Source organism: Chenopodium quinoa, unplaced genomic scaffold, assembly GCF_001683475.1.
Source record: "Chenopodium quinoa cultivar QQ74 unplaced genomic scaffold, ASM168347v1, whole genome shotgun sequence".
NCBI lineage: Eukaryota > Viridiplantae > Streptophyta > Magnoliopsida > Caryophyllales > Amaranthaceae > Chenopodium > Chenopodium quinoa.
In genome coordinates this window covers 2,209,707-2,280,800 of record NW_018742726.1, presented here as the reverse complement: position 1 = coordinate 2,280,800, position 71,094 = coordinate 2,209,707, and the positions used below count along the sequence as shown (strand labels likewise).

The following is a 71,094-nucleotide window of genomic DNA, read 5'->3' as shown; positions in this document are numbered from 1 at the left end:
CACTAGTATGAATTGGAACTCTTGGATTAATTTGAGAGTAAGTTTTAACACCAGAAGCACCTTTATTTGCAACAAAATTAGAACAAGGTTGAACAGCAGAAACACCTTCAAGATTTAAATCCTTTGCCTTTAAAAAAAATTAAATTGATCATTAATAAACCAGTATATGATCAGTTACAAACACTTATACAAACAAATATGGAAAAAAAAAAAACCTTAGCAATAGATGAAATATCAACATCAATAGATATGATAGATGAAAGAGAGCTTTCACCAGTAGCCTACAAAAAAACCAAAAAAAAATATAAAAAATAAAAAATTAAATAAAAAAAATTATAATATAGATCATAAATGTTCATATACCTGATCAAAATCATTGGAAATACTATGATTTGATTCCTTAGAACTAGAAGGAATTTCTTCTACAACAGCTGATTTTAAGCCGACCTATATTTTTAAATTATAAAAATCAATATTAATAAAATATAAATAAAATGTTTTTTTTGGCACATTTGAATTTACCTGAGCCCGTTTATTGCTCAAAACAATCAATTCAATGGGATCACTAATAGAATTAGCATAAGTAACAGCACAACCGTTCTCATCAAGTTCCTATTTAAAAAGAAAAAACATAAATGATCATTTACGAAAACTGAAATGATCAATTTGAAAATATGAAATGATCATATACCTGTACAACTGCTTGCCCTATACCCCTTTTGTAAGGAGTGTACAGAGACTTTTTCCTCTTGAAATTACCCTTTGCCTTGTTACACTGCTTCTCCAAGGTACTCTTAGGCCTTACATTCCTCTCACCTTTAGGCCTAGCTTTTGGAGGATTCTTGATCTCAAGATCAACAATTTCAACCTCTTTAACAGGTTCACTAAAGTCAATTACACCTGATACACTCTCAACCTTTTCTTTTAACAGATTGAAATAACACTCAACCTCTGCCCTTGCATTCAAAGAATTCTGACAACTTGTTATCAACTTAACAAACTTTCTGATTGTTTGTGACCTCCAAACACTAGTAGCCACAACATTTGTCCTCAAAATAGGTTCTTCAATACCATGACTACACATGGCAGCCTTTGTCCATCGTTTCATTATATACTCTTGTGGAATATTACGCACACAATGCAAATGATATACTCGAAGAGAATGAGAACAAAGTAAACCAGTCTCACTAAAGTACATGCATGTGCAACAAATTGCATGTGTTTCCTTATTAAAAACAACTTCATGCTTAATTATATCCTTCCCAGGCCTCCAAAGAAGATATGAATATTCTGGAAAACGCAAACCATTATCAACATGATCATAAGCTGTCCCCCTAATGAACTCCTCTTCAAAAAGAACATAAGCTTGAATAGTGTACAATGATCTTGCATGAACTAATATACCAATATTAGCAAAAGCTAGGTGCCTATTACCCCTCAGAGTATTGTAATCTCTTGCACCTTCCTTACTTCTCCACTCAGAAATGACATCAAGAAAAACATGATAAAAATCACATAAACCTTGAGTCTTATTAAGACGTTGTGAAACTGACTTATTAGTAGTTTCACTACGTTGAGAAGACAATATACCACCAGACCAATACTTCTTAGAATAAGCAGGACACCACATTTCCTTTATTTTATACAAATCACATAACCAATCATCATTTTCACATTTGTATTTATCACACATCCTGTATAACAGAAATGATCATATATTAATTTAAAAATGAACAAAATATAAATTAAAATATGTACATTTGTGTAAAGAATAATGATCATAAACAATATGGACACTAATAATATTATGATAACATACATAACAAAGTAAATTGTATGATCATATGTAAAACACTACATGTTCATATATATATCACATAATAATCAAATATATCACATAATAAAAATAAAAAATAAATACAAAAAACAATAATTTACCTTTTCCAGAAATATTCAAATTCAGCAGGAGTTTCACAATACTTCAAAAGATATCCAAACAAATCTGTAAAGCCTTCCAAAGCTCTCAATGCTCCAATGTGTTTCTTAGAATTTTGTTCAAGATGCCATACACATAAACGATGATGAACAGTTGAAGGAAAAATGTTTCTTATACCCGCTGCAATCGCTTGTGCTTGATCAGTCATAATTGTAATGGGACTTTTCCTCCCCATTGAGTGCAAAAATGTATCAAACAACCAATCAAAAGACTCGGTGCGCTCATTAAGAATAAAACCCATACCAAACATGACATTGTTACCATGATGGTTCATCCCAACAAATGGAGCACATATCATTCCATATTTATTAGTTCTATAAGTTGTATCAAAAACCAATAAATCTCCAAAGTAATGATAATCTCTCATCATCCTACCATCACGCCAAAAAAAAACTAACTAAAGCACCACTATCATCTTGTTCAAAATCATAATAAAAATCTGTCTCATCCACATGTCTCTTGGCAAAATATTTAATCAATTGGTTACCATCACATCCTTCAATTTGGGCAGCTTTTTCAGATGACAATGCATTATAAGCATCAGAAGCAGTAAAACAAAGATTAGGAGATCCCCCAACCTCCTTCTTTAGAACCCTCAAAGAATCAGTAACTTTGACTCCACTCAATTTCATTGTTGAAATGAAAAGAAGCTGCTCTTTATTCACATCTCTTTGAGACCTTATCAAATGCCTTTTTTCAGGAGGAATCATAGCATGATTATGAACCATTTCATGTCTTGTACATGTATAGACCCCTAAATGATCAATATGAAACTGCACAAAAGCTAAACAACCAGTTCGATGATCCAACTTCTCATAAATCCTTTTATTCTTACACTTATTATCTTTGAATCCCTCATTACAACAAACAAATCTTTTCATCAAAAAAGAATCATCTCTTCTTCTCTTACTCTTCCCAATTCGAATTCCAAAACCTTTCCTAAAAGCATATTCATTATACGCTTCGAAAGCTTCATCTTCAGATTTAAATTCTTTATCCTTTAATTCAGACTGTTCTGCTTCTAAATACATAATATCATCATTTTTTTCCACTGCACAATATACAATTATAAATGATCATAAAGAGTTTCATGAATGAACAATAACAAATAAGTAAAATGTTCAATATCAAAACAGCACATGATCAATTGCAAAAAGAATTTCAGCACATAATATTTTGAACAATATTTTCATTATTTACCACTACACATAATATCGATATAAAAATGTAAAAATAAATGATCAAAAATGACTTTAAGACTGAACATAAACACATTAGTAACAATGAATAAGAAAACATAAACGATTAATTGAAAGTATAATCTACAAAATATACGACAAAAACACACAATTCTAAAACACAGAGAAAACAACAAATGAAACAACAAATGAAGCAACAAAATGTTCATACAAAGTACAACAATCCAAAAACGTTCATCATAATGTAATCAAAGTAGTAAATTCAAAAATCGAAAGTGAATAATAATACATCAATTAAGTTCAAATTAACAGAGCATTATAACAGAACAAATTAGGGATAATTAAAAATTGAAAAATTATGATCACAATTACTCACATTGTTGCACAAACGAATCAACGAAACGAAGTCCAGAAGGAAACACACGCTCGCAATCGCGATCAAAATCAACGCAATCTCCAGATGCAGAATTCGCCATTGATGATCGGTAACAATTAACGAATTCGTTCAAAAAATCAAATGAAGAAGATGAATTAGCGAGAGAAAAATGTAGATCTAAAATGGAGGTTGGTTGATCAATTGAAGAGAGAGAAAAAATAGGGTTTAAAATCATATATATACATAAATTGAATAATAAGAATCAAAGGAAAAAGGAAAAAAGAGGAAGAAAAGAAAAAAAGAAAAAAAGGAAAAAAAAAAAAAAAAAAAAGGAAAGAATCGCAAATACCAGCTACAAAACGACGTAGCATAGGGGGGGTGTAGGGAACACACCCTACACTAGGGTGTAGGGTAAAATTTTCACAAATAAATGAATACCACGTCAAAAAAAATGTATAAATAGCAAAGCCCGGCCCAAAAATTCTGCGGCCCAACTATAAATCAATAAAGTGATAATATTGATTTTCGCATTTTCTTATTTACGACGAAACCTTCTGAAAGCGAGGAGAAAGAAAAACAAGAAATAACAATGGCGGAAGTTCTTAGTTGCCAAACCCTTGACCAATTTAAGCAGAATCTTGAGGATGGAAACTCTAAGAAATTGGTAATTTTTCTTTATTATTATTTTTATTTTGCTGCCAAATTATTATTTTTTTTCTTTGAACTTTGTATTATTAAATGGTAGATTTTGAGAAATTAGGGGATTTGACTCATTATTGAAGGTTATGCTCCATGTATTAGGTCATCTTTTTGTTTGATTTTCGATGAAGTTGATGTTGATATTGCATGTATTTGTGTATTTTGGATTAATTTTTACTGAGTCCTAGTTCATAAAATGTGAGGAAAGTGATTGGAATGGCGAAATGTTAATACGCCTATAGTACTTTGATATTTTTTTGAATTGATCGTACTTTGACTTTTTTTGTGAGACAATCACCGTCGAGTAGGAACATCATTTAGAAACTGAAAGAGAGGGGAAAATAAAGTTGAGGAATTTGGGAAGAGTGTGACAGTTAGTTAGTGCTATTAGACTCTGATTAATCTGGATTGGAGCCGAGACAATCCGCAACTAGGGGCAATTGCTCCCAGTTGGTTAGGATGGAATAGATGATTATATGGTTTAATATATGAAGTTGTCCACAGTTGGATTGGATTTCGATTAATGTGTTTGTGTTTGTGTTTGTTTGAGGTTGTGAGTTGTCGAAGGCATTGTTATTGTCTTCGTGTTGGGGAGTTAGGATCAAAAAACGATGATAAAATGAATTTTATGGCAGACTGTGATTGATTTCACTGCAACATGGTGTGCACCGTGTCGTTTCATGGCACCAATTCTGTCTGAATTTGCCAACAAGTATGAAGATGTGTTGTTTCTCAAGGTTGATGTTGATGAGCTGAAGGTAAATAGCTGAAATTCTGAAAGCACAGCTTTTCCACATTGCTACTCCTTTGTTTACTCTAATTGCAGCTTCATTTACTTGGTGTTGCCGTGTTGCAAATCAATTGCTTTCAGACTGTTGCTGAGGATTTCAAAGTAGACTCCATGCCGACTTTTGTTTTCCTGAAACAAGGAAAAGTAGTTGACAGATTCGTAGGTGCGAATAAAGAGTCCCTTCTGAAACTCGTTACTGAGCATTCTGGTCGAAGTTTGCCTGAAGTTGATCCTACACCATCCACTTAATGAAGTTATCATTGAACTATTTGCTTTGTGATGTTAAATTCTGCTTAATGGTATAATATATCTTTATGATTGTATGATTCAGCTTTGGGTTTATGGTTTTTAAGATAACAGATAATTCTCGTGGAGTCGGGGTGGGTATGTTTACCTAGATGAGTTGATTGTGTGATCTAAATTTATAATGTGACAATTAAATCCGAATAGAAGTAGTATTCTTTACTCTGTAGTCTGTACAGTGTATTTGGGGTCTTTCTATCTGTTGTTCAAACGGTAGTATTTTTACCAATTTACTAACTGAATGAGCAGTTTGATGTTAAAGATTCTTATTTGTATGGATTTACTGGTTTATACCTTGCACTATGACAAAAATCTCAATGGTCTTTCAAATTCAATTTCAAATTTGGGTTCTTTTCTGTAATGGTCAAAAAGAGGCTTTATGAATAAAACACAGTAATGGACGACCATTGCTCTTTAAGCATTGTATTCCTTAGGCCCTCCGGTTTAACGGGTGTACCGTGTACACATATCGTGACATGACTTGCATCATTAAAGAATTGGATTGATATGGTATACGTAGTATTTATCATTATGGTTTAAATATACAAATAATAGAAAGTGTTCTATTATAGAATTGGATTGATATGGTATACGTAGTATTTATCATTATGGTTTAAATTTTTTTATTTATTGCGCAATACAAATAATAGAAAGTGTTCTATTATTTTCCGAATTCAAATTAAAAACATGTCTTAACTTAAATTGGGCGAAGTGATATATTTTGTCAATCCAAACTCAAGTCATATTCCTTGCACTGTATGCTCAATAGTCAAGATGACTGACTTCTGCATGCCTGCATTTTTCGCCTTCTAAAGTGCTGTTGAGATATCTGTATGTATTTGCCCATCACTCTCATGGCAACTAAACTAACATAAAAGTATAAAACTATACCAAAAATGAATTAATTCATTTAATAAGGAATACTTGTTCAAACACATTGAATATGGAGCACAAACGAAGATATGAAGAAAAAATCGAAAAGCAACCACAATTCTAAGTTACCTACTCCTGGAGCACACATAAATAATACTCAGACTATAATTATTGACTCCTTCGCTTTGATCTCATTCCCTAATAAAAGGTGAGGGAATGGCTACTATACACAGACACCTTGCTGTATAATATGCTCAATTGTGTATCCGTTTCCACAAGGATAAGATGCCATTGATGGTCTTTGACCTTTATTTATCTTCGTCTTCCTTTTCCTCCTCCCTTATCAATTTCTATATGAACACACGTAATCGTAGAGCTCTATAGCCTTTACAAACTGAAGTTTTGACTGGTTTGGTTTTGGTGGTTGTGCTTAGGAACAAATAGCTTCGACTGTTAGTCGTTTCAATACATTACGACAAGGATCTCCCCCGAAATTTGAGTTGGTTATAGGAACAGAGCATCTTCTTTGGCCAACACAAAGCTGCACATAGGAAAAAAAATGGTAAAACAAGATTTTATTTGAAGAAAAGGTGAAGCGAACTTAAGGTAGAGCAAGAAGATGTACCTTCTCTACTATATCAAGGGAGTTCTCAGAGTGGCATGTTCCCATGAGGAAACTTCCACAAGTTCCTAATGGGGTTCCAAAACTTGCAAATTGGATGGACGATATTGACTGCCCTGGTCCACACTGCAAGTGAACCTTGGCACGGTGCATTATCTGCTGATCGCCATTGGAATCTACCCGCCAGTTCTGAACCATTGGATGGTGTTCAAATGCATCCGCACAAACACGTGACACTGATCTCTTCACCAGAGAGATCTTTGATGCATCCCCACCTAGTTCTTCGAAGACAACCATCAGATTTTGTGTTGGCTTTAACCAAGCCCTTGGAACATGGTACCTAAAATTCAACAAATAACACGTCTAAATTGATATGGCCTAACATTCAAATTTCAGTAAATGCTGATTAAATCAGTTATTACCATCTTTGGGTTGGGTTATTGCAGCCAGATTGGCAATTTCCTTGACGGTATGTTCCAGCGTAACTGCAAGGTTTGCAATCCCCCTTTGCATAAGTAATCCAATATCTTCCTATACTTCTACCATTGATCCATATTTCACCTTTACCCATGCTTTTCATATCTACAGCCAATGGTTCAACCCCACCAGGTGCATCAAAGTTGGCCTGGAAAATTACAACGCGAATATATCAGCAGACGGGGGGGACTACTTTTCATTACAATTTAAAAAGTCATAAAATACTCTAAAAAAGGGAAGAAAAAAAATGCAACACAGGTTCTTACCTTATACCAAGTCAAGGGTTGGGTTTTCTGTGCAGCAAGTGAAGCATCTATCCATTCATTAGACGAAGCTCCATTTGGAGATGTTAATTGCATATTCTCTCCCTTCAATCCAACCTGTCATTCAAAATAACTAGTTTACTGAAGTTCTTAAGGTTCATCAACGAACAAATTAACGTGTCGATTTTGTATGGAACTCACTTGATATGACCATTTTTGCCATGTTAAATCCCTCTTGCCACTGCTAAGACCATTCAACACCACTGGACCAAGAACTCCAGTCTTCCATATTTCATAATGTGGCCCGACATTCTTAATGAACAAATCAGTAAAAGATTTTATTATCAGCATGTTTACAAGATCAGGTTCCAAAATTTGAAGCATTGAAATCACGGCCAGAAGTTTACCGGTAAACCAACTGCCACACTTAGCAAAGTAATTCTGTTCATTCCTGATTGAAGATTGACTGGTCCTTTGAATGTTAATCTCCTGTCCTCCCTAGTCCCAAAAGCTGACCCTGTTTATAAAAAATAGCTTCTTCAATTTTTGCTTCATAAACCAAAATTCTGTCTTTGTTTATCCCCGTACAACAGTTACGTGTGATTAAAGCGAAAAGATACCTGCAAACTTTCCATTAACAAAAACATGAAGAGCAGGCCCTGCTGATTCCACCATGAGACTGGGAGCTCCATGCAAATCTGACGGGCTGACGTGGACACTGGAGTAAAGCAACAATAAAATGTCAAGATCTTACAGAAGCAGCACCTTTCGATGAATTTGGAAGCCAACAGAAAGAAGGTGCCAGATAAGAAGCTTAGATGCCAAATCAGCTTTCAGACAAGCATAACAATTGGTAAATTGGTTGTGCATAAGTGCATTCCACACTGGGCCATCGATTCCATAGAAAGACGCATTACATACAGAAAGCAAGTGCACTTTTGATGAATTCTGATCATTCTTAGGCAATTTTTTTATAAATCGGACTACACAGGGACAAATCAATTGTTGCATCAACCATCTTTCACTTGTACAATTAGGAGCAGTAGGTAAGTCAATTATCTTTACAATCTAGGGTTTAAGAGAAATAGCCTCTTTGTAGTTGCAACTTGCAAGTGTAAGGTCAAATTCTTTTCATTTTCTATTTTTCCTGTCCGGGAACTAGGGGGAAAGGAAAACAAAGAACTAAAAGCAACTTTTGGGAGCTTACCTGGTCATGTACCAAAGATAGTCACTGCTATCTCTTGTGACATTGATCTGTTCTAGAAGTCCAGGAGCTGTCATCGTTGGGCTTTCCTCCAACGAAGAAAGATCTTCATCGTACATCTTCCACGAGAGCAACCGAGCATTGGCTGGTATCATTTGAGTATGTGAGGTTTGAACTCCAACCTAGATGACAAGATTGAAGCCTCATCAATATAGAGTTTCGGCACAATTAAATTATACGAATAGTAAACACACTCATGACTTACCTTAGCAGTGTTGAAGACTACGTGTTTGCAATCAGGGAGTATGCTAATAGACCAAGCAGGTAGATCATAGTGCTCATTATTGAATTTCACCCTTGCTGATGAAGTGAAATGGAAGTTGGATAGAAAAGCAGCACAAGTTCCTTGACCTTTGAAGACAAAAGCCTGCAAAAATGGTTGATCAGCCAAACAACACAAGGCGAAGAAAAAGTGAATTCACAGAAATAGAAACTGACCTGATGATAGGTTCCCAATGAAGTGATTTCAGGTTCTGAAGAGAGTAATGCTCGTTCTGAAAGCTTGAGGGCTCGATGTAGATCCTTCAGGTGCCCATATTTCGGTTGCCTAATTAAACCTGTGAACAATATTAATTTAATGGGAAAAGGCTTAGATAACCACTAATAATAAAACTCAATGATAGGTACCAAGCAACCTTTTGTAAACTAAAAAGGGCAAAAAGAGAGCTCCCAGATGAATGGTCAGAATATTGTCTTTTTGTGTTTCTTAGGCACCGTTTGGTGGAAGGGAAGGTCTATTTAATCTGATTTACTACCTCCGTTTGCAACAATATGACATAAAGTGTGAGTAGAAAATGTCTAATCGTTGCAAATAATTTGAAACGGAGGTAGTATGTTCTTTTCTTGTATAAGTACTAAAAGGGTTTTCAAAGAAAAAGCTGCTCCTCTGAAGAGCTGACTTGGAATTCAAACTCCTACGGGAAATAAAATTGTATAGTCATACAGATTGAACTCCAAGCTGTACAAAAAAGTTAAGCGTGTTTGGGCATGAAGATCTTTATAACTGGAAATGAAATCACGTAAGTATTTCAATTATAGATTGTTTGGCTTGAAGGGTATGGCAACAATTTTCCTTACTCGAGGGTAATTGATTCCACCCACCTTTTACACTCCTCAACTGAGTGGTAACTGGTAAAACAGATTGGTTACCCTCAATCACTCCTCTACCTTTTCTCATTTGATTTTATTCCATTCCAATGTAATACTAAACAATCTATGAAAGCCATTGTTATCAACCTTATAATTACCCTTTCTCTCTTCCATTGATTCCATTTTATTCTGTTCCCAACCATACCAAATGCACCCTTGGAACAAAATATAATGTTCTTTATAACCAGCTGAACATGACCTTTTTAGAGCAAAAAAAAAAATATGTTCTTACGCAAAAATGCAAATGCAACGCTTCAACAAGCTAAACATAAATGTAATGTATTATAAACTTATCTGCATTAATATATGATGAATGTAAGCTACTGTAAAATCTAATTAGACTGCTTGATCACAGAAAGCAAGCGAAATCTTCAAGTTTTCTATATAAGAATTGACAAGCAACAATCAAGAAAATAACATATTGTCAGATTATTTTACTTTTTTCCCCTATTATTGTATATACTACAGGTTGTGTTGTGAGCTATGGCACTCTATACCCATCAAACAAAGACATGCAAGCTCAAGTCTTACCATATTCATCGATTGGGGCATCATAGTCATAACTAGTCGTAATGAATGGTCCACCAGCTGTTCGTCCAAAGTTGGTTCCACCATGGTACTGTGAGTAGCAGCAATCATTAGTAAGCAAAAACCGACAGGCATTAACCTTCTAATATCAATCAGTAAAACAATAAGAGGATGCTCATAACATAGTTACTAACCATGTAATAGTTGATGTATGAACCACCGGTTTGTATGAAACGAGCAACCGCAAATGCCAAATCTTCAACTGGTCGCTCATGAACTGGACCTCCAAATTCAGTGAACCTACAAAATGACAGCAAAGAATGTTATCACCAAAATAAGAATGACACGCTGCAAACAGGACTACAATGAAATTAACAGTATAAATCGTAAAAGCAAATGTATTACCATCCACTCCAAGCTTCAGTCCACATCTTGGGTTTGTTTGGCTTATTAGGCTTGAAATAATCACAGTAGAAACCATTGCACGTGTTTATCTATTGCCAGAAAGCACAAAATATATCAGTCAAATGGTCTACCATTTATATTTATAATACCTAATTGTGAACCTAATCACCTGTCACTACGAATTTGAAGGTAGGTTTATCTTACCAATGGGTCTGGGGCATCATCTTGCTTACACATCAACCATGGGACTCCAGTTTTTAATCCATTAGCCATGCTTGCAGCCCAGTCTACATATGCTTTACCAGCAGCCCCAAATTCCTTTTCTTCCGAACCATATTCATTCTCAATCTAATAAACATGATCAAATTATGTGAGTGCTTGTCACGCGACTTCATTTAAACACGTCAAAAACCATAAACTGCAAAACTGAAAAGCAGCATATGGTAAGGGAGAAAATTATAAGACAACAGACCTGAGACATGATTATAGGACCACCCTGAGATGCAAATAAGTTCTCTTTTTTCATCATATCAACAATCTTCTCAGTGAAACCTTGCATTGCTCTCTGTATAATCACAACAGCAACACCCAAAAAAATAACAATTTTCAGTAACTTTCTGCTGAGATTGCAGTAAAATTAATAATTAAAAAAAAAAAAAAAAAAAGGTAGAATTGCAAAAGAAAATTCAGGACCTTAAATGGCTCATTGTCTGTTCTAAAGCTGATTCCAGGAACATACTTCAACCATACAGGGAATCCACTGCATCCAATCAAAGAGGAAATCGAAAACAAAGCAAATTATTACTAAATATAGAAAGCTTTTTTTTTTAATTATCACTTCAAAATATGAAGAATTGAAAATATAGTCAACAATTGATTCTAGAACAATAAAAAATTAAAAAAAAAAATTACCCAAAATTCCATTCAGCACAAACATAGGGACCAATGCGTAGATTAACATACAGTCCAGCTCTATGAATTGTCTTTATGAACCTTACTAAATCATATCTCCCTTCAAAATGATACTGCAAATTCCAATTTATTCAACATATTACATTCTTATACTATTAAAATATAGTACTCTCGTCGTCCCAAATTAATTGTCACGCCGATAGTGTAATTTGAACTACTAACGTGACAACTAAATCCGAACTAGGAAGTTAAAATTAGTGAAAATAGAGGTAAATATAGATCCAAGAATAGTACTTTTCCAGGGGAAGGTTCATGCCCATTCCAGAATACATAAGTATCAATAACATCCAATCCTCCATGTTTAGCCTTCTTTATAAGATCTTCCCACATCTGCACTCACAAAATAATAAAATATTATCCTAAATGTTACATTTAATTTCAAACTATACCATTAAATTAAAAAAAATATATAAACTAGTAATTCAAATATAACAATAAAATACCCATTTTACCAAGTAGCAAATTCCCACAACTCCAATCTCAAGTATTAAATTTTCCAATTTCCACAATGTTAACCATTAACTTCAAAAATATCTATACAATTGAAAACTAACCCATTTTTATATATTAAAACATTGCTAATAACAAAAACCCATTTCACCAAAGTAACAAATTTCCTCATCTAAAAGCTCAAAAATATAATTAAAAATATTCTACATTGTTAACAATGGATTTCAAAATATCAAGAAATTAAACAAACCCATTTAAAAATTCAACAAATAACAAAAACCCATTGCAAAAATTCAATAAAGCAGCAAAATTTCAGTAAAAAAGAGAGAAAATAAGTAAAATTACATCAGGGGTACTTCTGGGATAATGAATGGAACCAGAAATGAGGAGTTTGCGTTGCCCATTAATGGTAATACCCTTATTATCATAACCAATTCTAGCTGAATTTATCAACTGTAAAAACCCCAGAAAAATGCTCAACAAAATCAGCTTGGAAACTGAGATTGTTTCCATTCTCTCTGCAAATAACTCTGTTATTTCTCTCTCTAAAACTCTCTGTTTTCTGGGTTTTTCTTGGATTGTTTGTCTCTCTAAAACCCAAAAATATTTGGGATTTTATAAATGTGATAGAGAGAGAAAGTAGTATGTGTGAAGTTAACTTGTACTCAATTTGAGCTAAAATTTGAGCTAAAAATGGCTGAAAAAATTATCAAAAGAAATTTAAATAAAAAATAAATTGTAGATTGGAAGGTAGTGGGAGAAGTAGGCCATGCAACAGTGTAACACTCACTCTCACTGCCACATTATTAAAATGAGCTCATATACTCGTATATGTAAAAAAAATTATAAAATAAATAATAATCTTTTTAAAAGGTGAAGTTTGAAGCTTTTTTAATGGAAATTAGTGAAAAATAAAAATAAAAATAAAAAGAGTTTTTTTTAACTTGAGGGTAAATAAAGAAATGCAAGTGGTAAAAATAATAAAAATGCAAGTGGTTCTAAAGAAGTGGGTAATTAAATGATTTGAACGTTTGAGCGCTGGAAACTATGGAAGAAGAAGGTTGTTTGCTTAATTTTGAAGGCGATTCTTTCTCCACTTAATATGTGAAAGAAGTTTCTAATCCTTAATTATAAGTTTATAATCCCAATTTTAAAGGAATTACTAGTTAATTACTTCTAGACTTACCACTAGTCCACTATCCACCATATTTTTTCTGTGAAAATTAATTGATTGTTACCATTATTTGCGTATGGAAAAATTTCTAGTTACGAGTAGTACCATTATTTGCGTATAGAAAATGGTATGCCGGAACTTATCTGAATATCTAAACTTGTCAACCCTTATCTTATACGATGAATCATACTAAATTATCTTATCTTATTGGATCTTATCATACATGACCATGTTATTGAAAATTTTTATCCGAACAACCGTCAAGATCATCTGAAAAGGAGGCGGACGCTCATTTAATATTTTTTTTGTTCGCTTATTTTAAAATTTTAAATTGAGCAACAAAAAAAAAATTCCACCCTTGGTGCACTTACTCTATGTGCACCCGGGCATATACAAAATGTTCTGTCGTGTTATTAAACCTTATTAACCCTTATCATTTAACTTATCAACTTAAATTTTATTTGAACTTATTATCCATTGTGTTATCTTATAAGTCTTATTAAACCTTATTAACTCTTATTTTTCTAACCTATCAACTCTTATTTTTTTTTTTTTTTGTTTTTTTTAATAGTAAAATTAGTTCATTAATAAATTGTCATACGACATCTACAAAGATTTTAACAAATACATAAGATATTGAATCAAATAAAAAATTCCTTCATAAAAATAACAATCGTCTAGTAAATATTGCACTGTGGTGCATCTCCCGCTTATCCCGCTGGAAAATGCAGTCTTGTTAGAAGACAATCTAACAATCTTTTGTAGCCGTGAGGATGTTTTTCTTCTGATTCATCCAATTGTATTCGAAAACTTGATAACCTTTGCGATCTCGCAAAATTTTTTACCAATGAAATAATTTCACGACAATCCATTAGATCTATCGTGGATCCAAAACTAAGAAATTTCTCCCTCGAAAAGAGGAGATAAACCTTGTCTTTTGAAGGTGGTCGGGAAACCCTTGTCTTTCAATAGAGATCGGAAACCCTTTCTTTCGAGGGAGAAAAGTTCCTCTCAAAAACAGGAATCATTATTATAAACCTAAAAAAACAAAAAAGAAGCAAAACAAGAATTGGGGCTTTCCACCGGTTTAAAACCGATGGAAGCCCCTCCAAAATCAACAGTGGAGGCTAGGGTTTAGAAGAGAGGAAAGAGGAGAGGGGAGAGAGTTTATCAACTCTTATCTTAGTTAAACATATTATCCCTTATATTATCTTATTGGCCTTGTTCTATCCATCTTATTTCCATTAATTAATCAAAATAAAAATAATTTCAAGTCAAATAAGTTTAGAAAAAATAAGGTGTGATAAGGGTTAATATCATAGGAATTGAACATGGTAGACCTAACCCTTGTTTGAAATTTTTTCCCCTAAATAGATAACATATACAAGTATGATTTTAGATAAAGATTAATAAGCTTAAATAAAATAGGTTCAACATTTTTGTTTAGGAAAAAAATAGGTTCAAGAGACTATATATCACTAATCTCAATTCAGTCGACAACTGCAATGAGTTCAAAAGGGTCATATTTGTTCAGATAAATTCAAATATAATTAGATTAATTATATTAATTTTTCAATAACCTTCATCACTAGATAATACTTACATACTAAAAAATACTAGATGAAGCCCATACAATGCACGGTTTGTTTGTATTTTTTTAAAACAAATATTTCTTTTATGTATGTGATAAAATTTGTTAATATATTCGTTATACGTACTATATTATTTATTATTTTCATTTTAAACTAAATTGGGAATTTCTCGCAATATATTTAGATAATATTCAATATTTAATTAAATTAAACTTTAAAATCTCATTCGCCAATTTTGCTTATGTGGCATTTGAATTATTTAATTCTAAAAAATATTATAAATCTCTTCTTTGATTGGCTATAACTTAAATTTATAATCCTACATGGCGCGTTAAAAAAAATTTATCCTACATGGCTCTCTAAAAACTAGGGAAAAAACTCCCCTTTATATATATACTAGTACGTACCCCCGGGCGATGCACCGGGTTCCCTCCATAATATAAATCCTTATGTATTAAAAATCCTTACATTAATTGGCTACATATAAATTAATTATAAAGAATAATTATAATCTCAAAGGCATTATTACTAATGTCTAAATCTATCCACGTTTGAAACATTAGTTGCTTTAAATGTTCATAATCGGATGAGTAATTTAATTTTACAGTTCCATTGACATTTAATAATTTGAGTACTCCTAGACTTTATTCGAAACCCTCAGTTTGAAAGTAAAAATATATTACTACCGATCATAAAGTTGTGGGTTATAATTTTTAAAGTATATCATAAATGGATTTTTTTTGAAATACTCCTTAACACGAATATTATGATATAAAAAATAATAAATTATTAAGATAATAATTATTGAAAATTATAATTTATTGTTTTAATAGGATTATAATTTTATTTGTACATATAAAATATTGGTATTTTATCGAAAATAAAACTCTAAACCAGTAATTTTATCCTAAAATCTATCCAAATTTTATTAAAAATAAAACTCTAAACTAACTTTTTTATCTTACAAAATATATCTAAATCTATCCAACATTTTCATCCTATGTGTCATACTAATATTAATTGTTGTCTACATGGCATGACACCTGGCAAAAAGTTAAGATGTCAAGTGTCGCTGTCTTGTGACCTGGCTAAAAGTTTAGCTTTATATATTAGTTATATAATATTTAATTTATCAAAAAGTATTATTCAAATAGTATAAAATAAGATATCTATGTCATTATTGAATTGAAATTATTTTCATTGAACTTAAATTATTTTACTGAACCGAAAGTATTTCTACCAAACTAAAATTATTTTTACGGATTAAAATTGATTTTTACTAATTCTCTATTAATTTTATAAAATAAATATATTATAAATGGATCTTATTTCAAAGAAATTTTTAAAACAAATTTTATGATGGAAATAGAACTGAGTTATAGAATATTTATTAAAATTTATGATTAATTATGTATATATGAAATATTAGAAGTATATCGATAATAAAACTCTACACAACAATTCTATCTAAAAAATTTTATCTAAAATTTGCTTACTTGGCATTATATGTGTCACAATAAAACCAATTTGTCGCCTACGTGGCTTGACACTTGGTGAAAAACAGGAATGCCAAGTGTCGTTGTCTCGTGACCTGGCCGCGAGACCGACTTTATTTATTAGTGATATGATATTAAACTAATGCAATCTAACTAGGTTGAAAATATGCCTAACATTTAATTTTTTTTTTTTTTTTTTTTTTTTTTTTGAGAAAAATATATTAGTTTGTTTTTAGGAAAGGAAAAATTGCCTGAAATAATTCCACCTTTGGGGCGTCCGCCCAAAATAATTCCAACTTTGGGCTATTTATAAATAATCCGACCTTTATACTCAATCCGCTCATAATGGTCCCGAGTGACCAGTAACCGGTTGAAGAAGTATTTTTTTTTTATTAAATTTAATTTACACGTGTCACAACTTGATTTGTCCAAAAAAATTTATCAAAAAAAAAAAAACCACCACCACCTAAGCCACACCACTTCAGCCACCACCACCCCCACCAACACCCAAACCCAGACCCTAGAACCACCACCCCACCCAGACCCGAAAACACTGCCACCCAGAAACTGACCGCGTCGATCGGGTTCCCACCCCAGCCAACCCAACCCTAAAACCCCCTTTAAAAAATCGAACACCCACCATACCAGACCCCATGAAACAGGTTGGGGAGGTTGGCGCGGCCTAAATCGAGGTTAGGGATGGTTTTATAGTTCGTCGAGTCTTTGCGAAACACTGTCTGGGTTCTTGTGAGGGAGGAGGGTTCGACGCTTTCTCCGGCGTTGTCACCGGTGCCGTGGTTGGGGGTTGGGTAGCCGGAGCCGCGGGGCATGGGATCGGACTTAGGCAGCAGGGACGACAACTGGTGGGTGGTTTCTAAATTTTAATATTTTTATTTTTTCTTTAAAAAGATTTAACCTTTTTAAAAAATTTTTTTTTTTTTTTTTTTATTTTTTTGACCAATTACAGGCCGCCACTTATTTGGTAACTTGTTATAACAAGTTACCTGACCGGTTGGGACCATTTTGAGCGGATTGGGTATAAAGGTCGAATTATTTAAAAATAACCCAAAGAGTGTATGGTTATTCATGTTGGAATATTTAGAGTGTCGGAGTGGAGCGTGCTCTACTGACTGATCGCGCTCGCGCTAGCTAGGCGCGACCCGCGATGAAACCGCGCCTAAACCGCAATGAGTTTCTGGAAATCTAGAAAGTCTTTGGAGGAGCGCCCGCTCCTCCAGGTGGCGCGCCCGCGCCACTATTAGGCGCGGCCCGCGCCTAAATCGCGACAAAATCGCGTCAACTTTCTGGAAAATCAGAAAGTTGGGATTCTAGAAGAGGAGCGCCCGCTCCTACTATAGGAGCGCCCGCGCCACATTGAGGAGCGCCCGCTCCTCTTTGTGGAGCGCCCGCGCCATCTGTTTTTTCGCGATTTTTTGACGGTTAAGTCTCTATTAAAGACTTGTTTTTTTTCCGATACAGAAAAATATAGAACTTTTCTCTGTGATTCTCCCTAAGTAATTCTCCATTTTTTTCTCAAAAAACTTGCAATCTTTTGTGAGAAATCTTCTTGATTTTAGTCTTTCTTGTGAATTATTCATCATCAATTTGTTTCTTAGTGCAAAGAACAATTGGGCTGACTTTTGTATCTCAAAGAGTATTTCCGGATCAAACCCAAGCACCATTGTGGGGGAAATTATACTCTTTAGGAATGTATTCATACGCCTAAGTCAGTGTGTCAAGGATTGAGACTCAAGTGGTCACCGGTTTTCTCATGTTCATGTTGGATGTAATATCTTGGAGTAGAGGCAAGTAAAATATCTTTCACAACTAGTGTTTTCATTGTGTTTTTCTGTATTACTTTGATAAATTGGTGTTTGGTTGTAATACATTGAATTGTATTTTTATTTTCGTATAATTCATTATCAATTATACATAGTTAGGTTTTGTTCCCACAATTGTTATAGTAGTTCTTGTTTTAGAATTACTTGAAAACTTAACAGTTCATCGGTCCAAGACCGGAGCGGAACGAAAAATTGAATTTCAAGAACCGAAGACCGGACTGATTAAGCTAGGACCAAACTCGGACCGGACCGACAATATCGGGTCAAAACTCGGACCGAACCGATTTGGACCAATTTTAGAATTTTTATAATTTATGGAAAACCACGAAAAAAATAAAGGAAAAACAATATTTTAACGTCTTTTTTTGTATGTTTAGTACAAAAAATCTCATACGACTAAAGTTTTCCAAGCTTGTTAAGGATAATCTTAATCATTATTAAAGGTTTTATGTATAATTTTAAGCAAAAAAACCGGTCCGGTCCTAGACTGGTTATTATAGGGTTTTGGGCTGGACCGGACCGAAAAATAAATTTCTCAATCCGAAGACCGGTCCGATTAATTTGGTCTAGACTCGTCCGATCCATTTTTTCGATCCGGACCAATTTTTGAACACCCCTAAAAGGTGAGATTATTTTTAGTGGACGCCCCAAAAGTGGGATTATTCCAGGCAATTTTTCCTTTAGAAAAACTAGATTAGTACCCGCGCGCTGCGCGGTGGTGATAAGCAATTTTTTTCATATTTCTTTTATATCTTTTGTTGTTGATTACTTTTTAACATGACTTAGCTCGCTTTTTATATTGTAAAAATAAAGTTTGTTACTCTATAAATATTTTAAAAAGAAAAACAAAAAACATGTACATCATCCCCCCCCCCTTTTTTAAAAAAATGATTATAATTTAATGCCACATCATAGTATTTACTATGTTATTGAAAATAGTTTACAATGATGGTTAGAAAAATGTACTTTGTATAAAATATTGCATTATCTAATGAGCATATACATTTAGAGTGGGAGCACAACAATATTGATGTCAAAGTCAGGTTTGGATTTTTAGTTTCATATCTATTTGGTTCCAGTTTCTAGCAAATGCAATGAAAAGGCAAAAAAAAAAAAAAAAAAAATGATGACATCATATGTAAATTTGGAGGGAAATTTTTTTAATGAGAGTTTGACACATAAGACATTTTAGGAATTGATGACATCAACATGTTTTGTTTTAGTAATAGTTAATAGAATAGATATGTTTGTGCTTCATAAAAGGAAAGGAAAATTATGTTTAATTTGTAGAATGTCTACTAGGTAATTCAACATTTTGTGACATTTAAAATGAAGATGAGAGAAAAATGGTGATAAATTTTTATTCCCCTTAAATTAGTAGTTGTAGTTCCTCATAAGTCCATGGAAGTGGTTAGAGAATTTCAAAGTGGTTGCAAACGAAGCCAATCTCGTAGTAGTGTTTATTTTCAATTAGTATACTTAGCTTATAAATCATCTGGTGTCCAACTTTATCCAAGTTTGATTTTTTGAACAATTTCACATTAATGCATGCTGATTTTGTTGTTGTACTCACTCTATTTAATTTTATTAAAGAAAAATACTCCAACGTAAAAATTATGTACCTAGTGAAATCAATTAAAAAAAAGGAATACATAGAGCATTTATTTTTCAAGGTGAACTAAGATATTATGGCCATTGAATTCGGAGAAAATCTTTGAACTTTATTGTTTCAAAATAATGTCATTTGAATTCACACAAAAAGAGGCATTCAATTAGAAATATTATAAGATTATTTATCATTTCTCAATAGATTTTTTTTTATTGAAATTAAGAAATTGTTTTTAGACATAATAATGATTCATATCTAAATAATCCTAATAAACTTATCAAATACATTTATTAATCATCAATCCACTCATACTACATAATTACTAACAAATTCTGATATACTCAAAGCTACCACGAACTCAGTTTATATACATACATCTGTACATGTACTTTACATCACATAAAGAAAATGTCTAACGCTTTGTGTACTCGATCTTCTTAATTCTTAAACACGTACTATGTATAAGTTTATAGTCAAGTTCATTCACATTATTATGTAGTCAAAGAAACTCTTTCAGTCTTTTCGATGCATCATGCGTAATTCTTTGTATTCAATTTCCACCGAACTAGAAATTCTAGCGATATGAATGCATATATGTTTTTACAAGAACCCTATCTAGATATATAGATTGTACTTCGATCATCTGTTTATTAACTTGGTATGTCAGATAATAACTTGGAATGAAGAAACATGGAACATTCATATTGTCCCTTTAATTGTTGACCCATAAATATTTTGTCACTTACGATTGAACTTGGAGGCTGCCAGTCGTGAGTACATCCGTAGTAGTTAACTAGTTATGGGTCATTGATTTCTTCCACCAATTCTACGAATTTATAGAAAAAAAGTGGCATTAAATTACTTTGCATACCTTTAACAATTATCAAATTCTAAGGACTTTTTTTAGCTTTTATGCCCATTAATAATATTATGAATTTTATTTTTGGAGGGTATGTGGTATGTCCTACTATTTTTAAGGTATGGTCCCAAATAATTTAATTTTATATCGGAAAAAAAAATAAAAAAATAAAATAAAAAATCTCAATTTTGTGATGGTGGGGTATTATTTAGATCTTGAACTAGACCATTATCTGCTGTTATTCTGATTTCTTCTTTTTGGTTTTGTGGATGGGGGAAGAATGCTTTCAAAGCTACGCCATTTTTTGCCAAAAAGTTTTATAATTTAATATATAGCCATATATGAATTATTGAGTAATCCGTATATTGTTTTGGTATCATTATATCCGAAATTCTGATATAATCGTATAAATGTTACAATAATTGATATGCGAGGTGATCTGGACTAGTTGGTGATCTTATATGATATAAGAAAACAATTTATTAGATTATTCTAGTAGCTTATTGCTACAAGAATCCAATGTACTGTAATTGCCAAAAGCTTTAGTTAATAATTGAAACCTAGGAATATGTTTTATTATTTTTATATTTTATCATGTCCCCTTTATACGAGAGTCCATTGAACTTGAAGTGTGGATGCAACATGAGCCCCCTCATATTTAATATTTCACTTAAAAGTGAAGGGTGCATAAGATTTCAACTTGTGACCTTTGTTCACGTTTACTATGATACCCATGTTAAGAGACCATCTCAACTAAGAGGTTAAGCTAATGGTTGAAGCCAAGAATATATTTTAGCACTTTTATACTCTATCAATAATAACCAAAAATAAATAAAATATACTTTGTATATATAATCTATGTATGACATTTAATGCCACAAAATTTGATTCATGAAATGTTGTTTTGTGATAAATTCCGACGGTCAAGTTCAAGTGTAATTGCTTATATGACCGCTATTACAATCTTGAGGTTGCATCATTTCTTGTAGTGTAGCAATGGTGATCATATTTCATAGTCAAATCCATTGTCTTTTGGTTACCATAAGAAGTAAAAGTTCTCGTGTTGTACGTAGAAGTGAAAATGGGGGACACTTTCCTTAGCATACAAACATGGTAAAGTATCACGAGGCTATAATAATAATAATATAAGGGTAGAAAACAATTATGGAGCATAGCCCCTAAGACAGCATTACTATATGGCTTCAATCGTGGGTATATTGGCTTTTCAATTCAATTACTGTATAATTTATATTCTGTCAAAAAAAAAAAAAAAAAAAAAAAAAAAAAAAAAAAAAAGGATTCCATCTTTTGGAAGTTAGATTTTTTGGACCCAATTTAATTATACTGACATTTAATGTTTGTGATAAAATTATTTGTGTCTTCCTTTGTCTTTACTGTTGTCTCAGTTTTTATGTATTTTTGGTACTTTTTTGTCTTAAACATCACTCTTTTTGAGTACTTAATTTGTCATTGTAGTACTATACAATCTATTTGTATATTTTGAAATTCTTTTTTTCTTGGACAACAGAAATTCTTTATTATGTAGTAAGTTAGTAGCCCTATACAACAAATTAATATAATAATGAAATATTTTATACACACCCGGGTGTACCGTGCACCCAACCAACTCAAAGTTGATTTGTGCTCTCTATTTGATTATTAAATGAAAAACAATCATCAAAATGTGAACAAAATGCTCCTAGGTGTACCATACACCTGAGTGTATATAACAATCTTTCGTACAATGAAGGTTATTTTTTTTTTTAAAAAAATACGAAATATTAGACTAAGTAAATTAGTTATAGAGAAAACAAGAGAATAGAGGCCAAAAGAGCCAACACAAAAAATAAAATAACAATAAAAAATCATTGCCACCAAAGCTACAAATTAAACCAAATGAGAAAAAATAAGAAAAAAAACAAACTATATATGTTTGAATTATAATGAATTTCCTCTTGATCAAATCCGATATATTTTTTTAATTGTTATCAAGATGGACTCAATGTTGTTTAATGTTGAGGGATGATTTATTATATTCTTTGAGAGTTTGAGAGGTGAAACAATATATATACGATCTAGTATATTGTTAATTGAGAGGTAGGTGAGTTGTTACATGTTATATATCATATATCACATAACATGTTCATGCTTAATTAGGAAAATCATGCACCAAGCTAAGCAAACTACACAACTGCGCATTTGATTGGACATGTTCATGTATTCCAGAAAATCATTGATTTACCAACTTTTAAACACAACGACAAATGAAAGTGCTAAAAAATCAGTATAACTAATACAATTATTTATTAATTCCTCGTAATAACGGTGTTGTATAGTGTTCAGAGTTCAGACTTGCAGTGTTTTGATGGGAACCTCGAAATATTTAAGAATTCCTACTTGTATAACTTAAGCATTACTATATTGATGATAATCATTTGCTAATTAAATTACTCCAAAAAATGAATTCCACTAAGTGTCAAAAAGACTCATTTTAATTTAATTGGAAACTTTGTCTTTAATTACCGTGTCACATGAATATTAGTTACCTAATCTGATCTTTATAGATTTTGATTAATATAGTTTAAAGAGATTAGTTACTTTAATTTTGGACCTACCATAGTTCCATTTGTCATATAGATCTAATTTTTTGCATCATTTTCTAATCGACAGATCTCATCATCATCACACTACACAACATGATTAAGGGTAACTAGATCTAAGCTAGTAACTTGCTTGCAAGCTAAATTTCTAAAATGTAATCCTCTTGATTACATGGTCCTTTTAGTCAAACTTAGTGAATAAGACATGTCAAAAAAAAAAAAAAAAAAAACCAGTTGAATATATGAATGAGAACTTTAAGGGGCCGTTTGGTTGGGGGTATTTAATAAAGGGAATGGGAATCGACGGGAATCATTCCCTTTGTTGTTGTTTGTTAGGCCACTTTTCCAATTCCCTTTACCCCCTTCATTCCCCCAAATCCCTCCAAGTTCATTCCCCACCCCCCAAGGTATTTCCATTCCATTCCTTGGCCACCACCACACCACCACCCTCCTACCTACCCACATCACCGGAACCACCATCATCGTCGTCACCGTCGTCATCTTCGTCACCGTCGTTGTCACCCTCCCCTCCTCCAAACCACCATCGCCGAAACCTCATTCCCCTCCCTCAAACCACCAACGAATCTGAACGTTGGAGCAATGGGATTGATACGTCGTCGGAGTTAGGGTTTTTTACGTGGTGGGTAGGAGTCGGAGAAGGGAGAGGGAGCGGCAAGTAGGCCGGGGTTGGTGTCGCCGGCGCAGGGGAGGGGGCTGGGGTGCTGGCAGGGGGTCGCCGGAGGCCCGGGAGTGGGGAAAATTTTAATGAAAGAGATCAACACTGGTGGTGGTGAATCAAGTGATTCCCATTGTTTTTTTACAACCAAACAACATATTACATTTGAGGGATTTTCATTCCATTCCATTTCATTCCCTTTGTTCATTCCATTCCGTTTACCCCGTGCAAACCAAACGGCCCCTAAATCTAAAGCTAGTTTTGAGTTTTGAGTTGTATTTTAAATCAACACGTGTTTTGCGGTTTTTAATATTTGATTTTAAGGAGGCGTTACTTATATTATTACTCTGTACTTGTTTTGATAATGAGAGTTTTCTTGCTTGTGAGTTGTGACTAAAGTTTTGATTACTTCATTGTAGATTTATAGCTTAGAGTTGTAGACTTGTAGTTGAAATTCATGAAGTATGATTATGAGAGACATCAATTAATTTGCAATGTTTAGAAAAAATTGTTGTAAATGATCAAATACTTAAATCAATTTTTTGTCGGTAAAATGAGTCTTAAAATAAAGACTTTGAGCTTAGATAGATAAATGAGTGAAAAATATAAATTAGTACATGCTAAGAAAAAAAATGAAAACTTTAGGAAAAGAAGATCCACCTCACCAAAGTAGTACGAGTACTTTCTTCGTCAATGACTTAACATAGATGTTTAACTCAAATTCATTTGTTAACTCCATTTCTGATAATAATTATGAAACTAAATTTATCAACTTTAGATACTCAAAATGAAAAATTGCTTTTATTATGATGATAATTGAAGTTTTACAATTAATTAATTAATTTTCTTCAATTCATTTTCGTCAATAGCCATCTAGTACATGTTTGTTTTTCTATCAATCTCATATACTTGACCGTACGTTTTTATATATGATAACGTACTCGACTCTTTACAATAAAAAAATCGAAAAGAGAATATGAGATATGTTCAAAGAATTTAATCATGAAACACATAATCCATAAGGCTAAGCAAGGGTAACGTAACAAGTATGATCCACACGCATCATCATTATCATCAATTAATACCAAAATCCTAAACTAATCAAGCTAATATAAGAAAACGACCTTAATTGTTTAATTGAGTGTTGGAAGAATAGAGGTGTGACTTGAATTGTTATCCACCATAATGTTCTTTCGTTGGTTCATGCAATTATGCCATTTGGTTGGAAGTCGGTGGAAGAGATAATTTACGCGGATTTATTTCATTTTTCGATCATTCAACGTCACTATTATTAATTATAACGAGGTGGTTAACCTTGTTACAAATGTGACTACGCACTTTCGTGTATAATATAATATCCATGATTTAATGATGGCAAAAAATGAGTTTAGCTATTTGGCTAACTAGTTTCTCTATTTAACACTCATAATATATAAAATCTATTTTTGAACTTTAACCATCATCAAAAACTTTTGGTTGAATTGGTTTTTAAATATGGTATAAAGAGGTAGCGTGATAAGGAGGTCACGAGTTCCAATTTCATCCAGATATCCACCCCCTCTTTCAAGTGGAATATTTAGCGCCGCGTATAAGAAAGCTCACATTGCATCCATAATTCAAATAGGGGCTTGATGGAATATAAAACCTATTATTAGGCCTCAATGTAACCATCAATGAGGAGGAAGTATAATTATGAAAATTTCTAACTTTATTTGGATCAATTATACGAGATCAAGACAGATAATGAATTTTCATGGTGTTAAATGCATGTATAACTAATTTGCATTTTAAAATTTTAATAGATGTGGAGTAATTGTATTAGTAATAATATGGGTTTCGTTTTCAGGATAGTGACCTTCAACAAATTATTGTCAGGGTTTGAAACTTTAAAAAGTAAGATTTCAAAGAAGAAAGCAAAACAGAAAATAAGAGTGGAAACATCAAAGTAAAGTAAAAAAGGGCTAAAGCAAAGTTGTTATAAACTCATGATGTCCATGTTACTCGTCACTAAACGAGTAAACGTGTGTAACTGTGTACTATATTTTTGCAAGTATTATTAGTGAAAATGCCATTCTGATGTCATGTAAGTATGTAACTAAGAAAGCCATGATTTCCCTCAAAAAAAAAAAAGCCATGATTTTTGTCATTAATTTTATTTTGTGATGGTTTTTGTTTCACAATTTTTTCATTTTATTTATCAGCTGAATCTTTCAATACGTTAATAATAAAAATCATGATAATGTTACATAATCTGGTGACAAGATGAAGTAGGAGAATATGAGAATGTTTAGAACTAACTACTCTGTAATTTATATGATCTCTTTACAATAAATTCGATCCCCTACACAACACGACACATAGAAAGCCTTAGTATATGTGTGTGCTCGCGAGCCTATAAAATATCGTATAAAGACATTCAATCTTTGTCAATAGGTCAATATTTCATTAATATTCTATGTTACGCACTTTAGCTGTGCTTCATTTTTAGTTGTTACGACATTATGCAACGACATAATATTGAAAAAAGAGAGTAATTTTGTGCGAAAATAAATCAAATCAAACCTAGTGGTCCAGCAATATTAATAACAAATAGACAGAAGAGGCAAGCCAGTGCATAATAACAATTTTGGCGGTTCATGTCATTGAGTTAATAAATAGGAAAATGCTATGTCTATGATCTTCATTGTTATCCAAGCCAAGGATATTATGTATTCATATGTCATTACATTAATTATATTTGGTGATTAAATGGTGTTGGCCGTTTGGGAGGTGGTGGTCGTCTGTAGTTATCCGTTTGGGGAGTGTTTGTCATGGTATTAAATCTATTAATGTATACCATCTTAATAATGAATTTTAAAGTTGAACTTTAATTAAAATTTGTGTCAATGATCTTACATAATAATACCGAATCTTCGAAATTAAGAGGTGGGACAACTAAACAAACAAGTAGGAAAAAAAACAAATAAACTAGCTTAGTTTTGATATGTATGTTTCAAAAATTAAAAATGAAAAGAAAATATTGATCATATATGGATATGAAAGATAATTAGAGTGTACATAACTCATTTTAAGCCATATTTGGAATCAATGGAGCATATTACTAATTACTTATGACACGTCACATAATATGCGTCAATATAACTAATCTAAATTACATATGTAACCACGTCTGTACTATGTCATGCGTATAACTATTTTGTCGGCACTAACAAAAAAACCTACGGACTATCAAACACTCTAAATTATGTAACATAAGCAGATTTTGCACCGAATATAGAATTAAATTTGGTGACATAAGTGACACAGGTGGCTAATGAGTAGATTAGTAGACTATCTTGTTAAATGTCACGAATTTCGTTGAAAAGGCGTCATAGTAATTAGTACTCCGTAAGTAAGTGATGAGTACTCCTTGTATAGTATTAGTACGTACAAGTAGTTGAAAATAGTATGGAAACCAAAAAAGAGGAGACACCGTAGATGCGCCGTTTGTCACTCACGTTGTTTTCGGGCCTTCAAAATATTACTAGTAAAAGGTTTGCGTTTGGATTACGTTAGTGGGCCGAAACCAATTCAAAAACCCAATTTCCCAAAATAAACCACCTGGCAATTCTCAATATCCTATTTCATGACATGGGTAGTTGTCCCTTTTTCACATGCTTCTTCTTCTATCTCATTATTTTTATTTTTATTTTTTTTACTAAAAATTGATTCATAAATAAAAAGTCATATGACATCTACAAAGAGATTTAAATCTAATTTAATAAGTACATGACAATCAAATCAAATAAAAAAATCCTTTCGACAGAGCTACGATCGTTGTTGCAAATCCATATTCTTTATACCCTCTTTCATATCGCTGTGATTTACAGCCTTCTTCGACGAGAAGGTTTATCGATCTGTTGTAGTCGTGAAGAAAATTTTCGTCTGATTCATCTGATTATAATTGAAGGATTAACCTCTTTTTCAATCCGCACAAATCTTTACCCATGAAACAACTTGTACCGCACTAAACTCATAATACAAAAACAAAGTCCACCATAGGTACACTAACTACACTCAAACCCACTAAAGGGGTACTTAGAACCTTCAAAGAGTGTAGTTTTATTGAATTCAATAACAAAAGCATAAAGAAACTAAAGGAAAAGGGTCGAAAATAGCCAAAATGAAATACTTTTTTTTTTAAGAACCCTAGAGAGAAAAATGAAAAGAAATAGTTTTTTTACAATATGGGACATTTTATTCAAAAGCCTCTCTCATTTTTATTTATCTTCACTTGTTATGTTTAATTGTTTGTTTATACTACTTTGTATATAGTATTTCATTATTTTAGGGTTATGTGATTTTGATTATTGTATTTCTTTATAAGTGAAAGAACCAAGTAAGGGTTGATAATGTGAAATGGGCATCCACGTGAAGATGATCATTATTATGATTTTCTTGATAACTAGTAATATATTCATGTGTACGTTGTTGTACGTTTCTCAATGAAAAAAACTTGTTGGCGATTCACTAAATCGTTTCGGTGTTAGATTACCTTTTTTTGTCTCTTATAGTAACCATGTGACTTGTTTATCTTTTTAAAATGATGTGAAACGAATCTGGACAACTCAAACGAGAAGAAGGAGGAGAGTCAGTCTACTTATAAGCTGAAAGAAAGTTTGGTAATTAAAATAGTAGAAGTGACTTTTTTACGTTATACAATTGACCTATTTCTCCAACGTAGAACACTTAAACGCGAGGTCTAATGAGTTTCAACAGTATTGTTGATTTATTGGTTATTGAGTGGTGATGTTTTTTTTTTTTTTAAAAAAAATATGTATGTTACTTCGTAGTAGTTAGGTTACATTACTTTTTTTTCATTAGAGGTTGACTTTTTGTATTTTTGGGCTACCAAATATATTAATATAAGTTAGAGGTGGACATTTTTGGGAATGGATTAGGGTGAGATAATCTAGATTCTAGATAGTACAATTTATTGTATCAATATGTATAAGACTTGTACCGTTACTTGGAAGCCATGAAAATGGTCTCCCTCACAGCCTCACTAGCGCATGCGAGAGTGCGAGACAAACACAGGAATGAACACGATCACGTACGCACATCAAATGAAGTGACAAAAGAGTCGGGCCTAATAATAAAGGGTTTTCACCCTTTAATTTTTTTAATTAACAGAGCTTTTATAGGTTTTTTTTTTAGGGCTTTTATAGGGTCTTTTTTTATAGCCTAATTAATTAAGAATTAAAATAAAAAGTCCAATAATAATATTAAGAGTCAGCCACTCAGCCCCACTTCCATTTTCTTTCTCTTCTCCTCTGTTCTTCCGCCCACCTTTCTCTCTCCTCCATTGAAGCGCACTCAGAGTTCTCCATTAGAGCGCACTCAGAGTTCTCCATTGAAGCCGCGCACTCAGAGTCTCAGGTATCATCATTGTCTGCGGATTTTTTTGGTGTTTTTCGTATGATTTAATTATAATTGGGAGTTTTTATAGGTATCTTCCATTTTTTTTTTTACTTGATTTTAGTTTTATAGAATAGAATCATGATTTTCTGCGGATTCGACTTAATTTTTATGAAAATTTGATGAATTTGGATATGATGTGATCGAAAATCAATTCAAATTGGATGCATATCCTCTACAATTAAAAAATTTTGATATTCGATTTTCCACTACTTGACTTTGGATTATTTTTTTTCGTCGAAAATGGTAAAACAATGGAGACTGCTAAATTGGGGGAAACGTAATTATAATTTGGGAGTTTTTTTGCTTGATTTAATTATAAGCTGTTCTTGGTGTTGCTAATGCTGATTTATTTTGGTGTTTTTCGTATGATTTAATTATAATTTGGGAGTTTTTTTGCTTGATTTGATATTTGCTTGATTTGATTATAGTAGTATGGTGCAACGATAACCATCTTGTGTTGTCAGTCTAAGTTAGCTTAGTATGTACTGTAGAAGTTTTAACAAATGTCATCAACCATAGAAATCCCCCTGCCCCCAATTCATACTGTGTCTCTTTTTGAAAGGAACTGTCCAACTGAAAGCACTTGAAATCTAATAGCAGAAAGTAGAAGTTAATGGTCCGTTTCACTTTTACTTCGACCCTTACCCGCTAAATATTCATCATGACCCGCAACCGACCCGCCCTACTAATGACCCGCACCGACCCGCCCAATAACCACTCCTAGTAGTCACGCACCAGTGGGTGGACAGTTGGACACACCTCAAATCATAACATTTTCATACCTCGCACTCGTAACAAGGACACCATGCTACGGAGTACTCTCTATGTCCCATATAACTAGACTAGTCTCGCTTCTTGGAGAGACTTTGTTACAACTTATAAAAGTGTTGGTTGCTAAGTAGTCCATACGATAAATGTGGACATTTTTTTGAGCTCGTTCATCATGGCCCAATTATAGAATGTTTTTTGGACATTAGAATTTGGCTCTTTACAGTCCCAAATTGACATTATTTTATACGGTTTTTTCACCAAACACCCCTAAATTATTTTCTTATTCACCATATACCTATACAAATTTTCAAATTCACTGTATGCTCCTGAGTTTAACAAAAATGTTTTAAAATACCCAAATGACTAACGGACGTTAACTCTGTTAGTCATTAAGGCTAAATTTGCCATGTGACAACCTATGATTGGTTGTCATTTATATTATTTAAATTTTAAAATAATAATTTAATTAACTATTAAAAAATTAAAAACCCACCCACCACAACCATAGCCCAGCCCCAGCACCACCCACCGGCGCGGTTTTCGACAGAACCCCCACGCCGACGCTACCCCGAACTCGACGCAAACCATTGCCACCCTGAACTTGACACCGCACTAGCTGGCGCCAATGAACCACCCACTCCCCAATCCTATAAACCCCTTATTTCTCCCTTGAAACCCCCTCCCCTCCCCACCGTCGGTGTTCGAATTCCCAAGCCCATGTCGTCGAACCCAAACTGCACCTCCTCCCCAGTCATATCCACCCCCTGAATCACCACGCCGAACCCCAAAATAAAAAACCCAAAATTAAAACCCTAGGTTTTGGTTTTTAGGGTTTCGATTTTGGGGTTTTAGGGTTTCGGGGTGGTGGTTTTTGGCTAAGGTGAGCGGCGGCGACGTGGGGGATGGAACCTGGCTGCCGGCGAAGGTTTTCGGCTCAGGTGGTTTGGAATCGGGGGTGGTTGCCTGATTTTCCGATCAGGTGGTTTGTCGGGGAGGGTTGGTTTTATACGGTTCAAGGCAGGAGGAAAAAAAACGGTGGTTCGGGGAGTTGCGGCGCCGTCGTGGGGTTAGGGGGAGGTGCAGCGCTAGCGCGGTGGGGAGGCTGGGCATGCCGGCTGTTTTGGGGAGGTGGCTGGGATGGGGTTTGGTGGTCGGCGAATGGTTGGGGTAGAGGTGGTTTGTTTTTAATTTTTTTTAAATTTTTTTTTGTTTATTTTAAATAGTTAAATAATTAATTAAAAAAATAACCAATCAGATGCTGCCATGTGACAAATTTAGCCTTAATGACTAACGGAGTTAACTGCCATTAGTCATTAAGGGCTTTTCGTGACGTTTGTGTGAAACTTAAGTGTATATGGTGAATTTGAAATTTTTTATGGGTATATGGTGAATAAAAAAAATAACTCAAGGGTATTTGGTGAAAAATCCGTATTTTGTAACGTCTTTTCTTTTCTTTAAAAATCTCGATGATCATCATCTCTAATTCATCTAAACTTAATAGTATTAATATTGATCTGAACCTTCCTTTTTTCTTCTCTAAAATAAGTGGAAATAAGACGAATACTTTAGGGCCTGATATGTGATGAACAGAGTATATGTTTTGGCCTTTTGGGGTGCATCAAACAATCATGTTCAAAGTTAAACTCATAATTCTAGCCTTTTTAGGCACAGTAACTTGATCTGAAGTTTACATGGGCTTTATGGCCTGGCCCAATTTTCTGGTCCTTGGCCCAAATTAAAAATGAAAGAAAAATTCAGTTTCTAGTTTTCTACCCAGTCGAAACAATACAGTCTCGTTAACTCAAAGGTTTTCCGAGGTTCTTCTATCTCTCATTTTCTCTCTCCTACTTTCTCTTAAACCCTTATTTTCAATCTTTATAAAATTCCAAAGTTTAATCTCAAATTATCTGTTAGTTGATTTGAATTTTTATGTAATTTGATTCAATTACACCTTAACTTCTGCGAAATTTCTTGTTGATTTCAGATTGAATTTCATTTTTTTTTGGGTGAAATCACACAAAATTTGCAGAAAAGCACAAAAATGCCGTCGTTGCAAACCTCATTACCTCCAGAACTCGCCAACAATGTCATCAGAGTTAGTATCTTTTCCTTCCTTTACCTTCAACTTTGATCAATGAATTGTTTTTTTTTTTTGGAATTTAATTGGTAGTAGGAGATTTTAATTTCATTTGTTTGTTTGTGTATTTATAGCTTTACCGTGAATGCCTCCGACGAGCTAAATATATTGGCGCTAAGGTTCGTATGTCCTTCGCCTTGTTTTGCTGGTTTTTCGATCTTTTGTTCATTGATGATCACTTGCTATCTGTTAGTTACAGGAGAAATGTTATATATTTACATGTATATGATGATCTTATAGATTATAAGTTTGGCTCAGTTCATTCCAAAATTAGGAAAATTGATAGTAAATTTGGAGATTAGGAAATGCAATGTTGCTTCTATACCGCTTTTCTTAGGATGGAGGTGCACTAGAGGTTGTGTTTAGACATTGATTCGATGTTTGTATGATGAAGCTGAATCATGAAGCTTGTAAGGATTTTTATGTGGATATGGGAATTTAGATATCAAATATTAAATTTCCATTTAGTACTATGAAAAGCTAAAATCAGAGGGGGGGTTAATGTTATTGTGAAGAATGTGAACCACGAAGGCCATATAACAATATATGGAACTCTGTATGCTTTAATGTGGTTACTAATTGTTCAAGAACCGAGTTTGAAGATGAAAAGAACTGCCTATCTCTAAAGTCTTGAACTTCTTTGGTAAATTACTTCTTAGATGAAATTCTTGGGACAACAAATTATATGGTTTAATTAGAGTTGATGTCATAGATTTAGTCTATTCCAAAGCATTGAGATGAAGGTATGCAATTTGATACAATGGCTGAATGGCATTTCAATAGGATTTGGCTCTTGTTACATTCGATTGTTGATTCTAATGCTGATGAGGCACCCCTCTTCTTCAATGTCCCCAAAAGATGGTTTCTATCATTGATCAGTACTACTGTAGCTCTTTGAAAGAATAAGGGGAAACAAGAGTGAATAGAGAAAGGGAGTTCTCTTGTTTTCCTTTTTGCTTTGGCCTAGAAAGGTGTTCGAGGTGATATGACATGGATGAATTATGTTGAAATGAAACATGAGTGAACTCGGAATTCCAGATTAAGTAATTCTCTTTTCTTTAAAAATATAAAAATAAAATTGTGAACCAAAAGTCTCCTTAAATATGATCTTGCCCATCTTAGATAATTTGAAACCAAAATTGGCCTTTTTACATTCACTTGAAGCTTCTCTGATGAGTGATTGTATGAGGTTTGAGCTTATCTCTAATACAGTCTTAAGCGATTTGAGTTTTGAGGCATTAGAGCAGTAGTTTAGCTTTGGTAAGAGATTTTTGTTAATTGTACAGACGTCAAGACTGGTGGGGGCAATTCATCTATAATTTCAATAATTTAGTGGATGTATGAGCCACTGTTAAAAACATCTATGGTTTTGATAATTCTTGAGTTTGGCAACTTTATTCACAGACAAGAATATATCCGCCAGTTTTTGTGAACAAATCATGATAACAATTGCATGGCTATTAGGTCACTATTGTTTAGATTCAGAAAACCACAATAGAAGATTCATAATTTTAATGGATTAATAAGTTCTCGCCATTTGACCTTCAGGCTACTCTTATATTCAATTGATTAGGTGTCGATGACCATTGTTATATAAATGTACGAGTATAAAGTAAAAAGTATATATGTTTCTTGACATATGTCTTTTGATTTTGTCTTGAATATGCAGCAATATAACACAGAGCTGTTGGTTGACTTGGTGAGGCAGCAATTCAGAAGAAACATGCATGAGACAGATCCAGAGAAGATTCATAAGCTAAAGGATGAGTAAGCTTTAGTTCTAACCATTTGTGCCAACACAAAATAACTTTTAGTATTTCATTTCACATTATTCTTTAGCCCATTTTATCTGCTAGATTTATACCCCCCTCTTTATGGTTCTAAGAAGGATGATGTTTAAGAGGTCAAACAAATATAAATATATCAGTAGAATGGTCTTAGTATGACAATAAAATGAACTGAGAGAGTATTAGAGGTGCATATTGCTTCTCTTATTCCTTGTGATATTCCCTTAATCTACTTTTTTTAATACAATCAGGTTTTGGACATCTGATGATTTCAATCTGTTTGTATGCAGTGCGGCAAGAGGACTTATAAATCACATGCTGTATGAGTCAGAAAAACTATCTGGTCGTAAGTTCAGCAAAAGCTAAGCTTTTGACTTCATTGCATTGAAGATTATGGTCCATTTGTTGGTGTTGATGCTCTTTCCATTGAGTATGTTGTAATAACTGATTTTAGTACTGTTACGGTGCTGGCATTTTGGTGGTATAAAATACTTTGGAAAGGTATTGAGCTATTCCAATTGTATTGAACCATATTAGAAGAGATTAGTTGGTCGAACGAGCTTTTAAGATTTTGCTAACTGGCCGTTATAGAAGTTGGAACAATTGATATATTTTGGTCCTTTTGGATCAAATCTTCGACATAAGAAATCTATTTGTTCCAAATTTTGGTAGAATATTTTTCAAATGAGTAGAACAAAGTGATGTTATTGGTACGAGTGGTACCAAATTTAAGGTTCTGCCAGTTTCAACACATCGGCATTCGAGGTGAGTAGTTTGAATATTTGTGCGCGTGAGCATGAAGATGAACATGGGAATGAACGTTAAAAAATTACTAGTATGTGATTTTTTGTATGATGTCTGCTTATGTTATTTACCAATGACTGCTGTATGATCAATCTTGAATTCTTGAAGCTATCTATGTGATTTTGGACGTACATAGGATGGTTGGTTGATCCGGCTTTGGCTTATTTACACCGGTCAGGGCGGTCACTGTAGTGAGCAAGCTAGAATATGTTTTATCCAAATTGTACTCCATATAACTTTGAAAAATATTGAGAAAGTTGATCAAAGATATGGGGAGAATTCTGCAGTATATATGGACAGAAATGCTCCATGCCAATTATTCTATCCTGCAATACCAGAGTTAGCATCTTGGCAAGATATTTCTGTTTTTCTTTGCATATTCACTCTCGTTGCAGCCAATGTTTGCGTGAAATGTGGTTGATTTGGTCTAATTATAAATAAAAATTCAAAGGCATATTATCTTCTCGAGATTCTTGATCAACATCTAGCATATATATTACCCAGTTAAATGAACGAAAAGATAAAGCGGATGCCTTAGCTTAGCATCTAGCCATTATCTAAGAAATTCGAATGCCTCCTCGAATTTGATAGGATATTATATTCGTTTGTTTGGAAATGAGTATGTTTCTTTCTCAGTTGAAAGTATGTAAATTAGATGCGTCCTTGAATTTGATAGGATATTATATTCGATTGTACGGACATGCGTATGTTTCTTTCTCAGTTGAAACTTGAAAGTAAGTTAGATGCTGATAAGTATGATTAACAGTGGAGGCATCGGCATATAAAAGATGGAGGCATCTTTAATATGGGTGTTCTTATCACATTCAGTTAATAAATTTTTTGCATATATCGTTGTCTATTCAGTTAAGTATTGCAAATTTAATAAGAATCAGCTTTTTGTGAAAGGACTTTTCATACCTGTATTGTGAATCATATCCTCTTTTCAAGCCTTGTGAAATCACTAAAGGCAGAGATGCAGACAATATTTGATTCTAAAATTTGGATTGACGTCCACATAAACTACTGTACTATCCGTTTTATAAATCAGGAACACAGATTTCTGCAGAATCAGAAATTACTGAGACCATAATATTTTCCATGCACTACTTCTAATCTGATACATCAAAAGTCTCATACACACACGACACCTTCGAATTTGCTACTGAACTGAAAGTAAAAAGGTAACTGAAGCTACTGTTTTTATTGATCTTGTTTATTCTGTCAGTTAATTTATTCACTGATCTTGTTTATCCTGTGGTGGTTGCATGTAACTGATCTTGACAGAACTTGATGGGGAGCGAGGTGAAGCACATAGCATATGGACCGTGGGGAGGTCAAAGTGGGTATAAATGGGATGATGGAATCTATTCCGGTGTAAGGCAAGTAGTGATCTCTACCAGTTCAGTTGGAATCCATTCCGTCCAGTTTGAGTATGATAAGAATGGTCGCGCAATTTGGTCTGACAAGCATGGTGGCAACAATGGTACTAGGACTGATCAGGTAATCATTCATATATGTCTACAGTTAGTTACCTTCTGATTGAACCGAGCTTTCCTTTTTCTTAAATGGAGAAGTTATAAACCTTATAATGATCTGAGCCTGATCTTAATTGTTTTGTGTCCAACTTCTGATGTTTTGAAACCAAAAACAAAATTAATTTTGTTCATTATATTATACAATCTGCTTGTATATTACAAGTATATGACTTGTATATTCTCAAAGTATAAAAATTGCTATGGTTGTGCAGATCAAGCTTGACTACCCTACTCAATATCTAGTCTCAATTAGCGGATTTTGTGGCTCTATTACGAAAGGTGGTCCAGTGATTGTCCGCTCACTTTTCTTGCAAACCAACAGGAAAAAATATGGACCTTTTGGTATTGAGCAAGGAGCTCCTTTCTCACTGCCTGTTAATGATGAGATGTTAGTGGGTTTTCATGGATGGAGCAGTGAATACCTTGATTCAATCGGGGTTTACGTAAAATCTCAACCGCAAACAAATCTTTTGGAGACACATAGGGTATGGACAAGATTTTCATCTCTCTCTCTCTCTCTCTCTCTCTTTTTTTTTTTTTTTTTTTTTTTTTTTTTTTTTTTTGTTTTATATTTTTTAATCCTAGTGATTTATTGTGTGTCAAGCTTAAACTCAAAATTGCAAGTGATTAACGTTTTGACAAATTCAACAATAGATGCTCCCTACTACTCATGTTAGAGTTCCTGGGATTAACAAGAAAGTCCTGTCACTTGGACCGTGGGGTGGTGATGGTGGAACAAACTTCGATGATGGAATTTATACAGGGGTTCGAGAAGTACATATAACGCGATCAGGAGGGCTGGTATCCGTTAGAGTTTGTTATGATCAAAATGGGAAGGTGGTTTGGGGGAATAAGCATGGTGGATCTGGAGGACTCAAGCTTGACAAGGTTTGTATTTCTTACCTCTTTTGTTCTGTGGATTATTCTGTTATCTTAAACAGAATTTTGTCAATTTTTTTGGGCACTTTGCAGATTGTTTTCGACTATCCCTACGAAATCCTGACTCATATAACAGGATTCTATGGATCCACAATCCTGCGAGGACCTACAGTTGTCAAATCACTTACTTTCCACACCAACAAAAGGAGTTACGGACCATTTGGAGATCCACAAGGGTTTTCGTTCTCCACAGGTTCGTTAGGTGCAATTGTTGGCTTTCATGGAAGAAATGGATATTTTGTGCATAGCCTTGGAGTCCATGTTCTCGAAAGCAAACCAGTCTATCCTCAGTCTTATCCTGATTATGACATGCCCAACCATGTTCTTGAAAGAAAACCATATGCTGATCATTATGACATGGCTAAACATGTTCTTGAAAGAAAACCTGTCCTTCCTCAGCCTTATGCTGATCATTATGACATGCCTAAACATGTTCCTGATAGAAAACCAGTCCTTCCTCAGCCTTATGCTGATCATTATGACATGCCTAAACATGTTTTTGAAAGAAAACCAGCCATCCATCCGCCTTATCCTGATCATTATGATATGCCTGGCGTAAAGCCTTCTGAGGTAATTTTAATGCAACGTGCATAATACTATTACTACTATAGCAGACTTCCATTAAAGTAGAAGAGAACTATTTCATTACTTTTCATTCTGTATAATATGCAGGTAGTATGGGGAATGCCAAGACAACCAGCTCTCTATGATTCAGGTCAATCAGGGCCATGGGGAGGTGAAGGAGGTAAGTCATGGGATGATGGAGTATATACTGGGGTCAAGAAAATTATTCTAACAAGAGGAGATGCTATTTGCTCAATACAGATTCAGTATGATGAACACGGCCACTCTGTTTGGTCTGCTCCACACGGAATAGCCAACGACGCTTGCACCTACCATGTAATTGATTTTTTCTGGTCTACTTATTCAAGTATTCAACACTTCATATGTTTTGTTGTACTCTTCTTCTGTTCATTAGTTTTCATTTTCGCACAACCTTAAGATTCTTAATCTCTCATAATTATGGATATCAGGATATGGCATTATTTTGCAAACATATCTATCACAACCCATTAAGCTGAATTTTTTTTTCGGGCATCCCAACAATATGTCAATATGTAATCCTACTTTATTGTGCACTGTCTTTTTAAGTTTAGGCACACAACTGTACCAATTTGCAGTTTTTTTTGTTTTTTGTTGTTCATCTATGAAATTTAGACATTGAAAGTAATTTGACCCTGACTTTCCATGCTGCAGATAAAATTTGATTACCCATACGAAGTACTTACAAGCATCAGTGGAAGCTATGATATTCTAGTCGGAGATATGTACAGAAGGGTAATAAGATCTCTCACCTTCCATACGAACAAAGCTAAATATGGACCCTACGGGAAACCCATAGGCACACACTTTTCTTCAAGTAATAAAGAAGGTAAAATAGTCGGCTTCCATGGAAGGAGTGGCACTTTCTTGGATGCTATTGGAGTCCATATGCAGCACTGGGTGAGCGACGAACTGTCACATCAACCATATTCTCCTGAGAGAGGAGGCTTCACAAAAATCCTGAACAAAATGTACAAATGATGTGTGTATAATTATGCATGGGATCTTTGTACATATTGCAGTATGGAAACTGCTAGCTTGTATAATAGGTTTCAGATGATGTTTGCTGTTTTTAATCAACTTTGTATTATGCATGTTTATGTGTATTGATCATCTGATTTGCATGTGTTCTTGTAAAGAGTCACCTGTATAATAAAACTCATATGATCATGGTTTTGCAAAGGCTATTAGTGCAATTAATTCACATGGAATGCACATTATGCTTGCAATTTATCGTTTTCTAATCAGATGAGAAATTTATGAGCATTGAATGGGTGCAAAAGCTATGAAAAGTTATGTTAATGTTACACTTTGTACCTTATAAGAAAGAATTAATTTTGACAAGGAAGTTCAAGATAAGTGCTAGAAAAAAGATTTAAGATCAGTAATTATTCTATTGGATCATACTTGCTTAACATCTTATTAGTTATTAGTTTGATAGTAAAAACTCAATTATCAAAATATACAGAACCAAGAGGTTGGGGCCTAGGGTCTTTGCTTAATTATTTTTGCTCTGTTGAAGATTTGAAGTGGGTTAACTGTTTAAATTTTTAATTGATTGGGTAAAACCGATACCCGGTATGATAAAAAAAAATATGCCTAGTTACAAGAATAAAGCATACATGGCCATTTTTCATACTCCCTCGTTTTAGGCAATTGTATTAAAAATTGTAAAAGAAAGATAATTGGGTTAAATAGTTTATTGAAAAGTAATGACCATTTTTCATACTCCCTCGTTTTAGGCAATGTTTAGTTCACCCTTCACCTTATTTAAGAACCTTATAAAATACTTTGTATTACTTATTTGAGATTTGATCAGGAAAAATTAATTCAAATTTGATTAGATCAGAAAAAATAAATTCAAATTATATAAACACAAGGTGAATTAAACATAATCTAAACTGTTTACTCACAATAAATATCAATAACGTTTTACTAAAGAATTAAAGATTATATTTTCTCAACTAAAACGACTTGAAATGAAATTAACTTTGTTCATAAGATCAGGGCCTTTTACTAGTATACGAGATATTGTAATAAACAATTTTTTATTTTTTTATTTTTTTATTTTTTTTTGTCCTATGGTAAATATGGAATCAAAAAAGATTTTTTTTGAAGACTGGAATTAAAAAAGATAGTGCCCCATCCCTCCAAACTAAGATAGAGTGGATTCCCCGCCACAACCTTTATTCTCCAAATCTCTTCATCATCTTCAAACTTTAACAGATTTTTGAATACCGAGAAAAAATTTAGGACAACCCATTTGAATTTTTGAAACAATAATTCAGAAAGAATTTAAATTGTTGTTCTTCAATGGAGAGCTTAATCATCCCCTGCAAATCCACCCCTCCTATACCAATCTTTTCTGATTTTTCTCACAATCCCATTAAATCAACACTTTCTCTTTCTAAAACCCATCAACCATTTCCCTCTAAAACCCCAGATTTTGCTCATTTGAATCATCTTCTCAAGATTGGTCGTTTTAAGGAAGCTGTAATTGCTCTGGATTCAATTTCAGAAAATGGGTTTAAGCTTAATTCTGATGCATTTTTACAGTTGTTAGATTGTTGTATTGAACTTAATTCAGCTGAATTAGGGCGTGAATTGCATTCTAGGGTAAACTTAGTTCAGGATGTTTGCCCCTTTGTTGAGACTAAATTGGTTAGTATGTATGCTAAATGTGGGTGTTTGGGTGATGCTCGTAAGGTGTTTGATGAAATGTCTGAGAGAAACTTGTTTAGTTGGTCAGCTATGATTGGGGCTTACTCTAGGGAGCAAAGATGGGGTGAGGTGGTAAGGTGGTTGGGTTGTTTGGTTTGATGATGAAAGAGGGTATTTTGCCTGATGGGTTTTTGTTTCCTAAGATTTTACAAGCTTGTGGGAATTGTGAGGATTTTGAGACTGGAAGATTGATACATTCATTGGTGATTCGAAGTGGGATGAGTTCGTGTAGGCGGGTTATTAATGCATTGTTGGCTGTGTATGCTAAGTGTAGAAAAATGAGTTTAGCTAGGAGATTTTTTGAGGAGATGGATAAGAGGGATATTGTTAGTTGGAACTCAATGATATCCGGATATTGTCGTACAGGGGAGAATGTTGAAGCGCATAGGTTACTGAATATGATGTTTGAAGAGGGGATTGAACCTAGCATGATAACTTGGAACATATTAGTTAGCGGTTACAATCAATCAGGTAATTGTGATGCTGCAATGGAACTCATCAACAAGATGAGAGGTTTCGGAGTGATCCCTGATGTTTTTACCTGGACCTCAATGATCTCAGGCCTTGCACAGAACAATAGGGTTGTTGAAGCATTAGAACTTTTCAGGGAGATGCTTTTGGTTGGTGTTCAACCAAATGAGGTTACCATAGCTAGTGCAGTCTCTGCCTGTGCATCTGTGGAATTTCTTGAGAAGGGGAAAGAGCTTCATTCAGTTGCAGCTAAAATGGGTTTTTGTAGCAATGTTTTGGTTGGAAATTCACTTATAGACATGTATTCAAAATGTGGAGAATTTGAAGCAGCACGCAAAGTCTTTGATTTGATGTCTGAAAAAGATGTTTATACATGGAATTCAATAATAGGAGGCTATTGTCAAGGTGGTTATTGTGGCAAAGCCCATGAGCTGTTTATGAGGATGCAGAAATCAGATGTATCACCCAACGTTGTGACTTGGAACATCATAATCTCAGGTTACATCCAAAATGGAGATGAAGACCAAGCCATGGAGATCTTTCAGATGATGGGCAAAGCAGGAATAGTAAAGCCTAATACATCATCATGGAACTCTCTTATTTCTGGTTATCTGCATATGGGGAGCAAGGATGAGGCACTTATGATCTTCCGACAAATGCAATGTTTTGGTTATCGACCCAATCCAGTTACAATTTTGTCAATTTTACCTGCTTGTGGTAATCTAATAGCAGCAAACAAGGTGAAAGAGATCCATGCTTGTGTGCTGCGCGGAAATTTAGATTCCCATATCGCTGTTTCAAATTCATTTATTGACGTTTATGGCAAGTCAGGCAACCTTGCTTACTCAAGGTCTGTATTTAACTGTATGTCGTCAAAGGATATCATCACTTGGAACTCATTTATTGCTGGTTATGTTTTACATGGCCGTTCAAATGATGCACTTGATGCCTTTGATCTGATGACAAGGGAAGGATATAAGCCTAATAGAGGTACTTTTGTAAGTCTTATACTTGCATGCAGTCGTGTAAAATTGGTTGAGAAAGGGAAGCAAGTGTTCAGGAGCATGACCAAAGATTACCACATTGTGCCTGGTTCTGAACACTATGCAGCTATGGTAGATTTATTTGGCAGATCAGGTAGGCTAAGAGAGGCAATTGAATTCATTAGCTGTATGGAGACGGAACCTGATTCAGCTGTATGGGATGCATTGCTGACAGCTAGTCGATCCTGTAGTAACATTGCTTTGACAATCCATGCAGGTGAACATTTGCTTAAATTGAACCCTGGAAATGGTGTAGTCCACCATTTGCTTTCACAGGCTTATATGGCATCTGAAAGATCTGTCAACACTCTAGAGCGCAGGGCACTTGGAAATTTGGATTTGAAAAAACCTTGCGGGTGCAGCTTGCTTGAATTGAAAAATCAGGTGTATCAGTTTGTTAGTGGTGACCGTTGTACTTCAGGTTTGAGCGCTATTTCTTCTTGGCTAAAGAGTATTGAAGAGCATATTGAGTTACCTGACTCTGAAAGTATGCACTATGTACATGAAGAAGATTTTGAAGAAGTTAGTGGGTTACACAGTGAAAAGCTTGCCCTTGGTTTTGCTCTTCTCAACACAGATTTTAAAGTAAAATGCACAAGGATTGTGAAGAACTACCGAATTTGTGAAGACTGCCATTGTACAGCTAAATATATTTCTTCAGCATATGGTTGTGAAATACTATTAAATGATACAAAGTGTTTGCATCATTTCAAATAAGGGCGATGTTCTTGTGGGGATTATTGGTAGTGTAGATAACAGTGACTGGCAACCAATTTTATTTGTGGATTTGCTGACAATCTGTAAATATGTAGTGAACCAGATGTCTTTTGGCTGGACAGGAATCTTAACAATGTGTAGTTTCTGAAGATAAGACATTTTTTTGCATCATATGGCACTTACATATAAATGATGAAATGATCCACATTAAGTTCCAACAATATTGAACAACCATTCTTATTGTGTTCTGAGTTTTCATATGTTTCTGACCTGTTATTTGCTTGGAGTTATATCTATTTACATCTCAATCAATTCAATTTTTTGCAAGTTTTGAATTGTCTTGTGCTCAGATTTTTGTCTCAGCACCCTGATTGTTGCTCTTTCTGTTGCCTGTAAAATGCCTCTTTTCCTTAAATGTTTCAGGTTGCTTCATGCAAAGCTAAGGGCTTGAGGATGAATTCTCTTCCAGAAGCATACCCACCCATCATTGGTACTATGGTACAGAAAGATGTCAGGGGAATTTCCATTTGTTAAATTTGTTTGTCTTCTGTGTCCTTAATGCACATGAAAGAAATACGGCTCCAATTGCTTGTTTTCCCTTAATCATGTTTGAGGGGCAAGGAGCAGGTTAGAACTTATATTGTACCAGGTATTTTTTCTTCATAGATATGTTAGTTACTTACTCTCAACAAATCTAAGTGGAGTCATTCATGTAACATTTGCTACATTATTCTTTGGGTCGATTCAATTTTTGATCAATGGTTTGCTTTGGGTGTATTACATTGTAATGTGAGGCAATTTTTGTTCTGTACTTTTCAATCTCTTCTCCCATGATTCTTGCTTCTTTGATCTTTGAATTAAAAATCATTTACACTTTGACCATGTTTTACAGAATAGAGAGTTCCAATTTACATGTTACAACCTGGAATTTTTTATCTTTGAGGATCCTATGTCTATTTAAGTTCGTTTTATATCGATTGCCATCTTTAAGAAATAGTATCTGATTCTCTAGATTTGATTGATGATTTAGAAATTATTTGATATTTCGTATTTGTCAAAATTATGAAGCTAGAATGAGGCTTATAGTTGCATGAGAATCATCAAGACCATTCTTTTCGTGCAATTGAGTAGTGTAAGGGGCATTGGGATATATGTCAACGTATAACCTTTTCTGTAAGAGGAAATACAGACTAACCTTTTTCTTCTTTTAAGCAGGGAGAAGGATTGGAAGTTAGAGTGATAGACAGCTTTCAGCCTTTTTATAACAAGCTCAATTTTTTTGGCTTACTACTTGTTCATTTTGATTGAACAAAAATTGACTGCTGGGCTACAAAATCAATCATGTGTGACACTGAGAGTTTGATACGAGAATGTGTCTGATAGATCCTGAGCAAAGTGAAGAATGGCATTCCTTCACAGTCCTCATCTACCTAGAGAGACTTAGTCGCCTATGAAGAATATTGCATTAAAGTCATGAACAAAAGCTGGCTTCACCACTGGTCACTTAATTGGCCACATTTTTGTTGCATGAACAATTCTGTCACATTCTGAAGCCCAAGTAACAGTAATGCTGAATCCCTATTGTACCTGGTTTATGCTGAATCCCTATTGTCTCTGGTGGGATCATAGTTAGCTTACGATCAGGACTATTAAATTAGTCTCTCAATTTTTTTTTTTTTTTTTTCCTGTCAATAAGATTTATTGTCGATTTTACTGTAAGTGTTTATTGTGTGCCATTGTCAATAAAAAATTAAGATAAAAATATGACCGTTCTAAGTGCAGAATGCTTCTCTAATCTAAAGCAATTCCTGAATTAGTTCCTTTTGAATCTGATGCTCTTACTTTCATCCCCCCTCTTTTAAAGTGGGTGATAGAATTAGCATCTTCTGAATTTTTCTGAATTGTTTCTGGGAATTTGCCATATTGGAATCAGTTCTGTAGGTATTATAAATTCTTTTGTATGCAGCTCATAGTAGAAACACCAACAAATTGATAAGCTGATTCATTGCCTTCTAGCAGTAGTTCAGCGTTGGAAAATGGTAATTAGACTAACCACTGGCTTTAACTTCTTGGTGTAATTTGTTTGTCTTTCAGTATAAGATTTTAACCTTAATGGCTCATTTGGATTTGTCGTGATGATTTTCAGGATAGAGAGAAAAAGCCAATTGTTGTTGGGCCATGGGGTGGTCAAACTGGATCTAATTGGGATGATGGAGTATACACAACTGTGAGACGAATTCTAATTACACATGGAGCTGGTATCGACTCCATTCACATTGAATATGATAAGCAAGGACATCCAGCGTGGTCAGATAAGCATGGTGGAAGTGGAGGCTATAAAACAGATGAGGTTTGTCACAACTATGTTATTGAGTAATCCCTGTATCATGAAGAGATTTTTTTTTTGTTCCTTTTAAAATTCTTCATATCTGCTTGTTTAGAAGTTTGAGGGGGGAGGAACAGAAAAGGAAGGGAATCGGATACTGACTTCCCTAAAACTGAAATATTTGCTTGAATATAGAATTCAACTGACTAATTTCATTCTACAGATAAAACTTGCATATCCAGAAGAGTTCTTGACTTCTGTCCATGGTTACTATGGGCCCTTATATCATGGCGGTCCTCTCTGTGTTCGATCACTGACCTTTGTGAGCAATGAAAAAACACATGGACCATTTGGTGTGGAGCTGGGAACATTCTTTTCCTGCCCGAAGGTTGGGGAAAAGATCATTGGTTTCTATGGTAGATGTGGTTGGTTTCTAGATTCCATTGGAGTGTATCTGAAGCCTTTTGATAAGAAGCCTGTACCTTATTCACAAAACTATGTTGCTAACGGGGCTGATAATTCCGGTTACTCAGTTATACATGGAAGTTTAGGGAAGGATTATGACATAGTTCTTGCTATAAAACAGAGAGAAAACTTCAGTAATGCTCCTGCTCCACCAAAAATAAGGGAATTGGACACCAATACTTCACCATTAACATTTTCAAGACAAAGTTCACGTTCTGACTCTGATGTAGAAAGTAATGATAAGGTGGGAAATATCTTTCAGGAACAATTATTCTGTTATATTCAGACATCATTCAATGCAGTTATATATGAATTGTGAAAACTTCATTTTTTTTTTTGTACAGGTGTTTGCCCCTACTCCCCTTGTTGATAAAAAGCTTTCAGGTCTTGTGACTCATGGACCCTGGGGTGGTAATGGAGGAACTGCGTTTGATGATGGAACGTACACTGGCATCAGGCAGATTATCATATCTCGAAATGTTGGTATTGTCTATATGAAAGTGTTATATGAGCAGAAAGAGGAAGCTGTATGGAGAAGAAGAAATGGAGGGACTGGTGGATTTAAAAAAGACTAGTGGAGTCAGATTCATTACATGTTGGTTTTTGGATCATAACCGACTAAATCAAAATGACTTGTCAGCCTCTTTTCTTGTACTGACCCTATGTTTTGTGTTGTATTGCACCTTGGCAGATAGTCTTTGATTATCCTTATGAAATCTTGACACATATAACGGGATTTCATGGCCCAACTATGATCAGTTCTAGCATCATTAAATCACTCACATTCCATACCACGAAAGGAAAATATGGACCGTATGGTGAAGAGCAAGGTGTGGCCTTTACATCCAAATCGAAGGAAGGGATGATTGTCGGCTTTCATGGGCGAAAGGGTCTTTTCCTGGATGCCATCGGGGTTCATGTTAAAGAGGGGAAAGTAATACCACAAGTGCGCCCTCCTTTGCCTTTGAACGACAATAAACCTGCTATAGAAGGGAATCCCCTGTGGCCTAGCAAACCAATGGTTGCACGAGGAGCACTAACAGAAGAGGTATTACTCCATAGTTCAATATTCTATCTCCTCTTTTGTGTACTTTGAGTTGCAAATCATAGGTTTGGCAACCTTGAATAGTAATTTTTTATTTATTCTTCATATGTTTTAGCCTGCTCACAAGATTGTAAAAGAACCAGCACCATGTGGACCTGGACCCTGGGGCGGTGATGGAGGGAAACCTTGGGATGATGGAGTCTTCACTGGAATAAAACAGATTTTTCTGACAAAATCTGAAGTAATTTGCTCAATACAAATTGAATATGATCGAAATGGACAGTCAGTTTGGTCCATTAAACATGGCGTTAACACTGGCACCAAGACACATCGGGTATAATGTCTTTAATCCTCTGACAAGTTTCTTGAAATTTACTCTGACTTTCTGAGTCATTTGATGATAATTTCTTCTCATCATTGTCTTGCAGATCAAACTGGAGTATCCAAATGAAAGCCTTACCTGTATATCAGGTTACTATGGTCCAGTTACCAAGGATGATCATCCCAAAGTCATCAGATCATTAACATTCTATACTAGTCGAGGAAAGTATGGTCCATTTGGCGAGGAAACAGGAACGTTCTTCACATCAACAACTACTGAAGGAAAAGTGGTCGGCTTCCACGGAAGAAGTGGCTCATACTTGGATGCCATTGGTGTTCACATGCAGCACTGGTTAGGAAATTACAAGCAGGCAAAACCTTCTTTGTTCAACATGTTTGGCTGAATAACTATGATTTGACGTCTTCTTCAATAATACAGTACAAAGTAAATGTAAATCAAGGCAGATTGTTGTGAACCTTTGTTTTTCCTGGGAAATCATTGAGAAGACGATTTTAGATTGAATCGAAGACGACTTTAGATTGAATCATTTGGATTCTTACTGTACTATTTTGTTTAAGGATTGTTTAGTGTGATTCTTGATTTCTTGTTGGACTACGTTTTTGGGAGGAAATTCTTTATGAACTAACTTTGACCGAGTATAGGGGTTTCAAAATTGCTCTTTACAATTTTTGCTTTGATCTTTATTAAATGGAATTATGTTGATGAAACTAGTTCTTGCTAAACCTGTATTTTACAATCTTAATCTTAAGCTGTGAAAATTGTGGAATATCACTGACTTGAGTATGAATTACATGTGTACAAATATGTAGATCACAAATGTCCAGCTTCTGTTATACTAGATTACTAGTAGATGATGCAAACAAGATTATTGATACATTTGATGCGGTCATGCATTTACGAATTGCTAGAGTTGTCTTTGTTCATCAGGCATGCATGTGATTTGGCAAGATTAGGTAGTTAAATCATCAAAAATGGTCAAAGTAAAATACGTGAATGCTGTAAAAGTACGAAATAGGGCTCCCAAATAGCAATCGAGGGATGGAAGGAGTTAAAAAGTTGTAAGGGTGATTAGTTTGAAGTTTTTTGACCTTCATGCCATAAAAAAATTCTAGCAGGTGGGTGTTTTCTTTTACTGTTGTAGTTGAGTCAGTTACTCAAGTTGGGGCCTAGCCCAAACAGCAAGAAATTGACCCTAAAAACCTAGTATTGATCCCCATTTCTGATCCATAGCTTAATTGGCCCAAGGGCTGAATTAGTTGGGTCCAACAAGCCATTGTCATCATGGGTCTGAATTTTTTTATTTATTAATTTGGTGTAAAGAAAAGCAAAAAAAAAAAAAAAAAAAAAAAAAAAAAAAAAAAAAAAAAACAAAATTTAAGATTAAAAATTCCAGTTACATTAAAAATTATCCTTAATATTTAAACTAATTAAACTAGTTAATCTTCACGTGTTATGAAACTTTGTGACATATATGAACTTCTCTGCATTATGCAAGGAGTGACATATATGAACTTCTCTGCATTATGCAAGTATACATGATGAAATTTTGTCTAGCCATTTAAACTAACTTTTGAATTGATAAATAGATTAGATTTGAGAATTAAGTTCCTTCTTTGTATCACTTCCTACTTTAGCTTGTACATTCCTAACTAAGCTAACTAGAGAGTTACTCTTCCATTTCATATCATATATTCATATTATCAAAACAAATTAATTATACACGATTTTTTTTTTCATTTTTTTATGTATCACCTTACTAATACTAAAACTCCACACTCATTATCTAAAGATACAAATGTATTCACTAGATCACTACGAGTAATATTTACAAAAACTTGTACATAATCTTTATAGACGGTTAAAAAATACAAAATTACTGTTAAATCATAAATTATACTATTCTTTTTGCTACGTATAAACTTTAAAAAATCAAAATCTTTATAGGAAGAAACAATTTAAAGTATACGAGATAGATAGAAAAAAGAGAATCTAATCTCTAAAAACCAAAGTATACAAGCATGGGTGTCAGAATAAGTGAACTGCTAAACATCGCCCTCAAATCTCTACATAAAGCCCACAAAAATTAGGTGGATTGACACTTTTGCCCTTTTTTGTTTTAAAAAAAAAAACTTATCTTCTCTCTCCTCTCTACTCTCATTTCTCTCTAAAAAAAAATTCACACTACGACAATGTCGAGGCGGCAAGGCAAGGAATTGGCGGCGGCAGAGGCAGAGGCAGAGGGAAGGTGGTCTCACGGTGGCAAGGTAATTTTTTTTTTTTAAATTAAAAAAAAAAAACACCGCGAATAGGGTGGGGCACCTGGCCAGGACGTCGTGGCCACGGTGGCAGCGCCCAAGCCAGACGGCAGTCCCATGGCAGCGGCGTTTGGTCGGGACGCCAAAGCCACGGTGGTGGCGTCTTGCGAGGACGCCGCCGCCGTGGCTCTAGCGTCTGGCTGGCATGCCCCTCCATTTTTTTTTGTTTTTTTTTTGTTTATGTGTATTTTTTTTCAGAATTTTTTTTTGTTTATGTTTTTTTTTTCATTTTTTGTATATTTTTTTTATTATTTTAATTTTTTTTTCAAATTTGTTTTTTTTTTTGTTTATATTTCCTTTTCAATTATTTATATGTTTTTTTTGTTTTTATATTTTTTTTCCAATTCTTTTGTATTTTATTTGTATTTTTTTTATATTTTTTTTATGTTTATTTTTATTTTGTATGTTTTGGTAATTTTTTTTCTTTTTATTTTGTTTTTATTTTTTGTTTGCAGTGTTCTGTTATTTTTTTTATGTCAATGTGTTAGTATTTTATTTGGTTAGTTATTTTTTTTATTTTTCTTTTGTTTGTATATATTTTGTAAGTTTTTGGTTATTTTTTTTTCCTCTTTTGTGTATTTTTTTTAGTGTTATGTTATTTTTTTTATTTATGTCAATTTGGTAGTATTTTTTTGTTTATTTGATTATTTTTTTTGGTTAATTATTTTTTTTAATTTTTTTTATGTTTATATATATTTTAATTTTTTTAATGGAGTTAGGTATCGCATTTTCGACTTGGTGCGGGGAAGAGTATGAAATTTATTAGAAGTAGAAACTACTCAATGGAGAGCTCGGGGCCCAGACATGTTAGATCCCGTGGTATTTCGACCTCGGCTCATAGAGAATGGGTTCACCATCGTGAGGAGGATGAAGAAGATGATGATGATGATGAGGAGGAGGAGGAGGAGAATGCAGATGAAGATGTGGACGATCAGAGTGGACCATATGATGATTACGGTCCATTCAGTCAGAGGCTTGATGTTATGTATGAAACACATAGGGTAGATGTGCGTAAGGGTAGAGATGGTAGATTTGTTAGTAGATCTGGCACATCATCTGCGTCCACTGTGTCTGCGGTAAGCAGAAAATGGTCGAGGGCCGTTAATGATTCTTAGTGTATCTGGGAGGACTAAGAGAGGGGTTTGGATACGGGCATTTTGAAATGCCAAACCCGGGAAAAGACTTGTAACTTTTTGTGTAGATGGGCTGACGCTTGGCCGGAGGAGAGCGAGATGCTCGGCCGATTGAGGGGCACTAGAGTGAGTCACCTTCCTTCCACCATGCACAATAGGATTGACTCAACGCTAATCACGGCTTTCGTTGAGCGATGGCAGCCGGATACAAACTCTTTCCACCTTCCGTTCGGTGAGATGACGATCATGTTGCATGACGTCGAGGCCATCCTTGGGATTCCCGCAGAGGGAAAACGACTTTGTGTTGTGACTGATGCGGATCAGACAGATTTGCTGGCAGAGTTGTTGGCGGTGGACAGGGCTGCGCTGTACACCGGGGCACTTGGTGTTTGGGATCACAGCGGTGTGAAGATCGCATCCGTCTTGCAGCATTGTTTGCACCCCACTGCATGTAGGACGCATGACGCACAACTGGTTGCATATGTTTTTCTTCTCCTCGGGTGTACCTTGTTTCCGGATAAGAGCGGAAACAAGCTCAGGTCACGCGACATAGTTGACGCGTGTGAGCCTGACAGAGTAGGCCTATATTCTTGGGGGTCGGCTACGTTGTCGTATCTGTATCGCCAGTTAGGATTCTCGAGTCGGGTTGACGCGACAGGTATCACTAGATGTCTGACATTATTACAGACCTGGATATACGAGTATTTTCCTGCGTTTCGACCACACCGCGACCCGGTTCCTATTGGGGAATGGATGGCACGTGCCTCTTCGTGGAGTTCGCGGTTCGAGAAGAAGTCCATTGACCGCCTCCGATTGATACATTTATTGCTTGACAGGATGTCCCCCTTAGAGGTAAAGTGTATAAATTATTTCTAATTTTATATTTTGATGCATTTATTATATGAATCTTACTAATTTGAAAAAATGTGCAGGTGAACTGGATGTCTTTCAACCAGAACCCTAGTAATAGGGTACCCAGGACCCTCTACACGGGACTGATTCAGTATCGTGAGATCGTAGAGGTGTACATGCCCTAGCGCTGTCTTCGCCAGCTTGGATTTGTCCAAGTTGTCCCTCCTCCACCAGCATGGCCCAGTAAAGCTGTCCGATCTGCGTCGTCGAAGGAGTACGTCGTCCAATGGCCAGAAAGCATGATTGCCACGTGGGTGCAGTTTCCGATGGTTGCCCACCTATGGACTGCGAAGCTGCAGCGACCGCCAATAAGATTGGCTATGACTGGATGACGATTAACGACCACGACCACAACCACGAATGTACTCAAACGCACTCCTGTTCCACCGTGGTTGTCGACCTCTAGGTCGCTCGACCCCTTCAGGTTCCTCGTGATCCGAGCATGACGTGTTGAACATGTCATGAAGCACGTGGGTAGCATCACGAATGATTGAAGGGTGACTAGAGGACACTCGGTCAAACATCGAACGAAACTGCTTCAACTCCTCCTGCTCACGGTGGACCGTCTGTGGAACAGCATGCTCTCCAATAACGACCGTCCGCTAGAATGGATGAACCTGATCAACATGTAACGACGCCCCATCTTGCGTAAGTACGCGGTGAATGGTGCATGCACAAGGTAGTCCATAAGTCACTTATATAGCACATCCGCACCGAATAGCCACTTCATCATTCAACTCCTTCATCCTGTTGTGCTCGCTCAGAATCAAACCGAAGTAGTAGTGTGACACACGACCATGGAGAATCTTAAATATGAAATGGCAATACATCATGCCATGTCGCCGTCTAGAGTCCTTGAGAGAGTTCTTGATGCCGTTCTTCAAGAGTATCAATAGCCTTGTTTATTCTCTCGAACAGTGTATCCAGAGCAGAGGTGGAAGAATCAATCCAGTCCTTGCTCTATGAGCGCTCTCAACTCTACACGTTGTAGTGTTTCCAAAATGAAGAACTTGGTTTGTCCAATATTTGAAAAACTTTTCCCTCTGAGGTATCCACTGCTGCATCACATAGTTCACCATTGTTGGGCACCATTGGTACGCATCCTTGAAGTTATCCAACTCTCGACCGTACTCTGCCTCTGTGGTAGTTTGCAGGATCTTCCGCCACTTACCATTTACCAATCTCTTTGCTGAATCTAAATGTAACACCCCCAAATCTCCCTCTACGTAAATACTATAATTATACGTAAGAAAAAAAAATACCGTATAGATAGACTTGGGCATATCACCACCACGTGAAAACATAAGGTTTTATTTTTTACTACTAATAATGAAAGCGGAAAAATAATTGACTTTATTAAAAATATAATAACCGTATTATATAGTTTGAAAAATATTCCAAATAATACATGTCTGACTCATGAGTGAGTAAATTCCTAACTAGGTGATCCCAATCCCGACTCAACTATGTGCACGATCAACTCCACACCTGAAATCAAAACTGCTTACCAATAACGGTAACAGGGCGAACCAAAACAAAAAGGAAAACGGATTAGCAAAAACGCTAAGTACATATAAGTGCAAGGCATGTAAATGTTTTTATTAGACAAACATGCTTTTGAAATAATTATTCCAATTCAAACTTGTCAAAGATCACTTTCCAAAATTAGACTTTCTAAATTTAAATCTTCCAAAAGTAGTAACGTCCATTAGTAGAAACTTTCCAAACCAATAGATTTCCAATTTAAGATGAATTTCCAAAATCAATTTTTCTCACCTAAGTGTGCACACCCTCCAAGCAAGTTAGACTATACTCGAGAAAAGACTAGATTATACAAAATTTACGGTCTTACTTAACCAGTCCCGGGTAAAGGGACAATTAAAGTACTAAATACTCAGGCCCATAATGAGCTGCAAGTTTAAATTAATCCTTTGAATTGATAAGTGACTTATAAACAACTTTTATTAATTTAATTAGCACTTTTAAAGATCAAACTTTTAAAATCGGAAAAATTATATTTTTAACTCATCGCAATAAACATTCATCAAAACATGCATTCACAAATTTGTATCAAGGACCTAGCCACATATACGTACCTTGATCACGAGAACAATTAAGGTACGACTACTACACTTGACCACGATAAAGGGAATCCTCCTACACAATAAAATAACCTTAATTTATATAAGGTTAACAAAATAACACAAAACCATAAACACCATTCTACTTGTGCATGAATTACCAAACCCTTAATCTTTTAAAACAAGAATTATTTTACTAAAACAATAATCTTATAGTAACATCATATTAATAGTATATAAGCAATGCATGCAAGCTGCGGCAAAGAGGAACGAGGAAAAGAGGGGTACTACACCTCCTGGCAGTAGCAGTAGGCGGCAAGGAGTGTGGACAGAAAGAGCAGTAGTGGGTTGCTGGCGTTAGGGGTAGCAAGGGGTGCGTGGTTTGTTAGGCGGTGTTTGGCTCGGTTTCTTGCTACGTGAAAGGAAGAGGAAGCAAGGCAGGTTAGAGGGGAATGTGATTAACCGTGGGTTTTAAGAGAATAAGAGAAGAGAATTTCTGGTTTTGGTGTGAGTAATTGTGGAGGATTAAGGGTCTATTTATAGTTTTTAGAGTGTGGAAGGGATAGAGATTAATGTATAATATGATTACTAGAAAACATGATAAGTTTTGGGGTTGTTAAAGTACTTGAACCAAATTAAGTCTAGATTAATAGTTGGGTGTAAAAGATGAGTAAAAAAATTGGATAGAAGTTCATTTGATTGGAGGATTAGAAGAAGGAAGATATGGATAAAATAAGATGATGGAGAGGGTATAATGGTTAAGTACAGAATAAGATAGAAATCACAAAATAATCATAATTAATTAATTTTTTTTTTAAGCTTTCGGCCAGCTGATTTTTTAAAAAAAATCTGATTTTTTTTTTAATTAAAAACGAAAATCATATTTAAATGGATAAAATAATTGAATTTGATATTTAAATCAAGTTATTATACAAATATATAAATATTTTAGATAATATCAAAACTAAAATTTGTTATAAATCATAATGTATATTAGGTATTATCTTTAAAACCCTTGAAATTTCTAACATACATATTGAATAAAATATGGACTGGCCTTTACAAGATAATTAAACCAATATTATTAATTTATAAATCCGAAAATAATTAATTATTCAAATGATTAAATGCTTATATTTGGCGCCAAAATTTAAAATTCAAAGTTGTGATGGTTGGGAAGTGAAGGGTTAATCTAAATGGGGGTATCACAACCATGAGATGATAGTGTATGAAGTGGGTCATCGACAGTTAAGTGGCCTAAGTCCTGCTGCAAAACTAGTTGTCAAAGAAATGAGTGATGCTCAAGTGAAGGCTGCTAAAATATTAGCATCTGTGTTAGAGAAATTTCCTGAAGACCAGCCAAACCGAAGACACATCTACAACGTCACACAGAAACTGAGGGTTGAACGGTCAGTGGGAAGGAACCCTATTCAGCAGCTTCTACATCAGGCACAAGCACGTGGTTACCTGTTATGGCTTAATTCTGATGAAGAGACATCGGAGGTGACTAATTTATTCCTTGTGCATCTTGATTGTGCTAATATGATCAAGTCTTGGCTATTTGTGATTTTGATCGATTCAACATACAAGACAAACAAGTACAAGTTCCCACTGGTTGAGATGGCTCCAACAAATCAGAACTTTCTGATTGGTTATGCAGTCATCAAGGATGAGACGGCTGCAAGTTATTATTGGGTGTTGGAGAAGTTGAGAAAGTCAAACTACATCTACCCTAATGTTCAGCCATCAGCCATCGACAGTGATTGTGAGGGAGGTCTCTCAAAAAAAAAAAAATCGAAATTTGGCGGTGGCGTCGTCTGGCCGGTACGCCGGCCAGTATTTCGTAACTTAAAATGCAAGGTACCTCGCTTTCCGGCGACAATGACGACCCTCCAGTGTCCCTCGGCGATCCAGTCCGGCTCCACATTTTTCGAGAAAGAGAATAACGTTTTCGGTAAAAATTAGAAAAAGGGCAAAAGTGTCAAACTAAAAATAATTGTAGACTTTAGTTAGATATTTATGGGCGATGTTTAAACACTCCCCAGAATAATGCAAAAATGATGCGGATTCTCCTACTCTCAACCTCATCCTATATTTATAGCATATGGACCAATCTTTAAACTTTAGTAATCCCTCAAAACTAAGTAAAAAAAATCTATTTTTATACAAGTATTTTCTTGATTAATACAATATATAACAAAAAAAAAAAAAAAAAACCTCATCCTATATTTATAGCATATGGACCAATCTTTAAACTTTAGTAATCCCTCAAAACTAAGTAAAAAAAATCTATTTTTATACAAGTATTTTCTTGATTAATACAATATATAACAAAAAAAAAAAAGGGAGAAATTGGATATTTTGTAAGATATTGTATGCTGTAAAGTTTAACATAAACTTTGTGAATTATTTTAAGGGGGGAAAAAGAAAGTTGATTAAACAACAAACTAAGAGAATTAAACATAACTAGTCCACTATTAGATATTAATGTTGCCTTGTAAGAAAAAAACTTGTATAAAGTAAACACCTTTAACAATGTAAAGCCGTAGAAACTGGTACCCAATCGGAATCCAAATCTATCTTTCAAACCTTTTTTTGTTTTTCAAAAAAGTTTATTATCTTGTACTACTCAAATTAAACACTCATTTGTAGTACTACATTAAAGTTGTAAGCTAATAAGTTAGGATTTCTAAGAATATGCTCTAATTAAAGTTTAGTACATCAATAATCACATGTACTGCTACATATTAAACTTTATGATGTTGGATTTCTTACCAACTAATTACACTTTTTATGTACCAACTTTTGTTGAAATTTGAGTTACTTGTGCTGTATTAGTGGAGTGGGATGTGCCTAGTGTTAAGCTAAGTATCCCACAAAGGCACAAAGTAAGTACAAGCTCTCGCTCCAAAATGAAATACAATACATATGAACAATCATCGACTATTCTCGTTTTAATAATTTAATTATATTCATAAAATTGAAAAATAAAGGAATTAGCATAATCAAAACCTGGCCTACTCATTATAATGATGTTATATCCTAAAATCAATTTGTATAGGGTTGGGAACACTTTAGTTAGACTATAAACTTGAGGTTAGTAGTTGCCTTGATTAATTTCATCTTGGTCTAGAAGTAGGACATCAGATCACGTCATAACCTATATACTCTAGTACTCTACTATCAATTTCCCCTTCTCTATTACAATATCCTTATTCCTTATCGACTCATCTTGTAACTTAGAATCAAAATTACCATTATATATCTTTGCAGTGCATGTCAATTGCATTACTTTTAAACGTGATCAAAATCTTAGAGCAACAAAGAAAGAATCAACGTGTTAAATTAATAGCAAACCTATTGTGCTTTATTTACTATTTAGTATATATCATTGTCATAGTAGAAAATTGAATATGACTCATATAGCATATAATAGTTGAATAATACGCACCATAATTCAAAGAAGAGTGGTCCTTAGACAAATTTTTCATTTTCAACTTTATTAGGGAGATTAGGTGTGACGAATTTTAATTACTTTAATCTACTTATGCATCTATAAGGAAGTACATAATTTTTGTGGTTTATCACGACTCTTTTTAAAAGGTGCTTAGCTTGCGTGGGTGATGGTTTTCAATATGACGTACGTTAAAAAATGATAAGCAAATGCATGTTATTAGTTTGGCAATAGTTATAATCATGTCAATTTATGAATATGGATGTCTTATCAGATCACTTAGCTTTATTGACAAATTTTCGAGGTTATACCTAAAGCGTGAAAATGAGCTTCGCCTATTAGCATCATTTTATTTAAAAAAAAACAAAAAAAACAAAAAAAAAAAAAAACAAAAAAAAAAAAAAAAAATAAAGCATGAAAGTTATGAAGTATTTCAGTAGATTAATTTATAAGTTTGTAGAGATTTTAATTTGGGTATATACATGCACAAATTATTGTCCTTTAGCCTTTACTTTTACCCAAACATATAAAATTCAACATTTTATATACCCTTCAATCTAAATTTCACCCCATCACAAAAAAAAAAAAAAAAAAAAAAAAAAAAAAAAAAAAAAAAAAAACCCACATCTTGAGACATGATATTTTATGTTGGGTCATCTCTTAAATATTACCCTTTTTATTGTATAATTCCATATTCCCATCATTTACCTCACTTGCATACACTCACAAAAGTAAAGGCAAAATTAAAATGTCTCATTTACTTGCAAAATTATGGTCCAAATCTTAACAAAACACATACTCGTATTGTTGTCTATGGGGCAGATAAATGGAGATAGAGAAAGTAGCGACCAAAGATCCGTAGATCTCGAATTCAATTGATGATAATTAAAGAACGAGGAGCCAAGACAGGAAGATGCTATGCTATTGCATCTTTGCATGTAACATACAATAATATCCATGTAATATTCTTTCGTAAAAACCTAAAACTAAGTGTAGATAAAAGCTAAGCCACACATAAAGCTTCATAGCTAACAAAAACTGACGAGAAAAGATGATAAAGCCTGTTGAACTCTCCCATACAAGTAACAATTTTGAGACAATAGCATCCTTGCTATGACCCATGATTGATACACTTCCAACTGTGGCCCAATTACTTAAGATCTTATAAATCTTCATCTTCTTTCCTCTTTTGAACTTTCCAAGGGGTAAATTTTCCATTTTTAGTAATAATTTTCTTTAAAAGGTAGACAAATTATTTAGATGTATGGGAAATTATATATTCCTTTGAATTATTGCTACAAAGTTGGTCATGTGCATTTATGACCAATATCTATGTTTATGTGCATAGTTCATTATTGTTGCCAAAAAAAAAAAAAAAAAAAAAAAAATAGAAAGATTAAATGGTTATGGCCCTCAAGAAAGCCAAACTATCAACCATATGGGTCAAATTCTTAGGATGAGGGTGGAGATAAAGAAAAAAACCATATATTCTCTATGTCATGCTATATTCTCTTTTCCCTATCTCTTGTCATGTGGATAATGTTCAAGGTTGCAACAAAGAAGGGATTGCTTATTATATATGTCTAAACAATTCATCTAGCAAGCATGAACCTAGATAGATTGGGTTCAATTCATACTATTGCTAAAGTTTAATTTGTACTATGTAAATATCTTTCGTATAGCATATGGTACGTTGGATTTGATCTCTAACATTTAAGTGATCAGATCATGGATCGGAGCTAGACCATCCAACACAATTAATACCCGCACTAGGTCAAGTCTTTCTTATGGGATCTTTATTTTAAGATCTTTTACTTTAACGTAAGCAGTTATGTTGATACTTGGGTCATTACTACATAATCCCAGCTTGTTTTGTGAGTCCATATACATACATATATAGTCGAAAACAAGAAGCTAAGGCTTGCAATGTGAAGTTAAGGACCTAAATTAAATTATATATATACAAAGTATTATCTTAGCTTGTTTTTAATTGGGTGTTTTGATAGCATTCTTGATGATAACAAAGAGTGAATGATGCCCATGTAAATTACCTTGTAACAAGAGCAATTTAAGCATAGGTAACTTTATTCATATTTAGGTTTGCCTCGATGTCTCAAACACTTTAATAATTCATTTTGCAAATAAGTTAAAATCAAAGTACTTAATTTTGGAAAAGCTATGTACATATAATTTCTTCAATAGTATTGTAAGTTTGTTTTCTTAAAATATTAACTGGTAATTTTTTTTAACCAATTATTTATCTTTTGAAACTCTTTCTCTTATTAATTAAGGCACCCTAACTTGGATATTTAACTACATCAAGTGTTCATCAAGATCAATAACAAACATCAAATGGTGCTAGTGCAACAAGAATAATAATATTTATTTTATTAATATTTAAATGGACTTGAATATGTTAAACCAAGTTTAATTATTATTATTATATATATACTCGTAGAAAATTTCAAAGTTGTTAAAACAAGATCAACCAAATTTCTAAGAGGGGCTCACGAGGTTGACTGATTTGTCAAATGTTAGTCTTACGAATTTGAAAGACTATTTCAAATGAACTGTTATTTTCATTGCCATTACATTTTCCAGGAAAAAGGTTTGGATAAGGTGTCACAATTTTCTTAGATAAGTCCTAGCTAACAAGCATTATAGGAATTTATTTATTGCTAATGTAAATGTCTAGAATACTGGTCAGTTTGCTCAATTATTGCAAGGTTATCGAAAGCACTTGACTCGTCTATTGTTGTGTCATTTGGATATATGTACACTTTGATTTCATTTATCTTATCGTACTTATATTAGCCCTATCAGAACATGAAATTGTATGAAATTTTGTATTTATAACTTAGCAAAACTTATATTAGTAGTTATTGATTGAACTTGACAACAGTTATTGGCCATGAAATTTACAAGCATGCATGAGCACCAAGCCTTAATTCAGACAAGGTCATATCAAACTAAAAAAAGTTAGGCCAGAACACCTTATTTTAAGTGAAGGTTGAGAATAAAGCCTTAATGATATATGGAGTATCAACTTAACTTATACGTCATCTTTGAACTTAATAATTTTGCACACATTTTTCTAAATTGATGTATATGAAAAGATTGAGTATCTTTCTTAGACCTGATCAAAATTTGCCCCAACTGAAATTTGCCCCAATTTGAGGGAAAAAAAAAAAGAAAAAAGAAATTGGAGGAGGGGGGTTAACGACTTAATTTTATTTTTAGTTTAATTTTCGCCCGTCCTAAAAATGGCTCGAATTACTAGATTTTGGCATATATTTTTGGGGTTATAATACTTAGGTCTGGGGTTAGCCGAAGCTTTGGCCAGAAATGGACCAACTTTTTTGCCGAGTCCCGACCGACTAATAATCAGGTCTAATCTCTCTAAGCTAGCATGTAATGCGTTTATGACAATTCTCACCTTATCTCTCCAATGATGGCTACCAACCCGAAAGATTAACCACACATACATTTTTTTTTCTAATATAGACTCTAAATGTTTTACTCTAATTGGTTGAATTTCACAACCAAGTTAATTAAACGTGTATTACTATGCTAAGTCACATTAAAAGCAACATACACATTCATTTACATGTATATCTAAGTCAATAAAAAGGTAAGTCAACCAAATAATAATTAGTGCCCAAATAATGAAACTTCACTATGATTTCCCATGAAAGCCACCATGCAATGCAAAAAGTGAACTTTGGTATCCTAAAAAAGCAAACACGTAAAATAAATAACTAAATAAATATGAGTTCGTGCAAATAAATTTGGACTTGGTAAATGTCCACTTATAAAGTCAATAATATATGTTGTGTTCACATTTGACCTCCATCATATATTCATATGATATAAAACCGCGGTCAAAGCATAAAAATTATTGGGACCAAACTTTTAATTTTTTTTCCTTTTTAGTCGCGCAAGAAATGTTACACGGCACACGTTTGATATAATAGTCAAATGCAACTAGTAAAAAAGTCTGTAACAAATTATATGCATCGTTGGTAGTTTGGTACGGCATTAAACTAATTGTGTAGCCCCCACTAATAAGGGTGTTATATTGACAAATTTACAATCAAATTACTAATTTTGGCCGCCTTATAATCTAAAGCTAGATTTTATGATTTCATTCACAGTCCAAACATCATCAATATAATTTAGTGTCTTCTACCTTGTGTAACTACTAATTATTAATTAGTTTATTGATCATTTAATTATATGATCACATTGAAGCATCTTTGGAGTATCCACATTTCAATATATAATATAAAACTCTAGATTAGCTATAATCTTCGAACATCTATTTATTTAGACTTTTAATTCTTTCTTCTTCTTTTTTTTTTTTTTTTTTTTGGTGTATTCAAGTATATAAAATTAGCTTATATGCTACATAGAATGATTTTTACAGATAATAATCATTTTTTTTGTTTGTTTATCATATGTCATCATACAATGATGCATCAAGATGCAATAGCAGATCTTGGATCAAAAAAGACACGGGAGTTAATATTTGAACATATCAACCTCTATTAAAATTATAGATATTTAACCATTGTAACTCAACTTTTCATATCATTATATATATACCAAACGAAATGTATTCACTATACATAATATAACTCTTCCAAAAATAATACCGAGCCGAACAGCCCCAATAGACGTAAGCAATATGAAATGTGTTTCTAACTTATATAAGCAAGTAAGCCTAACAACATATGAAGTAGTTCATAAATAGCTTTATCTATTTAGCTCGATCTATCTATTTAATTAGGTGAGATGTGTTAGTTAATTACATTAATTTACAATTAACTTGCTACCAAATGATACAAGTAGGTTGTAAATCTAATTTTAATCGGTTTAGATAAGGGTTATATTAATTTAATTCTATACAAAATCAGATTCGATTTTAAATTCCTAGTTCCAATAGCTCTAACAATTTAAGATAAATTTCAATATTCATATATAGTACAATACTATACTATTAAAATCATCATAATATATTTCCAAACATCCTAAAACAATACTATGTAAATACAGGTATATATACTGACTATTACTTCTAGAGGATAGGGCCGGACGATGACTATAAATATTCGTACCCCCCAAGAACACTCCACTTGATTCGATCCTCCCCCAACATGTACAGATATAATATACATGTAAATTGCATCCAAACATCAAAATCTTCTTGTTGATTACCCCTTATTTCAAAGTAGATACATACATAACACTTCTAAAACCCTGTTCTTTTAAGTTGTTCTGCTCTACTCTGCTGAAAGCTGTTCTATTTTGCTAAAATCTATTCTGCTCTATTCTGTTCAACTCTGCCCAGAAGTTCAAAAGAACAGGACCTAAGTTCTAAGTTATAACTTGTTTGAAACATCATTTCATATTTTCATTCATGTTGGTCGACTTGTACACTACGGCCCTCCTTTCTCTTAAGTCTGTCATTTTAACACACCACTCTCCCACGTGAACTCCTACTCTGCATGTGACCCCACTTTAGATCCTCCGTATCCAATCTCTGGACCCCACTCCCCTCTCTTCATTCTCTTTCCTTCCTTCCACGTGTCCCCCCTTCCTCCCCAACATGTGACTCTCCACGTGTCACCTCTTCTGTCCTATGTATATATTCACTACCAACACCCCCATTTTTAATCTAGCCCATTTCATTTATGAACTTCTCTTCCCGTTAAAAAAAAAAAAAAAAAAAAAAAAAACAGAAAAACAAACAAACCTTCTGAAAAATCTGACCCATTATTATTTTCTCTCTCCTCATCTTCCTCGTATCTCTCAATCCTATATCAGAATCTCTGCATGTTGTTTCGTTGCCTAAATCTTTAAAGTGTTATTATCCTACGCCAACAGATTTTCTCTTCTTTTCTTCTCCTTTATATATACCCCTCTTAAACACTCCTTTCTTAAACCAACTCCAAAAATTACAACATCTAACAAAACTAAAAAATAGAGAGGAAAAAAAAATGGCAACAAAGTTATTTTTGATTGCAATAGCAATATACAGATTGATAGTTACGGTGGGGCTAACGACTTTAGGCCCCACCGAGTTACTCCATCTCAGCACGGATGAGGTGGAGTCGGCGTCCGTGGATTTCGGACGCCTTACTCGGACGGAACCCGTAGCTGTGTTCCGTCCGAGGTCCGACGTTGACGTGGCGGACCTTGTTAAGACCGCCACATCAACGTCAGGGTTTACCGTGTCTGCCCGTGGACATGGACATTCCATCAACGGGCAGGCACACACGGCGGACGGGGTGGTGGTAGAGATGGGGAGAAGGAGGGATGGTAGAAATGGGCCGAGTGGGCCCAAAGTGAATGTCAGAGAAGAGTATGTTGATGTGTGGGGAGGGGAGTTATGGGTGGATGTGCTGAGGTCTACATTAGAGTATGGACTCGCACCTAGATCATGGACTGATTATTTGTATCTAACGGTTGGTGGAACGTTGTCTAATGCTGGAATTAGCGGTCAAGCTTTTAATTTTGGACCTCAAATTAGTAACGTCTTTGAGCTTGATGTTGTTACAGGTAAAATTTAATTACTCCTATAATTTTTCATTTTTATTGTGTTTTTTTTTTTTTTTTTTTTTTTTTTTTTTGTAGTTATGATTAACTTTATAATAGTTGTTTCATTTTTTCACGTTGTTTTCACACTTTTTTAATTTCTTTTTACTCTATTTTTTGCATGGAATTGTGCAAGAAATGTGACCCTTTTTTATTCTTTTTTTGCATAGGAAAAGGAGAGCTTAAGACATGTTCCGAGAAAATGAATTCGGAGTTGTTTCATGCCGTGTTAGGAGGTCTTGGCCAATTTGGTATCATCACTCGTGCTAGAATCGCCCTTGAACCTGCTCCACAACGGGTATACATTTCACTCATTTCCCGTCCTCTGTAAATTAATTCTCACATTAATAGCGTAATTCGAGTCGATAATATGATGAGAACTAATAATTTGGTGAATAAAGATTGATAATTATAAAGTGTACTAGAAATTGATTAACAAATTATAATAATATTTTTGTAAAGGTGAGGTGTTTGCAAATGCCAGTTGACATAATGAAAGTGGGACACCATTTGTTAGTTACTCAAAAGGGAAGGGTTAATATTTTGCCGCTTAAACTAAGCCCAATGTCAAATTCTCCCTAAAAGTAAAACAAATTATACGACAGCACCGAAAGAAAAAAAAAAAAAAACACATTTTACTATACTAATTCAATCAAACCTTGCAATATTTTTTGTATTTTTATAATGAATTATTGCTTAATTACAGTAATAAGCACTACTTATTAATTAACCCTTTTTCTATGATTTGTAGGTGAGCTGGATAAGGGTGTTATACTCCAATTTTACGGCATTTACTAAGGATCAAGAGTACCTAATATCGTTGCATGACAAACCAAGTAGTCAAAAATTTGATTATGTGGAAGGTTTTGTTATTGTTGATGAAGGTTTAATTAATAATTGGAGGTCCTCATTTTTCTCACCGAAAAACCCCGTCAAGATTTCCTCCCTTGGTGCCTCTAATAATGGAGATGTCTTATATTGCTTGGAGATCACCAAGAACTACTTCGATTCTTCCAAATCTGTTGATCAGGTAAACTTTTCTTTTTTATCACGTGATTAAATCTCATCTATATATTTATTACTGTAATGGTGTTAAATTTCTTTGCCCGGCGTTATCAAGAAATATATTGGTTCTAATATTGTTAGTTATTGGTCAAATAGTTAAAAACAAAATATTGGTCATTAATTAGTTAGTATTAATTGATTGATTTGATTGAATTTCTTATGATTGATGTGATTGAATATTTTGAGTGTGCCGTTATATTATATAGACAACATGTGCCACTAGTTTTACACACATATACTAACGTGCATGGCATGAAGAGACATTTTATGATTTTATCCATATAATGTTGCCATGTTGGTCTTGCTAGTTGGCAATTGATGGCTAACTAATTGGGACACTAATTAGGCAGCTGTTGAAGTATACAGTCTTATTTTTGGTCTTTATTCTTAATATGGTCAAAATTGACGCATAAATATATTGTCATTTTTAAGGCTATATATGCACATTAAATATACTCAATATGTACATATTTCTTTAAAATATTTTAAAATTATAACATAATTATGAGTTGATATGTACGTGTTTCTCAAAATACTTTTACATTTATGACATAATTATGAATGAATCTGTATGTATCTGTTAAAAATTATTTTAAATTTATGACATAATTAATGAATTATATCCTTTCAATGTTGTATGTTTACTTTCAAATTTCATCTTGATTTATTTAGATAAAAATAGCATGTAAGAGTAGTAATAATTTTGTGAATTATACACTGTCCATTAAGTTAAAAAAAAAATGCAATCTAATCTAGCAATTACCGTAAGAAGTATTCCTACCTAATGAATTATACTCAACCCATATGAATTAATCAATCTAGTGACGTACACTCAACAAACTAAGGTTGCAAGTCTATAGAAGAAACAATATGGATGATTTGAAAAAAAATTACAACAAAAATATGTTGTAATTTCAACAAAAATATGTTTATAATTTTCTCCTTTTAAAAACTTTATAGTCCTTCAATCGAGATCAGAAGTTAGGTTATCAAAAATATAAATTCACAAAATAAAGTAATTAAAGATAAAGTGAAACTGGCTAATATATAAGATCTATAAATATCACCATTTTTCATAAGATTCCTTTATTTTATTAATTTTATTTTTACTTAGCTTAGGTTACTTTCATCTTTCTTTGGCTGCATGCATGTGAGAAGATACCACAGCCACACCAAGAAAGATTTAAAGTTTAATTGAACTCAATTTTTTGAGTTATAAATCTCTAAAGATTTCTTAAAATTGTGACAAGATCACTTTAATTCATCAAAAAATTGTTTTTAATTTCATTCTCATAGGAATCTTAATTCTCTTTTGAAGTTGAAACTTTCTTTTATGCTTGTAAATTATTCTCCTAACTTTCTTCCTAGAATGGACCGTCAGTGCTTCCATACCTTAGCTTTTAAGCATTTTAAGTGCATTGTTTCCTAACCATAAGAATTTATTAGTAACCTATACTTCCTCCGTTCTTTTTTACTTGATCTGTTTCTTTTATCACGCTTGTCAATGCAAATCTTTAACGAGCAATAACTTTAAATCTACATTAGTAAAAATTATAAAAGTTATATATTATGATAGTACTTATTAAGATGAATTTAAAAACATCCCACATAAATATGTTTTTGCTTATATATAATTCACAAAAGACGGTCAAACGAGGGGTGGTGAATAGTGTAAAAGTCAAAACATGTCAAGTATAAAAGAACGGAGGAAGTATATTGCTTCCGCGGCTGTTTTGAGTGGTCAATAAAATCCGTGTTAATCCGTGACTGAGAAGGTTCCGGTGGCTCCTTTATGTTACCGGAGTAGAGTAAAAACGACTAGTGCAACCAAAAGAAATAGGGCAGTTTTGAGTGTAAGATTGAGAAGAAGGTTCTTTTACTTGTATTATTAATAGCTTATAATTAGTTAATTAAACAATAATTTAATTGTTACTTAAATCGTCACAAAATCTAAGCAGTCCACCTGCCAGATTATTCCCAATCTAGGCAGTCAGTCAGTCATTGTTGGCATGTATTAATAAAATCATTAAATTAGTTGGAAAGAATCAAACTTATCTTCACTAAAGCAACTGTTTGGTAGCAGCTTTTGTGTTCTTACTTATACTATATAATTAAATACCTTATATTTTTCGTATTATAATTACATTATGATGTTATGCATACATTCTTGTAATTATTGGTGACGTTTGTTTATAATAATAAAGTATTGCATGTATCATACACAATAATTTAATTAAGTTGCTAATTACGTGCTAATTTTTATTTTGAACAGGAAATTGATGCATTATTGAAAAATCTTGACTTTATACCAGCTTCAGAATTCACAACCGATCTACCCTACGTCGATTTCTTGGACCGGGTTCACAAAGCCGAGTTGAAACTCCGGTCCAAGGGTTTGTGGGAGGTTCCACACCCTTGGTTAAACCTATTTGTCCCTAAGTCAAGGATTGATGAATTTGACAAAGGAGTTTTCAAGGGCATTTTGGGCAATAAAACTAGTGGACCTATTCTCATCTATCCCATGAACAAACACAAGTAAGCTTAATCTTTCCCTTTGTCAACTTCTTTATGTAAATTTGTTTAAAATTCGTTCCTTCAATTATTATCGAAAGCTACCCTTTTCGCAAATAAAAATATATTTTATTCGCCACTCCAATGAAGTGTTATGATATTTTAAAACTTATTACTTCGTATATACAGTTAGTTGGTTGTTAACTTGTTAACTTAAAACGTCCTCATAAGATTATTGTTCAATAGATTTTGATGTTGCATGTAGCATGCATGTGGATATTATTTGACTGGAGAATTGACTCATAATGAAGTCATAATTTGATTTTGTTGATGTCTAATCAAAGATAGCATCAAAGCAAAATGGCTTACATGATTCTTTCACGGTATATTTTTTGTGTATGTATGTGTGAGTGTGTGACATGTTGATATAAGTATATATATGTACATGATCGTAAGGGAATCAATGTTGTCATTGTGACACTGATTGCTTACATATTTGCTTACATATTAATACGATTATATATCATCATTATTATGTCACTCTATATTTTGCTTCCCTTTTCCACACTTGAATTAAACTACTTGCCACTACTCCACTAGCAATAATATCAAAGCTAATCACCCAACACTTCGGCAACTAATAGGGAGTCGAAATATCTAAAATTATGTTTGATCCTTACTAGTTACTAAGGCTCACATATTGTTACTCTGTATCTGGTAAATATGTCTAGTGTTAGCTGCTTAGCTTGTTAAGTGAATTAGCGTTACCAATCTTACACGGGTAAAAGCTAGCTTATCTTTTCTTTGCGACTAAATAACCTTTTAGTGTTATTGAATTGATTCAATTAACTATTATAGTTTTGGATTTTATCTTAGTACAACATAAACTACTACGTAATAATCTCCAGCTGTGTAATGATGGAGTTTTTGTCTTGTTCTATTCAAATTTAGGGAGATTGAAGCCAATGGTTAACAACAAATAAAAGAAATAATGGTGCTTGAGATTGTTAATTAACAAGAAACCAAGAGGCCCCAACTAATTAGTTAATATATTCAACTTAAAATTAATTTAGATGAAACAAGTGCCAGTTAGGATAAGAAAAGGCCTGCTCTTTTTGTTGATAGAAACCCAACAAGTAAGAAAGGGCAAACACTGTTTCTGCAAGTTGCCTGAGGAGATTCTCTTGTCAGAAGATCTTCATATGACCCACTAAGGTTTCATGTCCTTTTTTCTAATTAACATGTAATAATTCCAAGAACATTTGCCTTTCTTTGTACCATTGAATTCCAAATTTCCAACCACCCTTCAACCCTTCTCTTTTTGGGTCCCTCCTCCCTTAATCCAAATTATACATGTAAATCAATGCAATAATAATACTCTAATTAACTAGTGTATATATGTTGTTTGTCATTTGTTTGATTTGAATAAGTTTGATTGATCTTCTCCTAGCTAGATCTTAACCATGTTTATTGTTTGTGGTGTAGGTGGGATGAAAGAACTTCGGTTGTGACACCGAATGAAGAGGTGTTTTACCTGGTAGCCCTGCTTAGGTCGGCACTTGAGAATGGGGAAGAGACACAAACCCTAGAGTACTTGACCGATCAAAACCGAAGGATTTTGAAGTTTTGTGAGGAGGCGAAGATTGGTGTTAAGCAATACTTGCCTCACTACACCACACAACAAGAGTGGATTAACCATTTCGGTGACAAATGGGACCATTTTTACAAAATGAAGATGGAATTCGATCCTAAGCGTATATTAGCAACCGGACAACGCATTTTCGAATCAATTATCGATGTTAATGATGTTGCTTTGAGATAACTAAACTAGTATCATACCAATATACCACATTTAGTCAGATTAGTACCACCAATTAAGCATGACGTAGCTAGGTTGCTGACTTGAATATATAGTTTGTACATACAATTAACTAGGGATTAGTCAGAATAGGGATTTATTAACAAAGTATTTAAGTAAAAATGTTACTATTCTCATCAAATTTCTAATATTTCTTTTTTCACGGCACAGAAGATCGATTTTTCATACAACGATTGTACAACCATGTTATATATAGTAGCTTGCTAGCTAGATTGTAAGAAGTTAAAAAAAAGTATAATTATTTTGGTATGGGCATATATATGGCACCTTCTGATATTTGTTAAGGCACCTAGGCCACTGTCTTTTGTTTTTATGAAGCTCAGTCGGTAGGCTAGTATCTTTATAAACTTAGAGGGGGGCCTCTTTCCATCACACAACTATAAGATTGGGATGTTTCATTCTATGGTTGATTTGAGAGACACATACTTTGGACTTAGTTGGTGGTTCAACAATAATGCGTATGTACTTTCCTTGTTTCAAAACATTCTTTCTATTTAGACGGTGATTGCTCATAAAAAGTCAAAGTAGGAAACTTTTAGAGTCGGAAAGAGTACTAAATACACTACGAGAAAATGATTGTTTTGGCTTGAAAAACTTAGTTTTCGAGAATATCCTTGACATCAACTATGCCTTTCATTTACAACAACTAAACAATTGTTGCTAGAACATGGATGTGATATTGGAGCAAATAAAATACCTCATGAATATTTTAGAGGGTAATATAATGAGAATGGACATGTTTCGATCAAACTAAATCTATTACAAGTAGATTGATTAGTACTCGAGTACTCGTAGAATATTATAACAATATACTTGCAGTTTATACTTACATTCATTATTGTTTTTTTAAAAAAAAATAGTTACATTCATTATTCATATTGAGTGAAACATGGTACAAAATCATGTTCCAGTGAGAGAGACATGCACTAGACTTGGTGGCAATTGGCAACAATAATAATTTATGATTAATGTACTCTCTCATCAATTATTGTATGGGTGAGAGAACAATAAGAGAATCAATTCGATAAATAGTATAAGGTAATAATTGAAAGTCAAATCTTCACTTTAATATATAATACGAAATATATATACTTCGTATGTAATGTGCAAGTCTTTTTACTTAGTGTGATTTTTCAATATTGCTCAAGTCTTTGTGATTCACACTATAAGAAAACGCGATTTTAACGATTGATTCAATACATACGTGTTTGAAGTGAGTCATCAGTCTCAACATCAAACAACCCTTACGCCCCCTCCCCCAGTGAACTGCTAAACATCACCCGCAAATCTCTACATAAAGCCCACAAATTTGAAGTGAAATGACACTTTTGCCCACAAATTAAAAAACACACTCTCATCTTCTCTCTACTCCCATTTTCTCTCTCTAAATTTTTTTTTAAAATGTCGAGGCGGCAAGGCAAGAAAGTGGTGGCACCGGTGGCGGAGGAAAGGCGGTCTCGCGGTGGAAAGGTAATTTTAAATTTCAAAAAAAAAAAAAAAAAAAAAAAAAAAAAAAATGTGAGTTGGCGGCGAAGCCACGGTGGTGGTGCCTTACCCAGATACCAGGGCCACGGTGGCGGCGCCTAGGCGTCCTGCCCAGGCGCCGCCACCGTGGCTCTGGCTTCTGAGTAAGACGCCCCCCCCCTTTATTTTTTTCATTTACTTTTTAATTAATTTTTTTTTTCTGGGTTTTTTTTCATTATTTTTTTTATTTTTTTCCAGTTCTTTATTTTTTTTTTTAGATTATTATTTTTTTGGTTTTGTTTC

General features: G+C 33.9%; 7 protein-coding genes and 1 pseudogene across 9 annotated transcripts in view; 5 read left to right on the top strand and 3 right to left on the bottom strand.

The window, feature by feature from the left end:
- Window positions 1-3,848, bottom strand: part of LOC110723293 (protein FAR1-RELATED SEQUENCE 11-like) — a 4,227-nt gene extending 379 nt beyond the window's left edge. The window contains exons 1-7 of one of the 2 annotated variants that reach the window (XM_021902640.1): window positions 3,572-3,848; window positions 1,939-3,047; window positions 692-1,694; window positions 523-612; window positions 364-447; window positions 216-281; window positions 1-127 (exon numbers count right to left, since the gene is read on the bottom strand). The exon at window positions 1-127 is cut by the window's left edge and continues 379 nt beyond it. In XM_021902640.1, the coding sequence (XP_021758332.1) occupies window positions 1-127; window positions 216-281; window positions 364-447; window positions 523-612; window positions 692-1,694; window positions 1,939-2,366 (1,798 nt within the window). In that variant the 5' untranslated portion in view covers window positions 2,367-3,047; window positions 3,572-3,848. The remainder of the gene's footprint in view (window positions 128-215; window positions 282-363; window positions 448-522; window positions 613-691; window positions 1,695-1,938; window positions 3,048-3,571) is intronic. The other variant, XM_021902641.1, reaches the window with a different exon arrangement.
- Window positions 2,374-3,671, bottom strand: LOC110723356 (protein FAR1-RELATED SEQUENCE 5-like). The gene is made up of 2 exons (XM_021902706.1): window positions 3,572-3,671; window positions 2,374-3,047 (listed from the first exon to the last, which is right to left on the bottom strand). The coding sequence occupies exons 1-2, from the start codon at window positions 3,669-3,671 to the stop codon at window positions 2,374-2,376; spliced, it is 774 nt and encodes a 257-aa protein (XP_021758398.1).
- Window positions 3,849-4,079: 231 nt separating the features above from the next.
- LOC110723294 (thioredoxin H5-like) lies at window positions 4,080-5,632 on the top strand. Its single transcript, XM_021902642.1, has 3 exons — window positions 4,080-4,235; window positions 4,906-5,028; window positions 5,142-5,632. The coding sequence occupies exons 1-3, from the start codon at window positions 4,161-4,163 to the stop codon at window positions 5,307-5,309; spliced, it is 366 nt and encodes a 121-aa protein (XP_021758334.1). The 5' UTR covers window positions 4,080-4,160; the 3' UTR covers window positions 5,310-5,632.
- A 617-nt stretch (window positions 5,633-6,249) lies between these two features.
- Window positions 6,250-13,138, bottom strand: LOC110723292 (beta-galactosidase 3-like). Its single transcript, XM_021902639.1, has 19 exons — window positions 12,712-13,138; window positions 12,151-12,246; window positions 11,857-11,969; window positions 11,638-11,704; window positions 11,417-11,509; window positions 11,149-11,292; window positions 10,945-11,033; window positions 10,734-10,839; window positions 10,543-10,630; window positions 9,301-9,419; window positions 9,068-9,229; window positions 8,806-8,984; window positions 8,219-8,316; window positions 8,006-8,115; window positions 7,800-7,910; window positions 7,602-7,715; window positions 7,281-7,483; window positions 6,862-7,198; window positions 6,250-6,777 (listed from the first exon to the last, which is right to left on the bottom strand). The coding sequence occupies exons 1-19, from the start codon at window positions 12,877-12,879 to the stop codon at window positions 6,667-6,669; spliced, it is 2,508 nt and encodes an 835-aa protein (XP_021758331.1). The 5' UTR covers window positions 12,880-13,138; the 3' UTR covers window positions 6,250-6,666.
- Window positions 13,139-32,229: 19,091 nt separating this feature from the next.
- Window positions 32,230-35,461, top strand: LOC110723290. Its single transcript, XM_021902637.1, has 5 exons — window positions 32,230-32,261; window positions 32,429-32,539; window positions 32,656-32,700; window positions 34,251-34,348; window positions 34,659-35,461. The coding sequence occupies exons 2-5, from the start codon at window positions 32,486-32,488 to the stop codon at window positions 34,732-34,734; spliced, it is 273 nt and encodes a 90-aa protein (XP_021758329.1). The 5' UTR covers window positions 32,230-32,261; window positions 32,429-32,485; the 3' UTR covers window positions 34,735-35,461.
- Window positions 35,462-35,992: 531 nt separating this feature from the next.
- Window positions 35,993-39,460, top strand: LOC110723288 (jacalin-related lectin 3-like). 2 transcript variants are annotated; one of them, XR_002511704.1, is made up of 8 exons: window positions 35,993-36,353; window positions 36,457-36,672; window positions 36,920-37,192; window positions 37,362-37,595; window positions 37,680-38,216; window positions 38,319-38,391; window positions 38,472-38,546; window positions 38,904-38,922. XR_002511704.1 is itself a non-coding variant. In XM_021902636.1 (7 exons), exons 2-7 carry the CDS (start codon window positions 36,463-36,465, stop codon window positions 39,228-39,230), a joined length of 1,809 nt encoding a protein of 602 aa, XP_021758328.1. In that variant the 5' UTR covers window positions 35,996-36,353; window positions 36,457-36,462; the 3' UTR covers window positions 39,231-39,460. The 2 variants fall into 2 exon arrangements, 1 of the variants encoding a protein (XP_021758328.1); XM_021902636.1 differs by having other exon boundaries at window positions 35,996-36,353; window positions 38,319-38,546; window positions 38,904-39,460.
- An 860-nt stretch (window positions 39,461-40,320) lies between these two features.
- LOC110723291 lies at window positions 40,321-48,018 on the top strand (annotated as a pseudogene).
- Window positions 48,019-62,472: 14,454 nt separating this feature from the next.
- On the top strand, window positions 62,473-69,476 carry LOC110723287 (cytokinin dehydrogenase 5-like). Its single transcript, XM_021902635.1, has 5 exons — window positions 62,473-63,836; window positions 64,043-64,170; window positions 64,624-64,902; window positions 67,210-67,472; window positions 68,934-69,476. The coding sequence occupies exons 1-5, from the start codon at window positions 63,275-63,277 to the stop codon at window positions 69,268-69,270; spliced, it is 1,569 nt and encodes a 522-aa protein (XP_021758327.1). The 5' UTR covers window positions 62,473-63,274; the 3' UTR covers window positions 69,271-69,476.
- The last annotated feature ends 1,618 nt before the right edge of the window (window positions 69,477-71,094 follow it).

Bases quoted from the DNA above. Each gene is read 5' to 3' on its own strand.
- LOC110723356 (XM_021902706.1), bottom strand. From the start codon at position 3,671: ATGGCGAATTCTGCATCTGGAGATTGCGTTGATTTTGATCGCGATTGC. The intron at 3,048-3,571 runs GTGAGTAATTGT...TATATTGTGCAG, and splicing joins TGATTCGTTTGTGCAACAAT to TGGAAAAAAATGATGATATT.
- LOC110723294 (XM_021902642.1), top strand. From the start codon at position 4,161: ATGGCGGAAGTTCTTAGTTGCCAAACCCTTGACCAATTTAAGCAGAAT. The intron at 4,236-4,905 runs GTAATTTTTCTT...ATTTTATGGCAG, and splicing joins ATGGAAACTCTAAGAAATTG to ACTGTGATTGATTTCACTGC. The intron at 5,029-5,141 runs GTAAATAGCTGA...AATTGCTTTCAG, and splicing joins TTGATGTTGATGAGCTGAAG to ACTGTTGCTGAGGATTTCAA.
- LOC110723292 (XM_021902639.1), bottom strand. From the start codon at position 12,879: ATGGAAACAATCTCAGTTTCCAAGCTGATTTTGTTGAGCATTTTTCTG. The intron at 7,484-7,601 runs GTAAGAACCTGT...GTAATTTTCCAG, and splicing joins AACCCTTGACTTGGTATAAG to GCCAACTTTGATGCACCTGG. The intron at 7,199-7,280 runs GTAATAACTGAT...GTTGAATTTTAG, and splicing joins AATAACCCAACCCAAAGATG to GTACCATGTTCCAAGGGCTT.
- LOC110723290 (XM_021902637.1), top strand. From the start codon at position 32,486: ATGCCGTCGTTGCAAACCTCATTACCTCCAGAACTCGCCAACAATGTC. The intron at 32,540-32,655 runs GTTAGTATCTTT...GTGTATTTATAG, and splicing joins TCGCCAACAATGTCATCAGA to CTTTACCGTGAATGCCTCCG. The intron at 34,349-34,658 runs GTAAGCTTTAGT...GTTTGTATGCAG, and splicing joins ATTCATAAGCTAAAGGATGA to TGCGGCAAGAGGACTTATAA.
- LOC110723288 (XM_021902636.1), top strand. From the start codon at position 36,463: ATGGGGAGCGAGGTGAAGCACATAGCATATGGACCGTGGGGAGGTCAA. The intron at 36,673-36,919 runs GTAATCATTCAT...ATGGTTGTGCAG, and splicing joins ATGGTACTAGGACTGATCAG to ATCAAGCTTGACTACCCTAC. The intron at 37,596-37,679 runs GTTTGTATTTCT...GGCACTTTGCAG, and splicing joins GAGGACTCAAGCTTGACAAG to ATTGTTTTCGACTATCCCTA.
- LOC110723287 (XM_021902635.1), top strand. From the start codon at position 63,275: ATGGCAACAAAGTTATTTTTGATTGCAATAGCAATATACAGATTGATA. The intron at 64,171-64,623 runs GTATACATTTCA...TATGATTTGTAG, and splicing joins TTGAACCTGCTCCACAACGG to GTGAGCTGGATAAGGGTGTT. The intron at 67,473-68,933 runs GTAAGCTTAATC...TTTGTGGTGTAG, and splicing joins TATCCCATGAACAAACACAA to GTGGGATGAAAGAACTTCGG.